At 44.7% G+C, this 72,089-nt stretch overlaps 1 protein-coding gene across 1 annotated transcript; it reads left to right on the top strand.

Moving 5' to 3' along the window:
• The first annotated feature begins 21,926 nt into the window (after positions 1-21,926).
• Positions 21,927-39,531, top strand: Tnfsf15 (TNF superfamily member 15). The gene is made up of 4 exons (XM_027949391.2): positions 21,927-22,154; positions 33,371-33,413; positions 34,551-34,598; positions 39,077-39,531. Exons 1-4 carry the CDS (start codon positions 21,927-21,929, stop codon positions 39,529-39,531), a joined length of 774 nt encoding a protein of 257 aa, XP_027805192.1.
• The last annotated feature ends 32,558 nt before the right edge of the window (positions 39,532-72,089 follow it).

Raw genomic sequence — 72,089 nt, 5'->3', positions numbered from 1 at the left:
CGCCCATTCTCACCACTCATTCAACGTGGTATGGAAATCTTAGGGAAATTGGGCAAGAGAAAGAAAGAAGACCTAAAAATAGAAAGGGAGGAAGTGAAATTATCCCTATTTGCAAATGATGATTCTATACATAGAAAAACCTAAAGGCTCCACCAGAAGACTGTTAGAGCCGATGAATGAATTTAGTAAAGTGAGGGTACAAGATCAAAATACAAAAATCAATAGCAGGGAGGAAAGGGAAGTGTTAGGGAGTGGTATGGGCTAAATTCTATTATTATATGGGGTGCATGTATGAATCTGTCACAACAGATCCCACCACTATGTACAACGCTAACGCATCAATAAAAATGTGGAAACAGAAAAAAAAATCAGTAGCATTTTTATACTCCCATAACAAGATTATTGGAAAGGAAACCACCTCCTTTGTTATTCTTTCCAAGTGGATTCAACCCCCTGTCCCTTTTGTGTTCCCACAGAATCTTGTCCATTTTTTCCTTACTCTTGTGGCATCTTTGGCCTGTCAGCTTTTCCCAGAGCTGTGAGGACAGACCCTGACTCATACCCATTTCTATCCCCTGGAGGGCCTGACCCAGGGCCTGGTTCTTATAGAAATGACTTCTCCAAGGCTTGCAACTATAATAGGTCCAGACAGCACTATCTCCTCATAAATTCATTTTTAAAGTTGCTTTCTCACAAACCCTCAGCCCCAGTGTGTTCTACCTTTCCTTGTTTTCCTTTCCATCCTTCTGTGAACACAAATCTAGCTTAAGCAGTCCTATCTTTTAACTTCTTTTTGATATGCTCATCCAAAGCCACACAACTGCCCGCTGTGGCCCTGCCTTAGCCTCTCCATCCACCATGATGGTGTCTGGACCCTGCTCACAGTGTTGTCAACCAGGGAGGCGGACGTCACTACCCTCAGTGCAAACTTCTGGAAGCACCTTATACACATCTGATCAGTCATAAGCCAACTAGCAATGTCAGAATTTTCCCTAATGTGATGTTATGTCCACTCTTATCCAAAAACCAACATCTTCGTGGATTTTCCCACAGAGAAATTTCAAAGAAAAAATGATGAAAGCATTTTTTTCAACTTACTTTCAGATCCCATTTTTATCTTCAATCCTCTTTGCAGTCATTTATCCCACCCACTTCATTTTACCAGTGAGCCATCATCCAAAGAGGATAAGGCACTTGCCCACGGCTGCACAGTTGATAATTACCAAGACCTCAAAAGCTTCAGGCTCTCTCTCAGCACCAGTTCTGAAGGTGCTTTTCCATTGTCTATGAAGGATGGGTTCATTAATGCATTCACTGAACTCCTACCCCCCCCCCCCCCCCACACACACACACACACACGGAGCACTGTTCTAGGTCCCCAGGAAACAGCGGCAACAAAACAAAGCCTCTGTCCTCCCCACACTTACATTCTAGTTCCTTGCTGTGCTTTTCATGGGCCCATCTGAACCACAGGAAATGTTTATTTTTTCAAAGCAGCCATGAACCCAAGGAAACACAGTGAGCTTAAGATAGGAGACCAGAAGAGAAGCTGACTCCAGCTATTCTTTTAGACCACATAAGATACCTGAATGCTTTCAAAGTTTCTCAATAGGAATGCATCCAAGGAAGACACAATTAGTAGATTTAGCACAACTTTGGGAAAAGGTGGGTATTGGAGCAGAGAATCTGGCTGTAGAACTCCAGTCAAGGCATACCATGCAAAAACATCCAAGGCTCTTCTTCCTCCCAAACAACACAGCTTGACTTAGGAATGCTTGAATCTCAGCCCAGACAGAAGCCCAACACAAACGGATTACTATAAAGACTCATATTCCCCTTGAACACTTTCGCCTCTCTCCTTCTCAGATTGGCTCAGCCCCTGCCAGTCACTGCAGAGCAAGAGAACTGGACTCAGCCTTTGTCAACCAAGCAGTATGATGATTCCAGGCTATGGATACTTTTTAAAATTTTTTTAATTTAATTTTTATTTAATTTTTGTTCTTTTTAGTGGTACACGGCAGTAGTGTGTAATCTGACTTATTGATGCAAACATGGAGTACCTCTTATTCTAATTAAGATCCATTCTTGTGGTTGTACAAAATGATAACATCCACTGTAGTATATTCATGTAGGTACACTAGAAAGTTATGCCAGAATCACTCCACTGTCTTTCCTATACCTGTCCCCACTCCCTTCCCTTCATTCCCCTTTGTCTAATCTACTGAACTTCTATTCTTCCAACCAACTCCCTGCTTGTTGTATGTTAGTATTCACATATCAGAGAAAACATTCAACCTTTGGTTTTGGGGGATTGACTTACTTTGCTTAGCATAATAGTCTCCAGATCCATCCATTTTCTGGTAAATGTCATTAAAAAAGTCATTATTTTTTATGGCTGAGTATTATATATATACACACACACACATACATATATACATATACATATACACACACATATATATTCCATTATATGTATATAATTATATGTATATAATGGAATATATATAATAATGGAATATATATACATATAATGTATATATATATATATATATATATATATACATATAATGTATATATATATACATATAATGTATGTATATATACATATAATGTGTATATATATATATATATATAATATATATATATATATACATATTATATATATATATATAATGGAATATATATACAAAATATATAATAATAATCACATTTTCTCTATCCAATCATCTGTTGAAGGGCACCTAGGTTGATTCCATAGCTTAGCTATTGTGAATTGAGCTGCTATAAACATTGATGTGGCTGCATTACTGGAGTATGCTGATTTTAAGTCCTTTGGGTATATACCAAGGAGTGGGATAACTGGGTCAAGTGGTGGTCTCATTTATGGATACTCGTAAATACTAAATAACCTGAAGTACATACTGCTGGATCCCTGTGTGGAACTAGGGTCCTTCCTCTTCCCCAGCCTCCGTTTCTTCTTCTGAGATTAGATGGGGATTATCCAATTAAATCTATGTACTCTGATAGGCTAGATTTTCCTGGAGCCCCTATTCATTTACCCAGTAGGTATTGTTGAACACTGACTATCTCCTGTCACTGAGCCAAATGCTGCGGACACAGCCATCTGGAGACAAGCTCTCTCTCTACTTTCACAACCTGAGTCCCTGCACCTCTCACTAGAGCAAAGGAAGCCTCCTTCTCCCAGAGGCTCTTCATTCTGCCCACCCATGCGACAACGCTTTATCAACTGTTTCCCTACAAGATGTTCTGAGAATTCAAAATTGAGTCTGTTAGGAAGCTTCTCTTCCAGGAGCTCAAATAACAGAAGAACATATGCAGGCACCCAAGTAATCACAGCCAAGGTCAAATGTTAAGTGGCTTGAAAGGACACAGCAAAGTTGCCTGAGAGATCAGACAGAGGGGAGCAGCTTAGCTGAGCTAAGTGGCTTTATAGAGAGGACGTCCTCCGATCTTCACAACCATATTGCCATCCCCAGTTTACCCAAAGGGAAACTGAGGCTAAGAGAGGTTTAATATAATTTGCCCAAGACCAGAGAGCTAATAAATGCCTGGTCTGTCTACCTCCGTAGCGCCAGCTTTTATGCCACAGGAAGTTTCCTGGATTTTTATCAGGCAAATAGGCCCTCCTTCCGTTTGGGGCACCTGTTGTGCTCTTATAAAAACAAAGAGAAAAAAATGGTTTTCAGTCTCATAACTTTTGATCTGATAAGTGCAACTCTGACCCCACCATTTTCCACACATGCACATGTGGCTTTGAATCGTTTGAAGAAATGTTTGAATCAGATGAAGATAGGGCTGGAACAAATTTGGAACTGTTGATCAGAGGAGCAGGCGCCGACTGGTCAGAGGGCTCAGAGAGCCCAGGAGCAGAGTCACAGGGGCTCCAGGGGGAGAGAATGTGTGGAAATGAGGCTGGCTAGATGCTTTCGGATAGACCATGAGGAGCTTTAATTGGATCTGACTCCAATTCAGGTGCAGGTTAGTCTAAGGCCATTCTGGGAAGGATGGAAGAGGGATGGGCATGAATCTACATTAGAAATCCAGCACGGATCAATAAGAATTGACAATCTACTCTGCCTTAATAGAACACAGGATGGTCCTCCAGGAGCCAGCCTTCTAATTACGATGAAAATCTGTTTTATTTTCATTTGTAAAGGTGCAAAAAAAGTACATGGGGAATAACTGGGGACATCAGAGAATTTCCAAAGCTCCTTAGGGCTTTGAGTAGTGAGAGAATTGAGCACAGCCTGGGGGAAGAGGACCACTTTGGAGTCCGCAGGCATGACCTCAGATCCTCGCCCTGCCGTGTTCTTGGCATTTGACCTTGAACTCTTTCCTTACTTTCTCTGCATCTCAGAGAAAGTCAATTATTGAAGACAATAATACCGACCTCACTTAGGTTTTGTGAAATTACATGTGTACACTGTTGAAGGGCACCTAGGTTGATTCCATAGCTTAGCTATTGTGAATTGAGCTGCTATAAACATTGATGTAGGCAGTGTGCCTACACCAAGTTAACACTCATTAAATCACAAGTGATATTAAGTTAAAATAACTCGTGCTGAAGAGAGGAAAGCCAAGCATCTACCAGACACTCAATGGGTGCCGGGTCCTTTATAGGCATTATTTTCTTTAATCCTCACAGTGGTTCTCCTAAGGAAATATTAGCATCCCAGTTTAGCAGATAAAGAAACAAGTCCAGGGAAGTTACTTTATACCTAACCATTTAAAAAAAAAAAAAAGATTCACTTTAGTCATTTCTATTTTGAGCCAGGTTACCTTGGGTTGGGCTCCTGGATCTGCTACTTCTAACTTTATTACTTGATGGAATTTCGTGTCCCAAACTCTCTGCAATTCAATTTTTTATCTTCAAACTGTAAACCCTTCTTGCCACAATTGGAAGAACTCCTACGATGAACCATGTGATCAGCCCACAGTAACCATGCAAAAATGGCATTATCTTTATGGTAAATACACACAGTCATGAAGTGGTAGAGCTGGAATCTGAACCTAAGCCCAAAACCCAGTTTCTTTCCTCTAAATCACATGATGGGAAACAACCCCCACGTGCAACTCCTATGTGATGGTGGCCTCGATGCCTCCAGAGATGGGGAATTTCCCAAAAGATCTAGCTGCTCCAAAAGTCTTTCTAAACCCAGATCACTCCCTCAAATTCCTACCATTAGTTTCATTTTATTGGGTTCCAATTGGGAGGTTATGTGGCACCAGCTACCTGTCACCAAGCAGAAGGCAGGAGGCAGGAAGTAAAAAGCCAAAGATGTTTGAATAAAATTTAAAATATATGTATTAGCAGAAGTCTCCAGGAAAAAGGTTGACTAAGGGCTCAGCTGACCTGGGCATGGGCTCTCAGAGCAGGAGAAAGAGTACTAGACTTCAAGTCAGGAAACCTGGGTTGGTAAGGGTCTTAGGCCAAATCCCTGTGTGACCTCTGTCAAATCTCTTCTCTTTCCCTGCTAAAAGAAAGGCTCGGGACATGTGTCTAAGCACTCTCTGGGTTTGATGGTCTGTGCTACTGGGTAAGGAGGGTGGCTAAGAAGTGACTGAATGAGACAGAGACCTCCCTGGGACATCTTGAAAGCTCAAGGGACAGCAGCATCGACCTGCAGAGATAGCCACCCTGAGCAAGTGGGGGCCTGAATTTCATGGCTCAGCTGTGGTTTCCAGGCCACTGACACCCATCCCAGGGTCTGAGGGTGCCCATCCTCCAGGTCACTTCCATGAACAAAACTGAATTTTTCTGAATGTGAGTCGTTAACATCAGATAGGAAGGCTACAGTCTAAGGGGGGCAAGCCAGTTGCCCAAAGGCAAATTCAAACAGAACTCACGAGAACCATCTTCACTAAATGAAAAATCCGTCAGGAACTTCAAACCCAGCTCTCCCAGGTGCTCCTGGGGCTCCATCAGACTGGCCCACTTCTAATGCCACAAGGACCATGGTTCTCATTCAGGGCCAAGCCAACAATGTCAGGAGCTATCTTTGGTTGTCACAATTGGATGAAGGAGGGTACTGCTGTGGTATCTAGTGGATAGAAAGAAGCTACCATGCGCAAAACAGTTCCCCACCGACGAGAGTCATCTGATCCAAAATCTCAGTGCTGCCAAGATTGGGAAACCTTGGCACACACTCATCTAGTTTTTCAAATTGCCTCATCAGAGAGACTTCACCTCTCTAATGAGGGGTGACTCATAGGTCAGATGGCTCCGGGTCCTTTGGCCCTCCCCATCTGACATTTTGGTCATAAGAAAGGAACCCTACCTCCTTGTCAGGTATAGAGTGGGCTTCTTATCTATCTTAATATCAGAGATAAAAATTCTCTGAGTCACATTTCTGTGGAAAGGGATCATCTCCTCGTTGAGCTGCTGGAGATTTCAAGGTGGGAAGAGGAGACCCGGGGCCAGCTGCAGGACTGATCATTCGTCCTTCCTTTGTCAGCCTCTAGCTCACCGCCTTGGCTTCCCTCCCACTCCTTGCAGCTGTCCTTTAAATCACGCAGACGCCAGCTGCCACTCACCCATGCTCCAAGCATCGATCACAACAGTGCCTAGGTACTTGGCCTAGGTTTAGGGATCAGAGGTTTCCCAGGGGAGACTTAAGAAGGCTTGGAGGCCACAGGCAGAGTGGCAGAGAAGTGTTCTGGAACAACAGCATATTCAGATGACTAAGGGGAATTGGGAGGACCATGCCTCCGAGACACTGTGAGCTGTCCTGGGTGTTTAAAACTGCGAGAAAGGAGAGGGGCCAAAGGCGAGGCTAGGTACAGAACAGAGTCAGAACGAGAACTTTGTGCAGAGGATCAAGAAACTAGGCTTGAGAACAGGCGGTGGAGACCCAGTCAGATGCGCAGCAAGAAGGATTATTCTGGATGGAGGGGTGGGGCAGGCAGGGGTGAAGGCAGGGAGACTGGATAGGAAGCACTGTCAACACCCCATGTGAGAGGCCTGGTGTCCTGGCCCAGAGAAAAGGCAGCCATGGGAAAAGTTACCCCAATCGCAGGAAACTGGGCAAGTACAGGGCCTGGTTACTGCTTGGCCATGGGAAATGAGGAGCTGGGAGAAGTCAGGGACGGCCCAGGGAGTACTCTGGAGATGTCAGGGAAAGGAGACCCAAGAGGACTTGCAGACTGGGGCCAGGAGGACTATAAGGTTTTCCAGCAGAGCGCTGCCCGCGCGGGTCTGGAGCTCAGAAGAAAGGCCTAGACACCAAGGGCAGGGTGCCAGGGCTGAGGTGATGCACCATGGTATGAGGCTGTCATCTGCCCCAGGAGCTCTGGCACAACACCCGGGACCCAGAGGAAGGAATGATCCCAATGTTCATGGTGTGCAGGTGGCTCTCTGCCTCGCCAACCCTCCCTCAGCCTAGTATTGTCCCCATTCAACAAGGGCACGGACAGGGCTCTCCTGGAGACAGTGGAAAGCTCACCGGCCTGGAGCCGAGATTCCAAATCAGGTCTGCCTGGCCCAGAAGACCTGCATCACCTCGCTCTCCAAAACATACGTTCAGCCCTATGAGCAGCCCACTGCCCTGGGGTGAGAGCAGGGGATAATGATGTCCCACTTCCCAAGGACATCAGGAAGACGAAGGCACCAAAATCTGGCAGCCCAGTGGCTGGCATAAAGAAGTTAAATTGGTGTGTTTGTTGTGTTTTGTTTGTTATGACACAATTTTTTTTCCTTGTTTGTGTTTTTTGCTGGAGCATCATAGTTAGACATACTAATTGGGTTCATTTGGACAAAATCACACATGCATGGAATGTGATTTACTCCATTTCAATACCGTCTCCCCTGATTTCCTCCCTATGCTCCTTCCTCGGCTCCATGGACCTTCCTCTCACTCATTTATTTATTTTTGGTTGGTGCTTTCTACACAGACATAAAGGCAGAACTCTCTGTGGTATATGTATATATGCACTTAGCTTCAAGATGTTAAATTAATTCATTCCACGTTCCCTCCCCTTTCCTGTCCCTTCTCCGGCCCTGTCTCCTTCTCTCACTCCGCTGATCTTCCCTATATCTTTATGATAGCTAACCTCCCCATATCCACTTTATTTTGCTGTAGCTTCCACATATGAGAGAGAGCATTCAACATTCAACCTTTAATTTTCTGTGCGTGGAAATGGAGAACCATGCTACGTGACGTTATGTTTAAGTACTTTTAAATTATGTTTCTCAACCAAAGCAGTTTTGCTCCCTGGGGGACATCTGGCCATAAAGGTGGGCACTTTTGTTTGTCTCCACTTGGGGAAGGGGTGCTACTTGGGGAAGAGTCCAAGGATGCTGCTGAACATTCTAGAGTATACAGGATGACCAAGAATGATCTGGTCTAAAACGTCAACAAGACCGAGGCTGAGAAATCCGGCTTTAACTGAATACAAAATATCTAACCTGGAATGTGGTGGAAATCAGTTACATCAGAGATGATCTAATCTAACTTACTCATCTCACAGAAGAGAAAATGGAAACCAGAAAGAGAAAGGGGCTCGGGTCTCAGGAGGGACTGGATGGAGGGAAAGGGCCCTGCAGCTTGTGAGCTGGCTGTCTGGAAGCTGAACTCAAGGAAGTCTCTGTACCCTTCTTGCCATGCCATTTTGGGAAAGTGGAGCAGCAATTATTTTCTGACCTCATACAAAAAGAAACAGGACTAGCTTCAACCCCACCGGTTTGCCACACCAGAATTCAGCCAAGTCTAACCCAGTGAAGGATGGTAATGAGGACTATGGATTGCACCAAGCATGCGGCACTGTATGGGCATTGTCACCCGGTCTTCATGGTGCATGGTTTTATCCTTGGCATCTTGTCCTGGCCAATGAGGACATGGAGCCCTAAGGAACCTACGTGGTTTGCCCACAGTTATATAACCAAGGGAAGTGTGGAAGCCAGCAGAGGGACTTCAGGACTTGTCCTTTGACCTACCTCTCAACGCTGTCACCTGCAAGACCCCAGCCTGAGCCTCCAAACCATCATTTCCTCCACCCTTATAGGAAACTGAGCCAATCTCTTTTAACCATAGGATTTGGATGTCACTAAAACCCCACATAAGCCTAGATCATCAGAAAACACATCTCACTGGCATAGCCCACTCCCCAGGGTATACACCTGAGAACCATGGATCCAGGTGGGTTTTCAGCTAATTTTTTTTATCTGGAGACCAGAGAGAGGGTATAAACAGCCTGAAGTCACACAGCAAGTTTGTGACTTGGTCTCCTGACCCCTCGTCTATTTTATATTTGGAAACAGAAAATCAAAAGTGAAAACACCCACTGTGAATGTGCCTTCTCAGGAATGAGCAGGGGGCTGACCTCAGGCAGTTTCCTTCTGAGACTAAGATATTTGCATGAAGTGATTCCCCAAAAGACCTTGGAGAAAATGCGTTTTTATCTCCTTCCTCTCCCCGATAAAGTAAATGAGACTCCCGATTGTTAAAATAGCAACTTAAAAGGGGTCACTAAAATACAAGATGAAAAAAGAAAAAGGAAGAGTGATCTGAAGACTCCGAACAGTTTCAATTCTGTAAATCTTCAAGCCGAGACCCAAGGCCCCACTTTCCTTTTTTGAAAGAAGGGCCATTGGTGGGCTCCCTGGTTTCTTCATCACGGCAGCCGTCTGTGAAAAAGAAAGCTTTTGATTCATTTGGTTTATAGTCATCTCACCCCAAAGGTATCAAGGCAACAAGTAGAAGTGTAGACAACACAGATGATGGAGGAGAGAACCGGAGTAACAGGGGGTGCACCAGGGGATGTCAGGAAAGGTGTGAACAGTTTTTTAATAAGCTGCCTGGCAGCCAAGTCAATGAGGAAAACAATCTATGACCAGTCCCCAGTGTCCATAAGGAAAAAAATATATCTCTTGATGAGGGAAGAAAAACCCCTGTGTTTCCAAACATGATGTGAAAGCTCAGCCTTGATTGTTGAAGACACTGAAACTTTGGCAGGGGCCTATGGCAGGAAATAGCAGTAATTACCCTGACAAATCCCCACCCTCCACCTCCTAGCAACCTCTTGAAGATGCTCATGTCGGCTGAATGAAGGAATGAGCTCCATGCCGGGCGCTCTGATTTCCAGGTGCTGTCCCATAATCTGTCTAATCATTCAGCATGTTGGGCCCTGTGTTCCCTAGACCAGATTCTCAGCTTTGGTAATGTGGGCATTTTAAGCTGGATAATCCTCCGTTGGAGGGGCTCTCCTGTAGGATGCTCCATAGTATCCCCTGACCCCTGCTAGGTACCAACAGCATCACCACCTCCAGTTGTGACAACTAAAAATGTCCCCAGCTATTGCCAAATGTCCACAAGGCCAAAGTGGTTCCCTGTTGAGAATTATCGCCCTAGACCTGCGATCTATAAGTTTATATTATATACCCTTTTCTTCCAATCACCCCTACACACCCCCACCACATACTCCATACATCCAAGATACAGGGGTGGGACAGGGACAGGGACAGGAAGGTCATAATAAATCCACCTGCTGGGAAGCCTGGGGCCCACACACAGGAGTCACAGACCCAGAGGGTTCTGGGACCCAGCAGGGCTGACCTGTCCTAAAGTCTCCTGCTCTGGGCGAGGAGCTCTAACCTGTCTCAGGGAGTTTGTCCTGCCCTTGGTCTTTCTGACCCTGAGGACCACCCTTTGGGAGAGAGAAGCTTGTGAGTGTCAACTTCCTTGAGCATGTGAGTGAGAATTAGGGGCCCTGCCTTCCTTGGAGTGAGCACAGTTTTCTTAATTCATTGCTGTCATGGAACATCTATGTCCCAGGTGGTCTTAAATTCTCAAGATTGTGCAGCGCAGGCTTGACGTTTCTTTGACATCTCATTTCACTCGGTAAGTTCACAGGACAGTGGCTTATGCACCTGTGACCGCAGGTGAAAAAGACAGCGCTCTCAAGTGTGCCTTCTCCCTTGCTCTTCTACCCACGGGCGCTCTCTCAACCTAATGGCAGCTACTTGACACTTTATGGAAAAATCAATGAGAAGGCCACATTTTTCATTTGATCTGTGCCCGGAGTCATTTTTCCATATAGGAGATTCTACCTCTAAATCCTTTTAAATCCTGTCTCATTGTGTGGTGCTCAGGAGTGGTTGTGGGGTCCAGCTCTAGGGTCCCACATCTCTGCACTCTGTGTTCCTCTTAATTCCCTCTTACAACTCATCTAATTTGTGAGCACCTGTCAATACAGCCTGGCTACCAACCCCCTCTTTTTCTAGCTCTGCTCCTGCGGTGACAAGTTCAAATAGCACAGAATCTGCCTTGCAAGTCATCACAGGTGACAGCTTTACGAATGTCTTGCCCCTGCATGACCTGACCACCTACTTCCCACTTTCCAACACAGTGTCCCATCACCTGTCATTTGGCCATCAAACTGACAGGTATTTTATATCTTTGTGATGAAGCATCACTATGGGCACCAATTTTTCACCGAACAAATTGGCACCAGCCACTCAAATAGGCAAATCCTGAGAGTTCCAATGGATCCACGTAATTCAAACTCACAATTTTCACTCAAAGTCCAATGATAGTAGGCAGGATTTTTTCCATCCTGGAGTTACAGAAAAGCCAATTACTTCTGGATGCTAAGCAATAAAAGATGAGATTGTTCAAAAGGCTTTAAGGGATAAAGATGCAGTAAAATGGAAGTAGAGAGATCCAATTAAAGATGGGCTTCTTCTCTTTCCATATCCTCAGCAAGTTCAGTTGGAACAGTCTGCTTGGCATATCTCTAATGTGGAGGAGGAACATTCGCAGAAATGATACCCAGTTACCCATGAACATCAGGTCCCTGTGAGTGTCTTGGCCGGTTCTGGTCCCAAGCCTCAATAGGAACATCAGTAAACTTGAGAGCCTTCATGGATCAGGGAATAGCTTCAGCAGAGAGCTGCGAACTGCAGTTGGGAGGGGCCAGTTGTAATAGATAGTATTATTAATCACAATATTCACTGCTTCCTCCGTGAACGATTTCCTTCCCTACCTCATAGGCAAAGGTTCTAACCAATGTAAGATGGGTGAAGGTTATTATATCATTTATGGTAGAAACATTCAAAGCCAAGTTCATGTATGAAGACTCATGTTCTCTTTTTCTTCAGTCAGCATCTTTAGATGGAGACTACTTGCCCAGCCTGGATCCTGGAGTGGACGTGAATTGGAGCAGAGTTTTTTCAGCTTGCAATGAATATATAGTGTGAGCAAAATAAATAAATAAACAAATAAACCTTTGTTCTCTGATTGGGATATTCTGTTATTACAGCATAAACTAGCCTGTCCTGACTGATAAAACCAGTGAAGGAACTGCAGAAGATGATCCTGGGGAAGAGAGAACACGGTGGGGACAGGATTATCATCAAGAGCAAAGAGGAAAAGCAACGCCAGATTTGCTCATGGGTTGCTCCAAACTTACAGAAGTCATGAGAAGGTAGCTTAGGTTAAGGAAGAACATTCTGAATGAGAGCAGTGATCAGTCCCTGGAGGTCATGTGGAGGTGCAAACAGAGATCTCTTCAGCCTCCTCCAGTGCTGAGAGGCTGTGACCACATGGGAAGTCTCCTTCAGAGTAGTGACCTTCAGAGGCTTCCATACGTCAGTGAGAGCTACAGTCTGAAGGATCATGGTAACTAATATGCTGAGAGATCAACCCCAATGTAACAAGACTAAGAGGTGGGCCTTTAGGGGTAATTAGGTTACCCAACCTCTGCTCTGTGAAAGGGATTAGTGGACTCAGAGGGAGCTGACTTGTCCCTTCTACCAGTGGGGATACAGCAACAGGGCTCCCTCTTGGGCCCAAAAAGTGGGTCCTCACCAGACACTAAATCTGCTAGTGCCTGGATCTTGAACTTTCCAGTTCCAGAACAATGAGCAATAAATTCTGCTCATTGTTTATGAATTAAAGTACAAGGAGTTTTGCTCTCGCAGCCTGAATGGAGAGATGTAGAACTATTCTCTACCTCAGCTGAGCCAAGGAGCACATCCTGCCAAGAGCCCCGGAGGTCCCAGATGCTGTCCCTCAGTAAATTCATGTGCTTTCTCCATTAAACATGGCCACATTAGATGGTCACGTCACTGTCCCCCTTACCCTCTTTCTCTCTGTCCCTGTCTTTCTGGTTCTGTCACGGACCCTGGACTTCTGGCTGATCACCTCTGTCTCTGTGACACCATGTGTGCCCTTCTTCAGTCTTTGGGTCTGTCTGCCTGGACCTCAGTCTGTCCCTCTGACTCAGGGCATCTTCTCTCCTCTGACCTCTCCTGTACCTCGACCTCACACACCTCACCCCATCCACAGACCATCGTGCAGACGGTTTGGGGTGACAACTGTCACCATAGCCGTGTGGAGCACATTCACTTGTTCGACCACATCTTCGGTTTCTGATTTTTTTTGTCTTTCCCTTTTTTTAATCGCTTCCTGCCCGCCTGACAGCGGAGCTCCTCCCTAACCACACATTACTCATCCCAGAGGCTGAAGCCTGTGCGCAGCCTCTCCCCTCTCGGTTAGGGTAGCACTTTTCCTTCTGTGGAGCCTGAGCTCTGTGTCCAGTTCCAGAAGCATTCCCTGGAAAGGCCATGACAAGGGTGTGGACATGCAAACTTCTTAAGGCACATGCAAACTTTACAGGCCCCGGGTAGAACCTTCCAGAACACAGATACCCTAACAAAGCACTTATCTGCCCAGGCCCTAAGGAGCAGCCACCCCCGGCTAGTCCCCAACTTCTCTCCACATACCTGATGGCTTCCACCTCCCATCTTGGCCCTCAGCCTGAACCTCACTAGCCACACCCTCCAGAGGAACCCAGCATAGGCCCAGGGTTCAGCTCTGCTGCTCAGTTTGGGGGGAATTCTGAGCAAGTGACATCACTTTTCTAGGTGTTTACTATTCTTCAAATTTGGAGTCAGAGCGCTGACCTGCCAAAGCCGTGTGAGAACCAAGAAAGATCCGGATGTAGAACTGGAATTCAGGCAGTGGTGCAGAAACGTTCCCTTCTGTTCTACCCCTGCCCCACCCCAACCTCAGGCCCCTGCTCATTTCTGGGCTCACCTGCAGCTGACGGTCACAGGAGTGGCGATACCGATGGGATCACAGGCTGCTCGATGGGTCAGCAGGCCTGCAGTTTCATTGCTACTTACTTTGAAAAGCTCCACGTCACTGCCATCCATACCTGTCACCTCCACCCCCAGGCTCCCCCATCTCCATCCATTAACTCTACTTCTGAGCCCAAGCCAAACCACCCCCTCCTCGCTGAACTCCCCCAGTTTCTCCCAACCAGTGATAACTCGTCCCCACTTCAAGGTGCCACTCACCGGGCCCTGACCACAAGGTGTAATGCATGGGATTCCTCAAACATTTCTCTGGCATTTACACTGTATCCTGAATGTGGAGACTCGACCGTGAGAAAGACCTGTCCTCTTCCTTGCTCACAGGCTAGTGGGCCGGAGGGCTTTCCAAATAAACATGATGGTGCTATGTGACGAGACTGCTGTCACTGAAGGGGGCTGGGCCCTCTCAGAGTGGGAGCTCTACCTTCGCCTGAGGGGATCACTGTCATTGAAATCTATGGCTTAGCCATCTGCTCAGTAGCAAGATGCCCTCGATTCCATGTGGCCCGAGAACCGGGACTGTCCAGCTAAGAAATAAGGCCACACTCACAGACAGAAAATTAGCAATCTCCAGCCTCAGATCTGGGTTGTCTCATCTCCAGTTTCTGGTAGAGACTGAGCGGTTGAGTCTGGAATGAGAAAATGTCCACACCCACGGACGGGGGTGAGAGAAGGAGCAGGGGGCCAGTGAAACCGGTGGCTTGGCCAAGCACCTCCGGCTGCACCTTGTTGTTCACAGCTGCAGGCCCTGTCACCGCCTGGCACGGCTCTCCAGCTCTCCGCTGCTCATTCTTCCCTTCTGGGTCTACGCCCATCCCTCCACACCTGGCACACTTCTCCCAGCCAGAGCTCGTCACCCATCTAGGGACAGAGTTCCTCCTCTGGTCTGACGGGAAACACAGTCAACACACTCAGAATCCTAACTCCAGGCCCTTTTCCAGGCTGCTTACGAGCTTTGACCGTGTGGCCAAGTTCGGCAGGACCTCACGTACCTGGCAACGTCGTCTGCCTGGACCAGAGTCAAGAATTGAGAAGAAAAGCTAACAACATCTCCCTGAAGCCCCAGTAGACCTCCCCTCCTCCTGCAAAATCCACAGAGTTCATCAGAAAGTGTATTAGGACCCCACTTAGCCACCACTGGCTCGTTTGTATTTTGAGGTCTCAGATGGGGATGGTAACCATCCTGGAATCATATCACACCTTCGTTAAGGGCCCTCCCTGCTTGAATGGCTTTTTGTTGAGTCCATTTAGTTAATTGGTTATAATTGGTACCTAATAACCCGTGACATCAAATGAAGGCCACGGGAATCGTCTGGCACCCTAGGAGAGACTTACTCGTTCGCTCTAATTCCATCCTGAGTCCTGAGTTCCTCCTTGCTCTGCTCTCCTTTTTAACTGGTTGTAGCTATAGATGCATTTGTGTGTGAGTGTGTGTTCATCGTAATTTGATGTGAGCTCTGCCCTGACGAATCTTTGGAAACTCCCTCCCCTATATCATCACGTTGGACTCCCCTGTCTGGAGGTGCGCAGATGGTGATCCTTCACCTGGACCTCTGCACTCTGCCCCACTGTGTGGCTCTTCACTGCCTCTCCTGGTGACAGGCGCTGGTGTGCATCCAGGTTTCTGCTACTGGGATGCTACAGTGAGGATCCTCGTCCTCGTAGGACTCCCCTGGTGAACGTGAGCAAGGGTTCTGCTATGCCTAGGGGAGGAGTGGTTGGCTTTCACCACCTGAAAGCACTATCCATGGAAAGGACAGCTGGAGATGTATGCAAACAACAAAGGAGAGGGCTTAGGAGAACAAGAGGAGAAGGAATTCTAAAAGCCTGGTGTCTAGGGCTCATTCTGTGCAGGAACAACATTGCTTGGTAGGGTTTAATGGTTTCAGAGGACCTGGTGGTCTATGGTTCCCTTTGAGTGTATGTGTCTGTGTGTACTTGCATTTTTTGTTTTCCAAAGTTAAAATATGTTAATTTTACAACTTCCTCCCCCACACACACACTGCTGGGGATGGAATCCAGGGCCTCTCACAGGGTAGGCAAGTGCCCCCACTCCACTGAGCTGCATTCCCAGCCTCTGCAGACATTACTTTAAATTGTTGGGAACTCAAACTATCTTTTAGAAAGGTTTTCCTTCAGACTGACTGCATTCGATTCTGCTGTCATTTAAAGGCTGAGTCAACCCCTGGAAATTTCTGTTTTATCATGTAGCTCAGTTTCCAGAAGAACCCAAGGGAGAGGGCCCTGCAGCCATCATTGCCATTCCAGGAAAGTGGAGCTGTGCCCTAGATTAGCACTTTGCTGAAAGGCTGCGAGTGTTGCACAAGTCCAAACATGCTTGGATATGAAGAAGAAATTTCTGGAAAATGATCTTTCTTCCCAATTCAGGAAGAAACAGGGAAAAGATCTGGTGACTTCTCCCAGCTGCCCAGGTTAATCCCACGTTGTACATCCTAGGGAACTTGCCATGATAGTGTTTGGGAAAAGAGTTACTCTGCAAATAGGGAGGTAAGTGAGGTTATGCAGAGATGCATGAGGGGAACAACCCGAGGGGAAAGAGAAGGCACAGACACCCGAAAACATACTGCAGACGCACCCTCAGAAATCGCAAAGTTCAATTCCCTGGTCCCGTTTCACAGATGGAGTGAACAAGTCATGAAATGGAAGGACGATTTAGTCATCCTGTCTCGGTGAAATCAAGAGCTGTAAGAGGTCAACTCCAATCACCTCTCCAATCAGTAAGTGTTGTTGCCCTTGAACCAGAGAGCTCCCACCTTGGGAGTAGCATGACTTAATCTCCGAGTAACACTGAATTGCTCTTACCTTAAAATTAAGCTGAAATGCACCTCTCAGGAACTTCCACTTGTTGGCCTAGTTCAACACCCCCGTGCCACACAGGTAATAACATCAGCAGTGATTACAATAACGAGAATAATAATACAAGTCCATAATCTAAAACCCACAAAGCTCTGAAAACTGAAAGCTTTTATAACTCTTTTGGCAGCAAAAGCTGACCCGAAAAGACTTGTGTTGTTTGCAGTTCCCATCTGTCACCTTGGCATGAAGACCTTGAGCTGCAGAACAGTTGTTGTGCTTGGTGGTGGGTGCTACTTCAGACCCCACCAAGAGTGTCACATAACATACGATCCAGACACCCCACAGGAAAGTGCTACTATTGTAGGTCCAAAGTGGTCAGCTATTGGTCGTCTCTTGTGGCTCAACTGCATGGATTTCTCAAAGCAGCCCCAAGGACTTTAGACATAGGACTTGAAGACCGGTAACCATGTTGAGCACTAACTATGTGACAGGCGCGGCACCAGGCCTGACTCTTAGATTGATATTTTCACCCAAGCCTCCTCAAGGCACCAGATTCCTGGTCTGCCCACATAGGGGTCATCTTCATGGGCTTATCTGAAAGTCCACTTTTCACCATTTGAGCACCTCAGCTTCCTCCCAGTCATCCCCAATGGCACCAAAGGCGTCCCTCTCCTTCCAGCGTTCAAACCAAGATCACTGGCCTCAGGATTTTTTCTTTCTCACTCACCCCAATTCCTGCTCAATAAGAATCATACCTGTTGAACTTCAAAATGTATCCTGTGTCCACTGTTTCTTGTGGCCCTCACTACCACCACCTCATGAAAGCCACTGTCAAGCCTCTCAGAGGCCACTGCAGTGGTCTCCAAGCCGGTCTCCCTTGTCCCTACTGCCTTCAGGATGCTCTCCATACAGCACCCAGGGTGATCTTTCTAATGAGAAATCCAAACCCGCCATCCCTCTGCCCTGCACTTCCCAGAGATTCCCCGCCCCAGCTCACTGAGGAAGAAACCAAATCCTCCCCAGGCCCAGGAGGCCTCTGTTACCACTCTGGCCTCATGTGGAGAGCAGGCTGTGCCCTGCTCTGAGTTACCCCTTGAGGTCTAGAACAGCAGTTTTCAGGCTGTACCTGAACTAGAGTTACTCCATGTGTAAAGCAGGAGTTTGTCATCAGCTACTTCTCTTTTACTTTAGTGCTGAGGCGGAATGATTCTATAGCTTCTTTGTACAAATAGACAACTGCTAACTGCCTAGCAAAACCATAAGGCACAAACTGATAAATAAATCAATCACACTGGTAAAAAATGATCACCTATAAACTTATTGAATGAATCAGAAGCACAAGGGTGTGTGGTTGTACCAAACTCCTATGGGAAAAACCAGGCCCATGAGTTTATTGAGCACACCACACCACTGAAAGAGGTGACCCCCTCACTAGAGGGCCATGAAAGGAGGAGAAGCTCAAGGCTGGACACCGAAAAGGCTTGTGTTGTTTGCAGTTCTCATCTGTCACCATATTTCTAATGTCAATGTATCCATGATGTATGTGCTACCCACCTGTTAGACACTTAGTTGGTTATCAGATAAATTGTCATGGCATCACAGTATTTACATTCAAGTACCTGTTATTTTACTTAATAATGTCCTTAAAGCACAAGAATAGTGATGCTGGCAATGTCATTACAAAATATTATTATAATTGTTTTATTTTGTTATTGTTAATCTCTTACAGTGCCAAATTTATAAGTTCAATTTTGTCATAGGTGCATATGAATAGGAAAAACAAAGTATTTACAGATGAATCCTAATTTACGATGGCTTGACTTACAATTTTTTGATGATGGTGTAAAACCAATACACATTCTGTAAAAATTGTACTTTGAATTGTAGCCTTTTCCTGGGCACAAAGGTAATGCGATACTCCCTAAAGATTCTAGGCAGCAGCAGTGAGCCACGGTGCCACTCAGCCACTCGCTCATGGGGTGAGCAACAGACACCGTGCAGGGTATGGTGTTGCTAAGTTGTGATGTTGGCAAGTCATTAAGCTTAGGGAGGTTTCAACTTTCATCAGGATGTCACCCCATCACAAGCCTCTTCATAAGTCGAGGAGTATCTTCATAGGGTTCAGCATCATCTGTGGATTCAGTTACTCATGGGATATCTTCCAACATATTCCCTGTGGGCCAAAGGGGGACCACTGTGTGAGCTTTATGGACATGGGGAATTTTGTCGATTCTTTCCATTGCTTTATCCCCACTACTTGGAACACTGTCTTGTACCTAGCAGGCGCACAAGTGCACTGCCTCATCATTCAGCTGTAAGCTGTTCACCTTTTGCCTTTGAATCTACTGAGAATCAAGAATGAAAGAAGAAGTACTTGTGGCAACCAAAATAGGTGTGTCTCTCTCACTGAAGGATACACAGATGGAAAGTAGCACGTGAAGAGATACTCAAGGTTATTAGCTATCAGAGAAATGTGAATTGAAACCACAGTGAGATATTAGTACACACAAGCAGAATGGCTGAAACAGAGACTAATGATTACACCCAGTGTCAGAGAAGGGATGTTAGCTCTTTCACGTGTTGCTGGTGAGAATAAAATGGTACAACCCTCTGGAACAGAGTGTGGCACCTGCCTGCACACTTAAACATGTGGTTACCACATGAATCAGCAATGTCCTTCTTGGGCATTTATACCAGGGAAATGGAAACAAATTTGCACAAAAAGCTATTCATGAATATTCATAACAGCTTTATTCATAATGACCCAAAGCTAAAAGTATCCCACATGTCCTTCAGTGCACAAAGGGTTAACCAAACTGTGGTACATCTAGGCCACAGAATGGAACTCAAGTCATCAAGAGGAATGTCAAGACTGTGGATGTGGTAGAGTACTTGCCTGGCTGGTATGAGGACCTGGGAGTAATCCTCAGCATGAAGAAAGAAAGAAGGAAAGAAAAAAAGAAAGGAAGGAAAGGGGGGAGGGAGGGAGGAAGAAAGAGAGAGAGAAAGGGAGAAAGGGAGAGAGAGAGAAAGAAAAAAAGAAAGAAAGGGAGGGAGGGAAGGAGGAAAAGAAAGGAAGGAAGGAAGGAAGGAGGGAGGGAAGGAGGGAAGAAGAGAAAGAGAGAGAGAGAAACAAAGAAGAAAGAGAAGAAGGAGGAGGAGGAGAGAAGGAGAAGCAGAAGGAGAAATGTTACATTACAATAGCAAAGATGTAGGGAGCTGCAAAGCCCTGTTTCTTAATGCATTTGTTGGACCAAGCGTGGGTAAACAAGAAACATGAAAGGCACCCTTTGCCTGAATTCTTTGAAAATATGTTGGAGGCTTATTTCAATTAACATAGTTATGAGTCTATCGTGTGACATTTACCATGTCAGGAGCAACAGCCATGGGGAAGGAATGTGACCTATCCTTCCATATCTGATAGTCTAATGGGGGTGACATTAAAATAGTCACACCCAGGCCAGTCAGAAGAGTTCAAAGACAGGGGAAGAAAGTGAAGCCGCAGAGGATAAGCATCTCACTCCACTGAAGGAAGGGGACATAGGATGGTTTTCCACACAGTAAAGGAAAGGGCAGCTCAGAGATGTGAAGAGAGAGACTGGAAGCTTCCACAACAGAAGGAACACCATGTGCAAAGTCCAGCTGGTCCCTATGGATCTGAGGACTGCGTCTTGGAAAAGTAGGAAGAGACAGGCTGGACCTGGAGAGGGCCGGGGGTGAGCAGGGCCAGGCCTATAAAGGGCCTTTCCAGGGGACCTGGAGGCTTTGGCTGTGATATGATCAGCAGCTGAGTGGAGGGTGTCGTCAAACTGTCCTCTGCCACATGCCCCTGGCCATTCCTCAAGCCTTCTGGTTTCTTCAACCCACCTCTTTGCAAGGTCCACTTCGCTCCTCTCCTATGGCCCTTGGAGCTCCAAGGCCCAGTTCCAGCACCACTCCTTTGTCCCGGAAGCCTGCCACACTCCTGCTGGAGTGGGCGCACCAGGCAGGAGCATGTGCAGAGCAGTGACCGTCAGAGCCCAGCCCTGGCTCCAGCTTCAAAGAGGGAATACTCCTACCTCAAATGGCCTTCTCAGGATTGAAGAACCTCACTGATACCTTAACTCAGAGCAGCCACTTAATCAGAGTACCCACTTAATCAATGTTATTCTTTACTACGCTGCAGCCCCGGATACGGCCAGCATGGGCCAGGCGTGTCTCTGGTGGCCCATCAGCCTTGGATGAATCAGGGTGCAGGAGTCAGTGACTTCCCCCACCAACAGCCACCTCTAACTCTGACCTTACACTCTCAGCTTAAATTGAGGGCAACACAGGCTAGAAAAATCCTTTGCTTTCATGGACTCTTGAGTGGTAGGAGCCAGAACCCCAAACCATGACCCTAAGGACTAGGTCATCTTTATCCCAGGAAGGCCCTCGCCGCCCTTCAGAGCCTCAGCATTCCCATCTGTTCCATGGGAGTGACAGCTACCAGGCTCACAGGGACAGAGGGCTTGGCCACCCTTGCCAAGGGAAGGCCCAGGCAAATGGGATCCCCATTCCCCGCCTGCAGGCCACTCACCTCCCCTTCCCTCACTTTCACTTCCAGAAGCCACACACTCCCCAGGCCAGCAGGCTGGCAGGCCTCCAGCCAGGGAGCAGGTATATGTTAATTAGCCACACCCACGGACTTGAATTGTTTTTCTCCCCCTCCAGGGACTTTCCTAACTTCCTCTGTAAACTAAGGAAGGAGCACATGAGCATTCTGCATATAAATATACTTGGGAAAGATTTCTTCTTCTTCTTCTTCTTCTTTTTTTTTTTTCTTAAACTGAACTTGGTTTCTGGTGTGGGCGGTGCATTCCCTAGCAGGGCAGGGCGGGCGGACTGCTATTCAGGGGGAGGGGGAGAGGAAAGGGGAGGAGAAGGCCGTGATTAATTCGGCCTCGGTGAGAGCTGCTCTATTTAATGGGGGGTTCGGGCCCAGGAGGAGTTAGAGACGCCTCCAGGACAGAGAAGCATGGCAGAAGATCTGGAACTGGGCTTCGGGGAAACAGCCAGCGTGGAAATGCTCCCCCAGGACGGCAGCGGCGGGCCCAAGGCCAGAGCCAGGCTGGTAGCCAGGAGGGATGGCGCGTGCTGTGCCTTTACCGGCTGCCTGCTCGCCTTCCCCATCCTAGCAGGACTTACCGCCTACCTGCTGGTCAGCCAGCTCCAAACCCCAGGAGAAGACTGCACACCTGTCCAGGTAAGAAGCCCCACTCTGGCCTGGGAGTCAGGGGACCCTCTGCCAGCAGCAGCCCAGTTGCACCCAGAGCTCCTGAGTGCATCGCATTTTTTTTTTTTTTTTTGCTTCCATATGCAAAGGAAATACAGAACTGCAGGGAGGAAAGTTCATCCTGGTTTCTCTCCTCGCTATTTCCAGGGATCAAATGGACACTTCTTATATTTATATGGGAATAACTTCAAGCTCCGTGTGTTTAGGTGACAATAATTATAGCAGACTTATATCTTGAAAGCATTCCTCTGCTTTACAAAAAAAAAAAAAAAAAAGGCACAGTGACACATGCCTGCAATCCTAGTGGCTCCTGAGGCTGAGGCAGGAGGAGGGCGAGTTCAAAGCCAGACTCAGCAACTCAGTGAGACCTGTTCTCTAAATAAAATACATTAAAGGGCTGGGGATGTGGGTCAGTGGTTAAGCACCCCTGGGTTCAATCCTGGGTGCCAAAAAATAATAATAATAATTAAATTTTAAAAAAAACTCTTAAATACAGTCCTTGCAAAAAAAAAATTTAGAAATCACAGATAAGGAAATAAGGAAAATGATCGTTGTGCATAAACTCTTAGAGATGACAACTGTTAATAGTTTGAGCAATATAATTCATATTATTTTTGAATAGAATAGGATTATTCTGAGTTTTCTAGTATATCATGATTTTATTTATATGATGATAAGTTCACAGCTGCCTGATAATGTGGATGACCGTATTATCTTTAGATATGTGTGTGCTATAATTTATTTAACCAACTCCCTTTCTTGAGTTTAGAAAGATTGATTTTTTTAATGGTCAGCAAAAAACAAACAAACAAACAAAAAAAAAAAAAAAAAAACACTCCTGCTTGATCTTCTCCCTGTAAGATCTTGTTGAGGGCTTTAGAGAAACTTAGTAAAAATGAACATAGACTCTAGGGCTTTCCGGTGATGGGGCGGGGGTACAGGTGTCTAGGAGAACATGAGCAATCTGGACTAGAAACATCAGAAAACTACCTGAAAGCCTAAGGAATGTTATCAAAGAAATATCAATTTTAAAATAAGCACCTGCACAATCCATGATAGCTGATTTAACTACAGTCCAAAGTATTAAATTCTCAAGGAGAAAATAATTGGTTTAAACGGCAACCTGGTCTCTCAGCAATCCCGGCCAGCTGCCAAGCAGAGGGCAAGCTGTGGCTAATGTGTAACGCTCGCTGCTCCATCAGGGTCAACAAATAGGCTGTGATTCAGACAGCAGCATTCTTGGCCACCTGCCATTGCTTGTAAAATGTGGAAGCATGCAGACAAGCCGGAAATGCTTCTGAGATTGGAGAGCAGCAGGGCACAGGCAGTCAGGCGGTGACCCCTGGACCACCAGGCTGGTCCCTACGAGAAGCCAAACCACAGCACCCATTGTGTGCACCAGGGCTCTCTCCAGCCAGCAGGTTTTCTAGGAGGAGACACCCAGTGACCTCCGGCCACCTGCACGCTCCTTGATTCCAAAGCGAACCTCACAGCACGGTGGCATCCCACCCCTACCCTCCATGCCCATGTCTGTGATCCCCCACCAGCAAAAACTAGAGGGCTTTGTCCATCTAGAAGACCACAAAGTGGATGCCACTGTCTAGGGAAGTGAGCTGGGGACAGGAACTCTCACTAGATAGGAAGCCCCTTTAAGGAAGGTGCCAAGCCCCGGGGTTTGTTCCACACTTGCCCTACCCAGGGCTGGAGAAATGAACCAGGCTGAGACTGTCCCCTTTGTTATAGGGAAACCAGCCTTTCTGGAGAATGAACACGTGGGGATGTTTGGGGCTGTCACTTGGCCAGGCTTTGGAATTTAGTGCGTCAGAGGAAAGAGAGAGGGAAATAGGGGTGAGGCTGGGGCACATGTAGCAATCAGGATCCTGAAAAGCCACAGCTGGTCACTCGGAGAAGAGCATTTAAAGGAGAGTTTGGAGGGGGTTAAAGAAGAGCCTGTTTGCTGGGGAGGCACAGACTGAAGGAAACCAAAACAGAGGAGGGGTTGGCGGCAGCAGGAAGCCACCAACCTACCACCCCTTACCATGGGGATCTGTGCGGTTTTAGAGGAACCCGGGGAGAAGTAAAGCCAGGAGAGGGTCTTTCTGGGGGCCTGCAGAATAGGGAGACCCCAGTCAAAGCAGCACAGAGGGGATGGACGGAGTAGGGAACGCTGGCAGCTCTCCTCTCCAAGCCTCTGATCCCACTGACCAGACTCAACTGGAAGCCAGAGCTCCAAGAAGCCAGGGAGCAGCCATGCCCAGAGGCCAGCCTCAGCATGCACAGAGCAAGAACAAGAAGGGCAGAGGGCAGGTGTGCAGGGACAGCCAAGCGGGAGGTGGATGAAGATGGGAATGAAGACAGGAAAACCCGCTCAAAAGATGACTGTTAGATACCTGGACTTGAAACCCAACCCCCCTGCTTCTAGCCATGTGAAAACAGCCACGTGGCTTCATTTCTTTAAGCCTGTTTCCTTTATTTCCAAAAAGGGGTGTTACTGTCAACACCCTGACAGTTTCAATGAGGCAGGCGAAGAGCATCTCCCGTTGGAATGGGGCAGAGCTGCGTGCACACGGCTATTGTGATGGGATCATTGCTCTGTGTCAGACACTGGACAGTCACCAGAAAATGATCTGGGGCCTCAGGAGCTTCAAGTCTAGTGCACAAACAAGGAAAGGGGCTATTTCAGAGCAGAGATCCCGTGGGTTCCAGATACCCTCCCAGCCCAGCCACAGACGTACAGTGGGGCAGGGAAGGCTTCCTGGAGAAAGGAAGAGGGTCACCTGCAGCTAGGAGACTGTGCCTGAGGTCCAGTCCAGGACCCCATTGCACATAGAGCCAGTCAGACAATCACAGGCCACTGGGAGTAGGCCTTTGAAGGTCATCCAGCCCAAAGCCTTTTGTTTTGCAGATAGGGAAACCCGAGACCCAGAGAGATGAAGGGATTTGCCAGAGGCCTCTGCCTCTAGTCAGTGGCAGAACCAAGATTTAAAACCAGCCCATCTGCCCCTACTGTTCTTTGCATCGGGCAGCAGAGTTCATGCTGGACCAGAGGCAGACTGCCAGCCACAGGGAGGATGACATCAGCAACTCCAGGGAGAAAGGAAAGCAGCCACAACTTCTCTCAAAACCCACTGCCAGCCCCCAGCACAGGCTGCACATACCAAATCCAAGGCACCCCCAGAATCACCCACCCAGCACTCCTGGCCCAGGAGCAGGATCAGAAGGGTAGCCTGGCATGCTCCTGGTGTGGAAACTGAATTAAAAGCAAAACCTCCCAACTTAGAAATCCCCTCTCCAAAGGCAGCCAAGAAAGAAGATGCCTGTATTATTGAATAAGCATCAAACTAGGATGTGATGCACACCACGGGCAATCTGCTAAGGATCTGCAAAGCCAAGAAGAAATCACCCTCTATGTAAATAGACAGGCAGCTGAGCCATCCCCTGCAAGTGAAGAGTGGAGTGCATCACAGCATCACAGCATCTCAGCACGCATAGCAGGGGATACTTCCTTTTGATGAAAGAATTCACACATGCAAATGTGTTCACAAAGGCATAAAAAATTTTACGAAGAGCTCAGAGATCAGTACCTGTTAGCATGTGGGGAACTGGGTGTCTGGGCCACAGCAGGAGAGGGACATGGATAAACCGATATTGCTTTGTAGTAATTGTATGTGTTGCCTACACAAAGAAAGATTGGGGTGGTAAAAATGTTTTAGGATCTTTAAGCTTCTGGAACATTCTAGGCAAATTTGCATCTTGGGAAGATTGTCAATCAAAAGTTAAAACCCAGTCTGAATTCTGGTCTAGTTCTTAATGTTTCCTAACCTCCCTGGGCTGCTTCTTTATGTATAAAATAGAAACATGTGTAAAATAGACAATTAGAAATAAAGCACTGATGGTGTCCTGGATTAGTAGGATTGACCTTTATGACTGGGGAACTTCCCCAGTTGAATGATGACATCATTGACTTCCCCACCCGCCTTGGAATTTGACCTCACAAGCTGGAGAGCAGGTTTGGATGCTGTAAGGCTTTTTTCTTGGTCTCTGATATTCATGAGCTGTCTTCATACCTCCCGCCCCAGCCCAGTCTTGGCCCAGTACCACATGAGCCCGCTGTACTTCAACCTTAGTCCAGGGATTCTTTAAGGCTTTTGTTAGCTTCCACCGCCCTGAGGATGTGTCCACAGGCCCCACTCTGACCGACAGGTGCCCTAAGGCCAGGCCTCCCTCTTTCCTGGGCACACAGTCTATACTCCAAGAAAACCTGACCACATCAAGGCTGCTTAGCCCCAAGCTCCAGCAAAGAATGGGCAGTCAGTCCTGTGCAGTGAGTCCTCAGAGATGCTGCAGGAAGCCTGCCTGCCCAGGGCTGCGCCCCTGCCCATCCCTTCCTGGAAATCCTACTAGGGTCCGTATACCCCTTCCCCTTGCCATCCTCTTGAGACCCTCTGATCTCCACTCAGACCAACAAGGCTCCATTGTGATGCCAGCTCAGGCTTCAGAGTCACACCAACTGGGGAAGCTGGGAAAGCCGTGGCTCACCACACCATAGCTGTGACCTCTGAGTATTTCCTATGCACCAGACACCATGCTCAATTTTTTCATATTTAGGATTTTAAGAAGAGTAAATAAGATCATGCCTATAAAGTGCTTGGTGTGTTACCTGGCATATAAACACACCAACATATGTTATTATTACTACACCCATCATCTCAGTAATCTTTGATATCACACAATAAGTGCTACTGTTATCCCCATTTCAGATATGATGAAACTGAGGCTTAGAGAAGTTAAGCAATGTGACCAAAGTCTTAAAGAATGGGACACTGGAATTTAAATCCACTGTATATTTTCCTCCTGAACACTATGCTCACAGGGTGCTCACCTCCTGAGGTGACCAGATTTAATCCTGAGAAATCTGGCACATAGTAAGTGCTCAATAAATGCTAGTTCCCTTTCCTTCCCTAAGAGTACCTAGGATATCTGGCATGCAGACTGCACTTATTATGTGATTTCTGAATGGAGACAAGAATGAGGGAGATGAGCAAGGTATCAGACCTCTGTGAGCCTCAGACTCACTGCCCATGACATGAAAAAGATAATGCACACTCTTCACAGTAAGAATTCGACAAGACGTCCAGAAAGCTGTTAAAAGGGTAAATGCTCAACAGATGCTATTTCCCTACTGAATCCTCCTTGGCTGAGCCCTTTGGTCTTATGTTCCCCTTTGGGAAGGAAGACCATAATGATAATCCTTCTCATGTTGTCTAGAGGAAGCAAAGGGGTCATTAAGATGAAAGTTCTCTATAATTGCAAACTATTGATCCCTCTGCGGAGCTGCTCCTGCTGTCCCCTCAGGAAGCCTCAGCACACCTGGAAGAGAAGTCCCTCTGCAAGGGTCAGGCTGTGGACAGAGGGCAGGCAGAGCAGAGGTAGCACAGGTGCACTGCGGCCATGCATGGGGAGAAGGGTAAGCGAGTTGTGGGTGGGAGTCCCCAGAGTCCATGGCAGCTTGTAGCTGGTCATTTCAGGACCCACTGTTTACCCCATTAAGTGGACTCACACGTGACCGGGTGCCCAGCCAGCTCAGCACACCTGGAAAGGCACACACTCACCTGCCGGCCACAGCAGCAAGAGGTCACCTCCCAGCCTGACCTCCTTAAGGAGGCCCAGCCACGGACAGCGACACACACAAGACTCAAAATGAATGGGTGTAAATTCTGTCCCCCCAACACCTTTCCATTCTGAAAGGGCAGAAATCCAGCAGCAAACTATGGACAGAGGAATCCTATTGAATGTCTACCCATAGGGAAAGAGGGAGCCCTCGAGTGCCTACAGGATCCTAAAATCTGCTGTTTGTCATAAAAGGACATCACAAGGGCTTCTGGTTACAACTCATAGAACCAACAATACATATCACAAGCACCTCCTGAGCCCAAGGAGGGATGAAAGTGAATGGGATACCCCACTCTATGTGAGTGGTCTTCTGAGAATTACAGTGGTCCCAAGAGAAAAAGAATCATTGTCATTTTTATTGTGAGGAAACTAGGGTTCACTGAGATTAGCTGACATGTCAAAATCAGGGTATCACGAAATACCAGAGTTGGGATTTCCAGATTTGCTTAGCTACAAATCTTTGCTCTGTGCTGTGCTAATAGAGTATGCAAAGCGGGTCCAGGGCCCCTCGGAGGAGGATGAAATGAATGACCTCAGACTACAACATTTCCAGGTGGAATTCATCCTTGTGAAAGTACATATGGGGAAAAGGCGAATGTCTGTGTGTTTCTCCTGGACATGCCAGAGGATGGTGTGGGTCATAAAACATTTATGCCTTTGCAATCGCAGCATCCAGACAGCGAGAAATCAATCTCTCTTCCTGTTTATGAATAGATGCAGGGAATGACTACAGAATATGGGAGGAAAGGCTAAGTGGGTCGTTAGTTAAAATACACTCCAGGGAGCTTCCTGGGGAAGTGCCAGAAAATCTCAAAGGCCATTTCATTTCAGGCTCCTCCATCTCTTGTCCTCAGTTAAAGTTTATGGAGCTCCCGATACGTGCCAGGGTTTGCACGTGCTCAGATCCCAGGCTCTCTGTTCGTCTTTGACCTTGAACAGTTGCTTATCCTCCGTAAGCCCCCATTATAAGTCTTGCATAGATTCATAAAATGATAATGCCAACTGCTTCTTTGAAATAGAATCTTAGATGAGGATAACACATGAGTGCCCAGTGCAGGACCTGCCACCCAGGGGGACACTCAGCTAAATAAGTCTCCCCTTTCTTGCCACCCTTGCTTATGCCCCCTTTGAAGAATTAAAGTAATTCTAGAAATGCCTGTAGCAATAGGTTGTGGTTAGTTTGCGACAGGGATGACCAACCAATATACAAAAAGAAAGAAAATTAAGTGAGAGTGAAAGTTTCCTATAGGTCAGGAAAGTGGGGTGGGGTACAGGAGTCACCAGCGTTTTTCCAGGGATAACGTACACTGGTGGTCACAGGCATGCCCCTCTCCCACGAGGGCGTACGCCCACAGGTGTACACATTTGCCTTTGCTGACTCTGGCTCCTGGCCAAGCCTTGCAACCCTCAGTAGAGATTTATAAAGCCTCAACAGTGCTCCACACAGACCTGTTGACTATTTTCTGGTTGTTTTTATTTTTATTTTCTAGTTGTAGTTAGACAATACCCTTGGTTTTATTTATTTTTATGTGGTGCTGAGGATCGAACCCAGTGCCTTGCACGTGTTAGGTGAGCATTCTACCGATGAGCCACAACCCCAGCCACAAGCCTGCAGACTTTTAAAGACCCCAGCACTGAGATAATAGCTAACCACTCTTATGCAACTGAAGTTTTCTTTTTTTTTTTTTTTTAGAGAGAACTTTTTTTAATATTTATTTTTTAGTTTTCGGCGGACACAACATCTTTGTATGTGGTGCTGAGGATCGAACCCGGGCCGCACGCATGCCAGGCGAGCGCGCTACCGCTTGAGCCACATCCCCAGCCCCAACTGAAGTTTTCTAATCATAAACAAATCTCTCTTCTAGATTTCTGGATTGCAAAATCTGACTGCAGTCATTAAATCTGAACTTTACTCCCTCTCCTGCTCTCTTCTCTGCCTCTCTCTTCCTGATGCCTGAGAACTGTGCATTTTGCCAGTTGTATGATCCCATGGGGGATGCTGGTTACTGGGAACACAGTAGTGAGATGAGCAGGCAGATTGGATCCCTCCTTAAATCCCACTAGAGAAAGAAAAGTGATAAGCACACAAATAAAGAATAAAATTGGGCCAAGCACGGTGGCTCACGCCTGGAATCCCAGCAGCTCAGGAGGCTGAGGCAGGAGGATCACGAATTCAAAGCCAACCTCAGCAATGGTGAGGCGCTAAGCAACTCAGTGAGACCCTGTCTCTAAATAAAATACAAAATAGTGCTGGGGATGTGGCTCAGTGGTCGAGTGCCCCTGAGTTCAATCCCCAATACCAAAAAAAGAATAAAATTGGACCCTGGCTCTCAGCAAGCTGCTTGAGCAGACATGTATAGGGGAGTAAATCCTATTCTTCAGCATGGGCCTCATGCCTCTTCTAATTTGGAGGCCAATGCTGCAGTGAACAGTTCTCCTCAGGAGCCACTGTCTTCTTGGTGCCCCAGAGTGACCCAGAAGCGATGGAGATGGGCCAGGGTTGGAAAACAGCAATACATTTTATTGCCCTGATTTTGCCAACAACCATGTCAAGAGCAAGCACTGGGACAGCCCAAGTGCCCAAACCTTCCCTCACATATGCTACTGTTCCATCCTCTCCAGTCTCTTCCTCGTTCGTTACTTTTTCCTATCATAGTAATCTTCCTCTGGTGCTAGACAGAGTCACTGTTAAGAGAAGCAGCAATGGAAACCTGGAGTCTGTTCCTGAGGAGAGTCCGAACCGATGTTCTTCTTGGGGACTGTCAGAATGTCGTGGCCTGTGACATCTGCCAACAGGCACTGGCACAGCCTCCAGCTGTTTGGCATCATAATAGGCCTCTAAAATTTCACCCATCCTTCCATATATGGAAGTAAAACTCATGTCGAAAGAGTAGAAATCCAACAGAGCAATTGGGAAATCGTGTTTGTGTCCCAGGTAAAATGCTGATAATAGTGGGATTCCCAGGCAAAAAAGAAAAGGCTCCAAACTTAACTGAGTGTCTATTCAGCCAAACCTAAACAGGATATTTAAGAAGATTTCTCAGCGGGAAATTAAATGAAGCAAAACGAAGGCCAACCAAGGCAGATACCCCTCCTTACACAGGGTGTGCAATCAAGAGCTCCCTAGTTGGGACCCCACCTGCAGCTCTCTGCCCTGCAAAGAGAATAATTCCTTTATCAGCTCTGTCCATAGCAAGTCAGAGAACAGCTCACTCCTGGGCTGCTTCTCAAGCCCAGCAAAGTTGCTGATGTTGGACGGGTGCTCACAGCACTTGGGTCTAGGTTTTTTGAAGATCTCTGTCCTCGTGACCCCACACAAACTGCACACCTGTAGAAGAAAGGCCCGGTTTTCCAGTTTCCCCGTTTTCTACCAGGCCTCCTTGCTCCTGCACAAGCTGTTACGAGGTCTAGAATGGCCACAGCCTCTTTGCTCACCTGGCTGAAGTCTGCAGGACCTATAAGATCCACTTCAGGGTGATTTCCCCTGATTTCCTCACCTTTGGGTCAGATCTGTTTCCTGAACTTTGGGCTTGTCCTGCTGTCACCTCTCATGGAACTGCTGAAACTTATCTCCCACCTCAGCTGATGAGGAGCTGGCCCAGCAGCTGCAGGGTGCAGTGGCTTAGGGCTTGGGATTCTGCAGTCACATGACCTGAGTTAAATCCTACTCTTCCACTTTCCAGATGTAGGAAACTAGGTGAGTTATTTCCCCTTCATGAGCCCCACTGTCAATACGGGAATGTGAACGCGTCCACCTTAGAGTGTCCTTGTGAAACTGAAGACGACTCCTGTGAGGGGCTTAGCGTAGCACCGCGTCACCACTCCCTCCATAATGCAGCTGCACTTACGGCACTTTTAAATCCTTTGAGTCAGGTGCTGCGGCTGCCTCTTAGAGCTGGGGTGCCGAGGGCTTGGGGAGGAGGAAATAGCCAGTGGCCAAGGCTGAGCTGGTAAATGGGAACCTCACTGTCAGGACAAGATGGGACACTTCTGGAAGCCAGGGGTAGCACTGAAGATTCTACGAGCAGTTATGTGTTGACACAGCGAAGCTTTAGAAGGCAGGCCAGGGAACGGATCTGAGAAAGGGAGAGACTGGAGGCTGAAGACCAGCCGGGAGGCTGCTGGAAGATTCCAGAAGAGCAGCATGGCAAGGCCTGGGGTGGAGTATGAATGCGAGAGCCACGAAACAGAAATGGCACATCTTGTGTTTATGGAAGAAGACAGGAGCGAATTTCAGACCTGGGAACCCAGGGGAGCAGTCATGGTACCATCAACAGAACGGGGACACAGATGAAAAGGGGACAGAGGGACAATGAAGTGAGCTCATCAGTCAAAGACCAGCCTTTGCCCTTGAGAGGGCCTCCAGTGGAGGTGAGGTAGGGCAGCTTGAGGGAAAAGGGAGCCTGGAGGTGCCAGCTCTACAGAGTCACTGCTGTGACAGAATTGCTCCCAGACCTCACCTCCATGTGACACTGCTGCAGCCACACGACCATGCAGAGACAGCCACACACTCACCACCACACACACAGGCGATTCCCCATTCCCTAGTGCACTCACAACACACACGTGTGCACACACGGACTTATAAGTCATAAAACAGATCAAGTATTCACGGTGCCAGGAGGAGCAGCCATTAGTGGGGACTGTGTAGTTACAAGAACCAAGTCAGAGAGCTGGGCTGAGTCAAACTCATATCAGAGCATTTTTTAAAACATTGCAAAATGTGAGACAGGGACATGACCCCTAGCTAAGAGCGTGCATTTGCTCCTGAGCTTTAAGTCTAGACTTGTGACCTGTGGCTCGCTCTTTTCCCATGTGTCCTTTGCACTCACTGACTCTTGCATTTTCTGATTTTACCTCCCCTTCACCCTGCAAGTCACTTAGGGTCAGGAATGTTGTTATCCCCACTTCACGAATGAGGACACACAAGCTCAGAGAGGAAAGTCTTTCTCAAAATCGTATTGTTAATAAATGATGGAACCATGATTCAAATTCAGCCAGTCTGCCCCCCGGGAGGTTACATTTCCCCTGCCACGTGAAATGACTCACAGACCAGGACTGCGATGATGATACACATTTTGTATTGTAAGCCAACAAGGAAGAAGGGGTAGGATGATGTAGAGGGGATCATGTCCATTATTTCTTTTGCTGTATCCTTCTTTTAAGAAAAGTTCCCATTTTTAAGTTGTGATGGGGGGGATAAAGTAAATACCATTATTTATTCAAATAATAGGAGCAATGGTAAGTTTCTGAGATCCCTTGGAATCCAATAAGAAAAGCTCTTCGGAAAGAACTTTTGAAGCTGAGTTTCAAGGGCAAGCAGAAGAGAGAAAGGCCACTAGGGGTGGCCCAAGAGGAAAGTGGAGCGCTAAGGTGCAAGATTCTCACCAACCAAAATAGTCTCCCACCATGTCCCTCGTCACAGAGGACCCAGCAGCAGCATCCTGATCATACCATGCCCTGGGGTCACAAGGACCACAGGGAGTCTAAACCATATCCTTCTTTCTCAACAGATTCCAAAAGAACAGGAGTTTGGAACCTCACATCAGCCATTTTGTAAGTATGTTCATCTTTGAGGGCCTTTCTTGGGGGAGCAAGAACATTTCTAATAGTGATAGATTGGCCTTTGGGAGATGGATCTTGAATCATCCAGTTGCTAAGCTGATGGTGCAGACCTAGAGGAACAGGGAGGCTTCCCCTCATTACTAAGAGGGCGCAACAGCACTATGGCCAAGTGCAGGGCCTACAGAGCTGGTGGCCCGAAAGCAAACCATAGTCCTGGAATGTACTAGCATATGACCCCTGATCAAACAATTCCACCTGTCTCTGTCACCATTTATTCACCTCTAAACCTGGTTTTGTAGCTCCTCAACAGAGTTAGAGTAAATTCAATTAGTTCATTCCTATAAAGGGATGAGGACAATACCCGGCACATCAGAAGTACAGGGTGGCCTTTTGCTTTTTATCATTATCAACACCATCAGCTTTATCCCTGCAGTTAGAATACCCTTTATTCAATATCATCATCTCTGAGAGTCAAAGGGAAATTCTAAGGTTTTCTGAAGAACTAATGGGGAAATGAAGGCCCAGAGAGGGAAAAGGACCTCCCAAGTTCAGAGAGCTACAGAGTAGATTCCACCTGTCCTCTGAAACTCCAGAGGACAGAGAGAGAGAATGCAGAAGTGTGTGTGTTAAAAACCCACTGAGAAACGAGAAAGTTAGAAAGCAAGTGTCCTCTCCTGACCCATGTTTGTTGGGCCATTGAGATACCTCATGGGTAGAATGAGAGGAACCATGGAGAGAGCAAAAGGCCAGTTAGCTCTCATGAAAGCAGCATGGGGAGAAGGAGCAGCACGTTCTACTTTACCGAGCAAGGACCATGTGCCAAGAATCATGATAAAAACTCTCCATCCATGAAAGAGATCACAGGGCCCATCTTAGAGATGAGAAAAATGAGTTTCAGCTCAGACAACTTCCCAAATCATGGGGCCAAGATCCATTTGCACTCAAGACTCTCCTAAATCTCCCCTGTCCCCAGAAGTGCTTACGGCAGGTTCCACATACCAATCCCAAGTCCACAGGAGTGAAACTGGACCAGGCTGGCCGAGACCAATGTTCTCTCCCAAACTCCCAAAGTGCAGTCCTCACCCCCGTCACCTCTGACTTATGCAAGCATCTCTCCTTTTGTTACAGACGCACCTCTCCAAGCTGATAGAGAGAAGCCCAGGGCACACCTGACAGGTAAGAGTCCTGGGTTAAGTTGTAATGGGGAAAAGGAAATAAAACAAGTACCATTATTTGTTCAAATAACATAAGCAATGTAAGTTGCTGTGACCCCCTGGAGTAGAATAAGAAAAGATTTCAGGAAACAACCTTGAAGCTGAGATTCAGACAAGAGAGAAAGGCCACTGGGAGTGTCCATAGTCCCAAGATTTCTTTCAGTATATTTACTCAAACTCATTCTGGTAGCTTTAAATTGGAAACCACAGACCCTGGTAACAGATTTCTCTCAATCAAAGGTTTCCAGATGTCTCCCTCCCTATGAAGGATCCAAAGGCCTATGTCTCTTGCATACTTTCTGATTCTATCATCCTTCCCTTCCCCTTCCCCTCCCCTCCCCTCCCCTCCCCTCCTTTCCTCTCCTCTCCATATCTCTCTCTCTCTCTCTCTCTCTCTCTCTCTCTCTCTCTCTCTCTCTCTCTCTCTCTCTTGATTCACATAGTCAGTCATTTAGAAATGGACTTCCTTAGACTGGAACTTCAAGTAGTTCTGGATCTGGTCACAGATGAAAGGGCCCCAAACTTAGCAATCTATCCATTTCACCTATACCCCCTTCAAGATGTTGTCATTAGACATTTGCATTCAAGAAGTTATTTCCAAAGAATTTCCTGTAATGTGAACCTGTTCAGAGGAATCTCATCATTTCAGCAGATGGCCAGTTTTCTAAGTCTAATGTGGAAATTCCAGGTCCCACATACCTGAAGTTCATAGACCTCTGAAACTCCAGAGGACAGAGAGAGAGAGAGAGAGAGAGAGAGAATGCAGAAGTGTGTGTGTTAAAAAACCCACTGAGAAACAAGAAAGTTAAAAAGCAAGTGTCCTCTCTTAACCAGTGAACATTTGCAACAGTCAAGGGAATATCCTTGCAGCCCAAGATTTTTGTGTTACTATTTGACTAAGAGGGGATTGTTGGTGGCAAGTCCTGAGTAAGGATTAGTACCAGGGAGATGCCAAGTTGCCGTCATTTTCCCCTTTTGTGTAAGAACGGGAGGGAGACTGGGTATGCATATGGAGATGCCATCCCTCTTTTTATGAATAAAGAGACATAGAAACTGGGGAAGAGGCCATCTCTCACTGGGCTCCCAATATGTGCCAGACTGCAACAGGCATTTGACCTCCATTATCTCATTTAATCTACATATTAGTCCTATAACCAGGCATTAGATGGCCCCATTCACAGATGGAAAACTATGGCTTAGGCAACTAAAGTCACATGTTCCTAGCCAGTTGTCCAGGAAATGGAAGTATTCCGACTTCAGCTTGCCTTTCAAAACTGCACTTTCCATGACAACACACTTCCTCTCACAACTCCTACCTTTTGATGTCGACATAGCCAATTGCAAGCCAATCCAATAGAACTTGCCTTAACTGGAGGCTTCACGGATTTTGCTTTTGCATCATCTAAGAAGAATTCTTTTAAAAAATTAGCCTGTCATCTTGAAAGCAGGAACAGAGGCTTCCTTTATGTGGAGTTCACAAAGGCCATCTAGTGGGGGGACAAGAGAAGTCCGTACCACTGCTACATCGATGTTCATAGCAGCACAATTCACAATAGCAAGACTGTGGAACCAACCTAGATGCCCTTCAATAGATGAATGGATAAAAAAAAATGTGGCATTTATACACAATGGAGTATTACTCTGCATTAAAAAATGACAAAATCATAGAATTTACAGGGAAATGGATGGCATTAGAGCAGATTATGCTAAGTGAAGCTAGCCAATCCCTAAAAAACAAATGCCAAATGTCTTCTTTGATATAAGGAGAGTAACTAAGAACAGAGTAGGGTCGAAGAGCATGAGAAGAAGATTAACATTAAACAGGGATGAGAGGTGGGAGGGAAAGGGAGAGAGAAGGGAAATTGCATGGAAATGGAAGGAGACCCTCAGAGTTATACAAAAGTACATACAAGAGGAAGTGAGGGGAAAGGGGAAAATAATACAAGGGGGAGAAATGAATGACAGTAGAGGGGGTAGAGAGAGAAGAGGGGAGGGGAGGGGAGGGGAGGGGAGCGGGGATAGTAGAGGATAGGAAAAGCAGCAGAACACAACAGACACTAGTATGGCAATATGTAAATCAATGGACGTGTAACTGATGTGATTCTGCAATCTGTATATGGGGTAAAAATGGGAGCTCATAACCCACTTGAATCAAAGTGTGAAATATGATATATCAAGAACTATGTAATGTTTTGAACAACCAACAATAAAAAATTAAAAAAAAAAAAAGAGAAGTCCGTACACATTTGGAATGTGTCATAGTTGCAAAGGAGACCCTAGTTCATTCAACAATGGGGAAGACACTATACAAAACCAGAAACTAGATCTCTGGATGCCCAGTGGGTGTGCCGGTTGCTAAATGGTTCCTTTAAACACAACCTATCCCAAAACTGTAGATTGGGTACATAATGGCAATTGCTATGGGTTTCAAAAAAGCAGTTATAGGAAATAAAAATGGTTTTATTTCTCCCCATAAGAATTAGTTTTACTGCAGAATATCTTATTTGAAATCAGTGGTTTCAATCAAGTTTGATTCTACTCCTTGCCTTCTGCTATTAACATTTTCATAAAAGCATTCACTAGTATGTTTTATATAATGTCTACGTATGACTAATGCAGACATAAGAACATATATAAACAGATCTCAAAGAAAATAGAGTGGTTTTTGGTTTTTTTGTCTGTCAAAATGAAAGTTAGATTTATTTGAGGGAAGAAAAATTGAGTGCAACTTTATCCAGCCAATTGTGATTAAAAAAAAAATAATCACGTCCGCTATGTACACTTAATCTTCAGAATGACACTCTTGAAAAGCTTTATCCCCAGTTCACAGACAGGAGACTGAGGCTCAGAGAAGAGAGTGAACCTGCAGAGTTGATTAATGAGCCAGTGTATTGCAGAATCACAGTTGGTACTGGGCCCAATGGCCCCAAGCCCAGGTCCCTTCCACTCCACAAGTCAATTACATTGACTTATATTTTGGCTCTGTCAATGTGGAAAAAGAATTTCCAAAATGTTCTAAGTCTCTGCTTCCAACATGTACTGCAAGGTAATTCTTTATTAATTACGGCCTGTGATTCCTCTTGACTTTGGATGAGAATTGGAATGCAGAGATGTGAACCTCTCTCTCTCTCGCTCTCTCCTGATAAAAGTGAATAAACTTTAGAGAATATCCCAATAGCTGGGGGTTTTACACATATCACTTCTTTTAATCCTTTCCACAGTATTATCTCTATTTTTTTAAAGATCTGTCTATTAAAAACCAAGACAGATTCCATAAGGAGACTCATTATACAAAAAGAATTATTACTAGAGGTGGGAGGGAAGGGAAAGAAGAAACTATAGTCCTGGGCTCAGTATTCCTGTGGAATTGATTCCAGGGCTCCTGCAAATACCCAAAGCCTCAGATGGAAGTCCCTTATGTAAGATGCTATAGTATTTACACATAACTCATGTAAGTCCTACCTTGTCTTTAAATCACTCTAGACGATTTATAATAGCTAATACAATGTGAATGCTCTGTAAAGAGTTTTCTACTGTATTGATTAGGGAATCATGAAAAGAAGAAGTCTGTATACGTTCAGTACAGACACAGGTTTGTTCTGTTTTGTTTGCAGTATTTTCCATCTTCATCCTCAGTTGGTTGAATCTGTGGATGCGGAACTGAAGATAGGTAGGGCTGTCTATACTGGGCCTGGGAGGGGACTAAGGCTCTAGGAAGAATCTGTGACAGTGAGATATGCTGTTTCTCCAGAGTGAAGCTAAAAAATGTCTGTGTTTGATCTCTATAAGCAAAGTGAACAAAACTAGAAAGAAGCAGGTACAGGGAAGTGGGGTGAAAGGGGGGCACGATTGGATCAGAGAATGTTCTACCCCAAGGCTAGCCTAGTCTCAGGAGGGCTATCTGCTGCTCAGGCTGAGGCTGGGCCAAAGCCCAGGTCCTGGGAGAAGGAAAGAAGCTTAACCAGTTTGGTCAATAAGCATTTTATTCCAGTTGGTCCATGAGGATAAAACAGTTGTGCTCATCATTCCTGTGGTATCTGGCCTGGTCGTGGGTAGACAAGGGTGGCATCCATAAGCTGGGCTAAGTTGTTTGGGGAAGACAGCCCTTTGCTGTAAGCCATTTTCTGGAACACAGAGGAGTGAGGGGATTTCTTAACCTTCACTGTTTTTCAGGATTACAGGCCTCTGGTAAAATTCCAAAATTGTTCAATCAGAAAGCTCAACCTGAGTAAAGCAAAGTCATTTTCCCCAGGTCCCCCATCCCAGATGCCACACCCTGAACAAGCATCCACCTCTACTCACATACCCTTCCTCCCCAGGGCCATTGGTAGTCCTTGGTTTATCTTAGTCCTTGTGCTCTTTGAAAAATGACAGAAGACTTTTTAGCAAAGTCCACGGGTTCCACCTTGAATCATTCAAACCTCTTTCTTATCTTTGCAGTTGTGAGACAGACTCCCTCACCACACCTGAAAAACCAGTTCCCAGCTCTGCACTGGGAACATGAACTGGGCTTGGCCTTCACCAAGAACAAGATGAAGTACACCAACAAATTCCTGGTGATCCCAGAGTCGGGAGACTACTTTGTTTACTCCCAGATCACGTTCCGTGGGACCAAGTCTGAGTGTGGCAGCATCAGCCAGGGGAGACAACAGATCAAGCCGGACTCCATCATCGTGGTCATCACCAAGGTAACGGACAGCTACCCGGAGCCCGCCCAGCTCCTAACAGGGACCAAGTCTGTGTGTGAAATTAGCAACAACTGGTTCCAGCCCCTCTACCTCGGGGCCATGTTCTCCTTGAGAGAAGGGGACAAGCTGATGGTGAATGTCAGTGACATCTCCTTGGTGGATTACACAAAAGAAGATAAGACCTTCTTTGGGGCCTTCTTGCTATAGGGGTAAAGCAGGTGTCCCTGCCTCCTACCTCCCAATTTGGTCCATTCAGATGTAATTATAGCCAGGGGTTTTCTTGGGGTCAGAGGTAGGGGGCATTCCACAGGGACAGTGGTTTAGCTATGAAATGTAGGGCCCCAGAGTTCACACTGATGAGAATACTAATTGGGGGGGAGGGGGAAGCAGAATAGAGCAGACAAGTCCTCACGGTGGCTTGAAGGAGCATCGAGTTTCTGGAACACTGATCAGCAAGCGAACGAACTGTCTGCTCAGATCAGGATTTAAAGGACATTTCCACACCTCTCTGCTAGGTGATTGTCACCTGTACTCCGTTTATGGTTCAGTTTGATCAGAGTTTTGCCTTAGTTCAGGAGCTTTTGACAAAACCCAAAGAAAGTCCAAGAAAACTGTATACCCTGAGGAGGAAAAATCCTTTATGGTGTTTCACATACCTTCATGCCTATTCTGAAGAAGAAAGAGAGAGAGAGATGGTATTTTACATGAATTTTGTTCAAAAAGGAATTGGTCTTCATGCCATGTCTGGTCTATGACAAAAGCTACCATTCTCTTGATTGTGTACACAACTACCAAAATAAGCAAGTGTGAGTTCCACCTGCATATCATAAACCTCAGCAAGTGCATGGTTCAGAGCAGTATTCTTGTGTACCTATCGTGTTCTGGGCACTGTGAAGAACAAGACACATTCTACTCAAAACTTACATAATTACCACTAAATGTTTCCTGGTCAAATATCAATTGAGATACTCCAAAGAAGAACTTCAAACCCCCCCAAATTACATATGTCATCTGAAAATGTTATTTCTAGAACTGTCTTGTGAAGATAAGCCGTTGATCAAATCACTCAAGAAACATGAAGATCATTCAAGTGAACTAGACATACACAAAACTTGATTGATGCCAGGAGACAACAGAATTTGTTCTCTGGGAAGGAAAAAAATGTCAGCCATCAAATCTGGATGGGTTAACCTGGGTCCACTTTGAAGTTTATTTTGCAACTTTATGTACAGAGACTTAACTGGGTGTTATTCCCTTAAAATATAAGGGACTTAAATATAGGGTTAATTAATCAGCCCAGTCTAGAGGACATTGAGAATGTCCCTTCTATGCTTCAGTGATACATATGCCCTCGTTGGTGTGATTCTCGTGCCCTGCTACATCAAAGGTCGGATGGCAGTTCTGCTCACTTAGCCTCTGTTGACTGGAACCCACCAATTTGTTTCCCAGGATCCTCTGAGCTCCTTGGAATGCAAAGGGTTAACTTTCTGCAGGCTGTGTAATCTGAGAGCATCTCAGGGTGACACAGCTGGGAACCTCCTGCACCACAGCCTCTACTAGACATGCTCCTGATCATGGAAGACCTCATAGATAGGTCTCAGCAGAACTTGATCCTGGACTCACTCTTACACTGGTTGCCAGGCAACTCTAGAGGCAAAGAGACATTAGACGTGGGTCCTGAACACAGTGACGGGTTGAGTCGTGGTACTGGATCAACATCAGTTGAGTAATAATTAAATATAAACCAATGTCCAGTTTCTCCGTTGAGAGATGACAACTCCCCACGAATCTTCTGACCTCTGCTAGGGTAACTTCTCCGGGCTTCTTTCTTACCTTCAGCTTCTTCAGTCAGCTCAAGACTCAGGGACACTGGGGGCAGGGAAGGCTGTGGCCTCCACCTGGTTCAGAGTCTTCTTAGAGGAAGTAAGATCTGAAAGAAGGTGGGCAGCCCCCAGTGACCACAAGGAAAGGGCAACTCCAAAGTAGGAATCATCCCCTGCTTCAAGCAGAAAGGAAAGGTTTCTCATTAACTCTAAAATTAGTGTGACCAAGAATGTTCCCCCAACCAGCCCCTAGAACCATATTTATTGTATATCAAGAATGCCTCACCAATGGCCTAGCATAGCTCCAGGATCAGAACTAGCATCCCATTCTGAATTAGAAGTCAGAATGCTGTGTCTACCCAGTGCAGAAGAGCTTCCAGCAACCAGGGCTGCCAGAAAAGGATTTGCACCAAAGAGGCCCCAGGGAACCACTCACCTGCTCCACTAATAGGCTTTGTGTCGAGGACCTTCAAATTTGCTCAAGGGTGATCTAGTGGATTTAGAAGTTTATCCAGGACAGAAATTTCCTAATATCTTAAGACACTTGAATCTTTGGCAAAATCTCTGCCAAGTATTTATTTTGTGCCTGTCGTCAGCTCGTTTATTGAATTATGTGGCTGTTGGTGTGTGAAATTCTTAACTATCTTGTAGTGTTCAGCCACACATTCCTAATAACGCTCAAGTCAGAACTTCTGTTTCCAAGGCATTATCTTGATAGCAGACGTGATTGTTGCTATTTTTAAAAGCAAGGTGGAAAAATGCTTCCTAAGAACTTGTGATAGTCCCCAGAGGGGGCTAATGGCATGCATTCAGAGCTTGGGAGAGAAGGGGATGCTTTATAAAACAGATAATTTAGGGAGAAAGTTCTGTACAGGTTAAATGGCTCTTAAAAACCCGAACTCTAATCAATTCCACAAACATTTACTGAGTACCTACTTACCCTGAGGATACAGAAATAAATTATTTTTAGTCTCAGACATGCAGATTCTAACTGCTCTGTAACTCCACTTTCTGCATATCTCTTAATTTAGTTTGGTTGTAAATTAGCTTATTAATTAGCTAACTTTGGGCGCATGGATGCTTTCTTATTACAAAAAAAAAGGGTACCATTCGATGCAGTCTGAGCATTAACAAAGTGATTTGTATTTATTCTGTTTTTTTAATAGCTACTCAAAGAGCAGTTTTTTTATAAATAAATATAGGAAAAAACAAAGATACCATTTTTCTAAGGTTGGATGCACTATTTAATAAGCTACATGTAGAGAAAGATCATCATTTACTGGTCTCATGTTTGGTCACCAACACCCTTGAAAATATTCTAATTCTAAAGATGACCCCGAGATGATTTGAAAAGACTGTGTTTCTCAACAAATTCATGGGTCACTAGCATTTTGACCTTAGCATGGTTTAGATCTATTTGGCAGAATTGTTGGGCTACTAAAATTTCTACTTTTTTAAAATTTTTTTTGGATTAAGATACAATAGGAAAAGTGAAAATCGTATTTTTTTCATATCCTAAAATGTGTCAGTTGGGTTCAGTGACAAGGCATGTCAGAGTCCTTGGCTCCATTTCAGTCCAAGCTCTATCACTCCCTGGATTATAAAAGGTCAATTAGCTCACCATACATAAGGCATGGCCATTGCCAATGTTCTCTTGCAAGGTTTTTTCTCAAGTCCTTGCTCAGCCCTGTTCCCATGATTGTGACATAGGATGTAGGACAGGTCTATTTCTATTCTGTAACTTGCAAAACACATGCCGATCTCTCCCGCCTCAAATTTTTTTCTGTTCTTTCATGGCCCAGAGTCCTGGAAACTTTTGTCATTTTTAGCAGAATTTTCTTTCAGTGTACATCATTATTCTTGGTGTTAATATTATTGCATCTTATTGGCAGCTAGGCCTTTGGAGAATTCAGTGAACTATTAACCCCCAAATCCTTTTGCACCAGTGGTGAATGGTTAGGTCAGAGAAGCCATATTCATGCCTCGCCCCACTCTAACAACCATATCTACAATCTCCCAAGCTCTGAGACACATTTGTCCCCGCCTCTTCCATCACTCCTTTTTAAGAAACTATTGTACCAGCCTGAATAGAAGTTACTCATACAGGATGACACGAGTTAACAGCAGATCTAGAGCCAGGTTCTGTCTTCCTGAGTCGTAATTCTGGGATCATCCAATTATGCTCTACTCTTGGCTAATAGTGAGCAATTTATGACCAGAGAAGAACAAAAAAAGTATCTTCAAATACCAAGGGGGCAATGTAGAAAGGGGAGGAGAATTCTTCCATATATCCCTGGAGAAAAGGGTTGGAGCTGAAAGTTAGGGTTCCGGGTCACCATCTCTGGACTTCACAACCAAGTGAACTTTGTGCCCCCAAATAGAATTGCTCCAGGTAATGATTCCTCATTTCCCGAAGATATTCAAGCAAAAGACTCATCACAAGAATTTTGTGGAAGCCACTTCTTCCTTGAGACTGGGGAAGGGACTGAGCCAAAGGATTTTCGAAGCCTTTTCCAAATCCATGACTCTGTGGCCTTGCCAAGAGTCCAGTGGCTCAGCCTAGACGACGCAGTCATGTCCCACTTGTCTAGAAAACATCCAACACAACGTGACTCTGAGATCTTGGACAGCAGAGAAATGTCATGGCTGACATGATCTGCAGAAGGTTACATCATTTCAAGGATGAAGAAACTCAGGCTCAGAGAGGTGACATAAGTGACCCAGTGCTAGTCAGCAGGTAGTCAGAACATTGAGAGTCCAATTCCTATCTCCTGATGCCAGAGCCCAAAGGTTTTTCAGTTTCACCCATGAGTCAATTATTTTTGAGCCTCTGTCATATGCCACACTTACCTAGATCTGGAGAGCGGAGCGGGAAGGTGACAGGCAAGTCCTCGCCTCGTGGTGTAATGCAGGAGGGAGGAAGCACACAAGATGCTGAGCAAATAAAGCAGCTGCACTTAAATGATTTTATTGTTAAAGTCATTAAAATATGTAACTTCCCCCTCTTTTGTTTTGGGGGTGTGTAGATTGAACAAATGTAGGTATTTATGTGATTCTAGTAATAAGCCCCACGTGCTTTCATTGATTTTATGTTTTATGTTAAAACGTCACAACCGCAACGTAAAATGCATATTGTATGTTGTTGGATATGTACTTAAATGGTATGCATCCCGTGTCTTTAGGCACTATACTGTACAAATTCTAATTCCTGTAAATGAAAGGTTGCATATGTTTATGTATTTAATAGATGTAATTTAATAAACTGGCATTGAAGGCTGCAGAATTGTAACAATTTGGTCAGTTCTTTTGTTGGCCTGTTCATTTGTGTTTCCTTTTGTATTAGGGTCACCTCTTGAGATTTTTTAAATGCATCCAGTTCTGTATTACCTGAATGCAACTGATCTTCCCAGGTGGTCTTATATATAACAAATTAATTGTGAAATATTACAGATTGTGCCCCTCTGATCAAATGAGAAAAAGAAACAAGGTTTTTTCTCAAGTCCTTACTCAGCCCTGTTCTCATGATTGTGACATAGGGGATTAACTTTTAGGACAGGTCTATTTCTATTCTGTAACTTGCAAAATACATGCCAATCTCTCCTGCCTGGGTTCCTTTGATGAATTAGGAGACTCTTGTTAAATGGCTTGGTTTCACAATAAATGACCCTGAATAAAGATAAAGAGAAGCTGGGCAGATGCGTGGGAGCACTTGATGCAACCAAAATATGGATCCATGTCTGTCCCTACCATTAGAACTGCCACCTCTCCTCAAAATAGCAATCAGGGCTGGGCAGGGTGGAGCATGTCCTTAATCCTTACTACAGGGGAGGCAGAGGCAGGAGGATCTCAAGTTCAAAGACAGTATCAGCAACTTAGGGAGGCCCTAAGCAACTTAGTGACACCCTGTCTCATAATAAAAAAAAATAAAAAGAGGTAGGGAATGTGGCTCTGTGGTTAAGCATCCCTGCGTTTAATTGCTGGTACAAAAAAAAAAAAAAAAAAGATTCAACAGAGCCGTTTCTTCCCACTCTCCAGAGTGGTACCTGAGGTCATTGTTGGGTTCTGTCAATATTAGCTTGAACCATATCAAACTGCCGTATCTGAGGGTGAAAATGATCACATGTGAGGAATTCCACTTGTTTCCACCGATAGCTAAGGCAGAGTCCAACATTAAGGGAAAGAGCATCGGGCTCGCCTCCAAAACACCATCCTGAAAAACTCCCTTCCCGTGGGGATCGTGGCAGGCACCAATGTCCTTCTGAAGTTCAGTTCTCACGTTAGTCCATACCCACCCCAGGAATAATAAGAACAAAAAGTTCTTTATGCTTATACCAGGAAATGAATCGTTTGCCCTAAATTCATTTAGCCCTAAATACCTGGGAACGTCCTTATGTCAATTGTCCAGATGGAAATGTTGATAGAAGCCTACCTAGGTCACCCCAAACAAGGTTTTCAATCAGTTCTCAAAAGGAGTCTCCATCTCCAGGAATTTTGAAGCAAAGAGACGAAAGTATTCCACTGTCTTTCCTGATGTTGGTCCATTTGTGCACAGGGGACATCCCATGTCCAAGCAGAGTCCAGCTCACTTCCAGTCAAGATGCACAGATGTGGTGTCTGTTGTGATTTGTGATGTCTGCACCACAGGGGCTGGAGATATTTTAACCGCTATCTCTGTTTATATTGCTTCTACCCACCGAACCCCACATGTGATTATCATCAATAATACTAATAATGTCTCAGGATGGAATCGTAGAAGATGCAGTGGGTCAGGAGTAAGAAGACCTGTGTTCTGGGACCACGGTGGCCCAACTTGCAAAGTGTGAGAACTGGGTCCACATTCTATGGGTTTTAGTTTCCTCCTCTAATTCCAAGCAGGTTATCTTAATAATTCTATGCTTTTAATATTTGAGTTTCAAATAAGCTTCCCTTTTTCAGGTGAGTGGAGGGAGACAAGAGGGTTTCTCCAAGAGAAAAAAAAATTCCCCAGAGTACCTAATGCTGCAAAGTTCTCCTGCTGTCTTATGGGGACTTATTACCTCTTCAGCATAGGAAATAGAAAGGTAACTGGAATTGAGATGTGAATTCCAGGGTCCTCTGGGGCTGGTCCTTGTTGACAGCACCCTTTATTCCCCCCTGCTCACCTGCCCCTCCATGTTGCTCAAAGCTACATAGCCCGAGTGATTGACATGGATTTGGACCCATGACTCAGTGTGACTTTAGCCTTTTATCAACTCTCCTTTCTGCTTCTCAGTCTTACCCACGGCTCCGCATCTTATTTCCTAGTCTTAGGCAAGTCATCCAACTTCTTTCGACCTTAGTGAGGATCTCTTAAATTGACTTCCGGCCCTAAAATACTAGGATTCCAGGTAAGCCGTGCCAAAATTGTCACCATTCCCACACCACAGATGAATAAGTCAGGGCTTACTTTTTTTAAGAGGACATCTTACCCAGGGCCTCTCTCTCCAGGCCACACATTCACCTCAGTATGCGATCATCAGGTCTTTTCCAGCAAACTCTGCCCGAGGCTGTGCCTCAGGAAAGGTGCTTGAATAGCCCCAGGTCTACCTCACTGCCTTTCGTAGCCACAGTTCCCAATTGGAGCTGCACATTGGTGAAAGCAGGGGTAGGGAGAGAATGAAAAGTCCAATGCCAAGGCCACACCCCACAGTAATTGAATCAGAATCTCCAATGGTGTGACATAGGCATTTGGGAGCAGGGGAGTAAACCAGGCACTGAACCCAGGGGTGCTTAACCACTGAGCCACAACCCCAGCCCTTTTTGGTTTTATTTTTTATTTTGAGACAGGGTCTCACCAAGTTGCTGAGGGTCTTGCTAATTTGCTGAGGCTAGCCTTAAACTTGAAATCCTTCTGCCTCAGCCTCCCTAGTCGCTGTGATTACAGGCATGTGCCACCATGCCCAGCTTTTTGGGTTTTTGTGGTATAATTCCCAGGTAATTCCAATGTGCAGTCAGACTTGAGAGCCACAGTTTTCAAAATGCTACCGGCTGAGGGAAAGAGCAGGGACCTGAAGCTGGACCTGCCTTACGTTCTGAGCTCTGCCACATTCCATCTATGAGAACTCAACAGATGAATTCGTCTATCTGAGCTCACTTTCCTCATCTGCAAAATGGGAATATTCAAGTGCCCATCTCCTGGTGCCCTTGACAGGGTAAAATAAAATGATGCCCCTGAAGGTTCCTGATAATGGTCCTGGCAAGGTCCCCGTCCCTGCTCAATAAGCAGCAGGGATCTCTCAGTCAGCAAATGCCCTGGGAATTCTGTTCTCTATTCTTCTTTTCGTCTACATTTAAGGAAGCAACACCACATGTGGAAATTACAAAATCATAATGAAATGGTAAAAGATGGTTTGGGGGCTTGGTTTTTCTTGCATATTTATGTCAGACATTGCTGGGAACTGAAGGTAAAATAGACAGGGGTATTGGGCTCACCAAAGTTGTGCACTGTTAGGTAGAGATGGGGTGGGAGGTTTCAATAAAGGAATTATCAAGTAATAACCCATTGTGATCAAGGATCTAAAGGAAACAAACAGGACACAAAGACAGAAAGCAAGGGGGACCTACGTTCTGCACCAGTGACTCAGGGAAAGCCCTCCAAGGCCATGTGCTCGGTGTGTTTTGTTTAGTTAACATTTGGACTTGGAACTCTGCAACACAACCACTGGCCAATGGCGAGCATGACTCACCTATGGGTACTGCTGATTACTAGGACCTCCGGGGGGCAAAGACCAAGGTAGCTGAGCCCTGGCCAGCTGCCAGCTGTCCCTGGGCCAAACAGACAAGTCACACCCTGGATTCCGCTGGCAGCAACCACTTCAGCCATCCCAAGAGCACCACTTCATGCCCTCAGATGGGAAGTGTTTCTCTTGCAGATGCAACAGGGTGGCCAACTCCCCCCTGGGCACTCCCTGCTGTTTTTCAAGAATGACACTCTCTAGAGTTTACTTTCCTGTGTGCCAGGGAGCGCTCTTCCTGTGTGACCTTTCACTGGCATGATGATCTGAAATCATAAGTAAAATTACCAGGACGTGTCCCTTCTCCCAAGACCCCATGCAGGAGGAGAATAGGGACTGGGTGACAACGCCCCATTTTACAGACAAGTTCACTGGGGCTTGGAGAAGAACCTGAAGGATTCAGAGGTACACAGGTTGACCAACAACAATACTGGTTTCCCAGACCTCCTTAAGGGATAGAGCCCATGGACAAAAGGGTCAGAGAGACCCCACTATGGGGTCTACACAGCAAAAATAAATCCCTGGAAGGGTTTTATTACAGATTTGAGCCAGGCAGGAGAAAAGGAGTAAGGTCCTAGGGCTGTGGGACCTGCTCTTCTCTCCAGAATTTTCTCAACCCTGACCATCTGTTCTTGGGCACTTGTGCTTGAGAGGCATCTCCATTTTCCACCCTGAGTCCCAAGACAGACCTGGGTTCAACTGGGACTTGGTCACTACCCCTCAGCCACCATCTACTCACTCGAAAGGGCCACCTTCTGAGTCTTACGTCAGATTTCTTCTTTACTGCAACAGCCTCCTGAAGTGAGGCCCACCCCGTCCCTCCACCACACAGCAGCCAAAGGGGACAGATAAGATGGTCCTTCTATTTTGAAATGCTGTAGAAGCTTCCTCTCACCTTTAGAGGGAAATGCAAACTCCTGAACTCGGCATCCAAAGCTCTTCCTGATTCAGTCCCTCCCAACCTCTCAGCTTCACCCCTAGGCCCACCACCCCACATTAGAGGTAGTGGTGTGCTGATGAAGGCTGACAACCGGCTCTCCACGTTGAGGCCCACATGTGTGCTGTTTGCCAATATCTGTGGTGTAAATATTTCCACTGTGACGAGTTTCGAGCCACCACGTGCTGTCACTGAATGGAGAGTTGGGAGGAGAGGCAGAGTCACACACCTGCTGAGTAAAACTTCCACCCACGGGCACAGTAGGGAACAGTAGAATGGACACCCTCAAGAGGCTGGATGACAGAATAAGGTAGTGATGACTAGGAAGAGGCAATGTGCAGTACTTCTGATTCTTGTTTCAATATTCTTTATTTCTAGGTAAGTTTATCTCACTTCATTTTTAACCATGGCTGTATTTAGTGACCAGCTCATGAAATTCCTGAAAACTTAACACTCAGGTCTTGTGAGCGGGTGCACACTAAGCTTCTGCATGCTTTTTACCAGCTCTTAGGTCACTTTTCACTCCAGAAACATTGTCACCCCATCCCCGCGGTGAACTCCTATTCATGTTTCAACACTCAGCTCAGATGTCACCTGGCCTGGGGAAGCTTCCCTGAATGACCCATCAGGGCTCCCAGACACCCCTCCCCATCACAGGTTCACTGTCTGCTTGTCTGTCTTTCCCCCATGAAATGGCATCTTATTCACTCTTGGGCACTAGCATAAAATGTATCCTAATAAAGTCTAAGGGACAGACTATTGGCCACAGTTTTCTAGTGTGAATTCCCGCCCCCCACAAGCATTTGTCTGCCAGTTTCCTAATCCTACCTTTCAGAGGGTCTCACCCAGAACAAAAGAGTCTGGAAGCAGGTTGTGGGAAATCCAAATTACATTTTAATCATTTATGTTTTGCAGAAATATAAATTCAGATACCACTCACCCAACACCACTCACACTCTCACCAAGGCCCCACACTCCCTCACAAGAAGAGAGAAGAGGAGCTCAGAATGGGAGAAACCCAGACCACCCAGCCACTGACCCTAGAGCATGTTCTGGGGTTGATCCAGAGCTAACTGGATGTGAGGACCTCTGAGCACCTGCCATCATACAAACAGAGGTGGCCATTTCCAATGTACTCAATCTTTATTCAATCTCACAATAATCTTATCAATCAAGAATTGTGACCTCCGTATTATAGCTGAGTAAATTGAGGTTTGCTGTGACTCTTCCGCAGACCCAAAGTAATGAGGTGAGTAGCCAAGACTTGAACAGGGTTCTGGCCGACTGCAAAACCATGTTCTTAATCACTGTCATTTACTACCCTGTTCCTCTCTCCCCCATCCTCTTCTTAACAGAGTCCAAGGGAAGCCAGGCATGGTGAGAGTCCAAGGGAAGCCAGGCATGGTGGCACACATCTGATCCCAGCAGCTCGGTAGGCCGAGGCAGCAGGATCATAAGTTTGAGGTCGGCTTCATCAACTTAGCGAGGCCCTCAAAATAAAAATAAAATAAAATAAAGGGCTGGGGATGTGGCTCAGTGGCTAAGTGCCCTAGGTTCAATCAACAACAACAACAAAAAGATAAAGAAAAAAGTCCAAGGAAAAGGAAAGGAACATTCACCATTACAGAGAACCTCCCCTACAGCAGGTACAATGTAGGTGCTTCACCCTTGTGAACTCATGGCACCTCATCTGGGAGATGGGCATTATTATTCCTATTTTACACACAAAGAAACTAGAGCTCAGGGAGCTACAGAAAACTGACCAGTGACGCTCATCTCATAAGCAATAGAACTTCAAGGCTTTCTGTTTACATCTCTGACCTTGACACAATCTCCTAACCCATTGCTCCTTCAACCACTCCCAGAAAATGGCTTAAATAGAAATCAATATTTCAGCATCAACTAGAAAGAACGAATACCAGTAAATATTTGCTCCAGGAGGATCAAGCTAATCATTAGGAGAAAGAAACCAGGTAAATAACTCCTGATCTCATCAACAGATGCTCGAAGCAGTGTTTCTGTGGCTTTCTTAAATAAAGAAGAAAACTAAGAAGACAGTTCTGAAAACTCCTGGACATTTCCCCGTGCTTCCCCCACAGTCCCTCAAAGCACATCCCAAAAGGTTAAATGTGGTTTCATCACAAGTGTGGGTGTCAATTTCACAAAGGAGGGAAGAAAAAGTTCATGGGGAACTTAAGGCTTCTTTCCAGAGGGTGTGTGGTGCGAACTTTGATCCCCCCTTCAGAACCATAAGAGAAGAAAATGAAGCCCCCGGAAGACAGCCTAGAATAGCCCAGACCACGCCACCCAGGACCTATGTGGTACTCTGCCATGTTCCCTTGACCAGGTTATATACAAAATGGTAACTAACTTCAAGCACCTAGTTCTAGACACAGCTCTAAATTTGGAGAAGACAAAAATTAAAGACAAAATTAGGACTTCTAGTTCTTGCCATGATGGCTAATGGCTAATGGCCTTTGCCTTCCTATTATAGCAGTTGTAAAACTGGACAACATAGATGAGGCAACTTTTTTTGTCATTGGACAACAAACATAGGATGGTGATCTTTGACAGAAGGAAAATATAAGTGATGTACTCCACATAGACTTCAGTTTTCTGCCTATGCAATTGCCAAAAAGTGATGGGTGAAAGTGGAACCCAAAGAGAGAGCAAAAGTTTTGTTGGGTGAAGAAAACGTGTGTTAGGTTTGGGGTTCTTAAGAAGCTAGAATTTGTGGTAAAATATACAGGAAAGAAGGGCACTATTCAGAGAAGCTGCAGAGATCTGCATGCAAGTCTGAATATTAAGCTATACACGTATGGTAGCCCACAACCAAATAGCTACAGGAAGCCTAAGAACTAAACACATGATGGTAGCCACATAGAACTGAGATAAAATGGAACTATGAGCCAGAGTACAGCCAATCACTGTATCTTAGGCATTGAGTTGGAACTCCAGAGAGGCCATATTTAAAAGTAGGCTATACTATACTATATTAGTCCTATCCCAATAAGCCCTATAAGTAGTCTTGACAGGATCAAGCCTGCCGGAAAAAAAAGAAAAATCTTCAACATTTTAAAAGAAGACAGCAAAATGCAGTCTGTCCAAATCATAGCTTCCATAATATCCAGCACATAGTGGAAAATCACTAGACTAAACAGAAAAAAAAAAAAACAGGAAAAATATGACACTTAACCAGAAAAAAAAAATCAACAGAAACATGTTCAACGATGGTATAGCTATTGGAGTTAGAAGACAAAGATGTTTAAATAGCTATTCCATGTTCACAGTTTAAAATGAAAATATAGACAGAAGTAACATCTGAGGACTCTCAGCAAAAAAATGTAGACTGTAAGAACAATCAAAATTAAATTCTAGGAATGAAAAGCAAGAAAACCAAAAAAAAAAAAAATGATATTTAAATGAATAAAGAAAAGTAAAATGTTAAGAGTGGCCAAAGAAAAAAGAGACACTACTTTCAAGAAAATAATTAGAGGAATCATTTTCAACATCTCAAGATAAATATACCAGAATAACATGTTTACACTGCTGAAGGAAAAGGTAAATCAACAGAGAATTTTATCCTGAGTAAAAACATCCTTCAAAAATGAAGGTCAAATAGAGATTAGCTTGCAGGATGGGATACAGGGAGGAATTTCAGAAGTCTAGGTTCATCTACAGATGAATGCATTGTGACTTTTAAAGTTTCACATTAAAATCTCAAGAGAATGAGAGAGATCATGACGACTTTACTGACCCACCATTAAAAGGGAAACCATCTCTAGTCGTTCATCCAGAAACACCTTTTTGCCTACCAAAAAGTTTTGGAAACTTTCTTGGGGGAAAATTTTTCTTTGGGAGTTTTAACAAAATATAGACAGAAAGACATATTTGGGGGAATGATGAATGGAGAGAGACTGCATGGAGAACTTCTCATCGTTACAGAACTTCTCATCGAAATATTCTCATCATTCCATGCCCCAACTTATTATGATACAGAGGAAATCTCTACAGGGTTTTCCCAGGAACTGTGAACCAAATGCCATCCTGTCCCCTTGATCAGAAGGTGGAGGTCCTGATGTGAGGACATGTGTGATGTAGCTTCTTTCCTCCTGATACTTTGGATTCTCAATCTAGAAAGAACCTTTGACACTAAAGGTGCTGAAACCAACAGACCTCAGGAAAGAAATAAAAAGAGGCAAAATTCCTCTATTTGGGAAAGCAAAAAAATCTATTACAGGGAGATGTTGATAATTTTAAAATAAATGCAAAAAGTGTCAAAAGGAATAGATGTTAATTTAATTTTACTCCTAGAAGTTGTGGTGTCTCTCTCTAACTAAATGAGTTGAGCTCCAAGGGCCCAGTCCTAATCCCTAATACCACATAAGGACTGGGACCTCTTCCCACTTCCCAGTTATTGAAGAATGTTCAAATCCTGAAATTCAGAATCCAGAAGCCATGGAACAAAGGAGTCTGGATTTCTTACAGTTTGACTATCTTGATAAGCAGGTACCAGTAGCCTCTTCAGAAGCTACAGCAGGCCCTTTGGACCACAATTCATGGCCACCTTTTTTAAGGAACTGACACACTAACAACCCAACAGTTGCAGCTCCATGGCCACAATGTGCGTTAGTGCAGCTCCTTAGCCACAGAAAGAAACTCCTCCCAGACACAAGTAAGGGAAGCCAGGTGTCATTATTGCCACAAGCGACCTGGCATGAGCCTGCTGCTGCCCCAGATGGCATGGGGAGACCATCCTCCCAGTCCGAGTTATTCAAAGTGGCCAACGTATAAGTGGCCTCCGTGTGCCTTCCCCTGGTCCCTCTAATGGATTCCTGCATGGTACCTTGCATCACTCGGGGGTTTTGAATGTGTTTATGAGGCAGGAACCACTTTTTACTGTTGAATCCCAGCATGAAGCGCAGTGCCTTGCACATAGTAGGCACATAATGAAAATGTGCTGGATAGAGAGAGGTGCCATTGGAAAGCAGGTTACTAAAAGAAGGAAATTTTTAACTGTTGGCATTGAATCACTTTACAGTTTTTAATTATAGCAAGCGTAAGACCAAATTTTAAGTTAAAAATTGAAGGTTATAAATAAAAACGTTCTATAAAAGATGTTCATTCTGTTCCTGAGATATAATAAACTATGAAATAGCTAAAAAATGCTACAACTTAAACCCCATTACAAAAATGTCTTTAAAGCCAGAATATATCTACAGTTTTTCCTCCTTAACTTCCCCTTGTGCTAAATTTTGAATACAAATGAATTTTTCATTTTGGCAGCCTTAACGATTTTAATTTTCCTCTAACTCAATAATTTCTGTGGAGTGATAGTTATAAAAAGAGTTAAAGTAAGAGCTGGGCTGGGGGAGGGGAGAATGTCTGGGAACGACTGTAAATTTTAACCTTGGTGAAGCTTTGGCAGAGAGAATAACCCTCAAAAAACATACTCAATATTTTGAATTTTGCCAGTATAAAAATTGTAGAAACTTGTTTCTCTCTTAATACCTGAGAATATAACTAATATCTTTGAATTTGCTTCGTGGCCACAAAGCCTAAAATATTTACTGTCTAGCTGTTAACAAACAATGATTTGCTAATTCCTGTTCCACATTGAAAACTACCAAACAATGTTTAGAGAACTTAAAGACCTAAGAGTAGAGGAGTCTGCCTCTTCTCAGATTGGAAAATTAATATTGTTAGGATGTCCTGTCTTCCTGTTATTGATGGATAAATCCAGTGCCATCTAGATCAAAATTCCAGTTTAATTAAATTAAAATCAATAGGTTGACTCTAAACTGCTTAAGGAATCATGAAGGACTTAGAATACCCCCCAGAACAGCAGGTGGATTTACTCTACCAGATTTCAAGGCTTAGGGTAAAGCAATGGTAACCAAGACAACACGTTATTGACACAAAGCTAGACAGATCAGTGGAACAGAGTCCAAAAATATTCCCATCTTTATACCTTCAATTTATTTTTTAAAGGGCCAAATAATTCAAAAGAGGAAAGGAAAGTCTTTTCTACAAACAGGGCAGCAACAACTAGATATGTGTATGAAAAAATAATAATTCATAATTATGAATCCCATCATAAGCCTAAATAGAAAACCTAAACCCAGAGGATCATGTCTTCCCCAATCTTGGGGTGAGCAAGGAGCTTTTAGACAGGACACAGAAAATGCTAAGAACAAAAAATAAGTAATAAGTTCAATTTCAGAATATATCAAGAACTCCTAAAACTTCATTTTCAAAAATCAGTTAACCCAATACAAAAAATAGGCAAAAACATACATTATCACCAACAATGATACATAAAGTACCACTATGCACAGGAAAAAGTGTTTAAGAACATTAGTCATTAGGATAATACAAATGAACCACATGGGAAGCCACAGTACCCCCACTAGAACAGCCAATATCAAAAACACTGACATTGCCAGAGGTTTCGTAAGATATAGAGCAAGTGGAACTCTCTCACCCTTCTGGAGGGAATGTGAAACAGGAGACTGTCGGCAGCTTCCTGTACAGCTAACTTATATGTCCACCTATGAGCCGGAATGCCTACTCCTAGGGAATCATTTATTCAATAAAAATTTTAAAATATATTCCCAAAAAGAAAGAGAAGACCTATTTACAATAGCCAAAAATTGAATGTGTTTATGAGGCAGTACAACCCAAGTATCCAGACTTCAGTATGTTTGGAGGTAGGACAATGCTCAGCCTGCAACCACAAGTACGACTCTCTAAAACTTTCTGCTGGGTGAGAGAGCAGGATGCCTAGGAGTGCACACTGTGTGACTCTATTCATGACGTGTACACAAACGAATCTGAGTGACAGATCAGAGCAAGGGTCTCCTCTGGGAAGGGGAGCGCCTCATGCTGTACATTTAAGGTCTGTGCATTTCACTATATTAATTACAGTTCAATGTTATTGGTTTTTTATTATTATGTTTTTGGTATCAGGGATTGAACCCAAGGGTGCTTAACCCCTGAGCCACATCCCCAGACCTTTTCATTTTTTATTTTGAGACAGGGTCTTCCCTAGATGGCTGAAGCTGGCTTTGAACTTGCAATCTTCCTGTCTCAGTCTCCCAGCTGGGATTACAGGTGTGAGCTACCACATCCTGCACTTACAGTTCAATTTTATTTTTTCATTTTTGGTACCAAGGATTGAACCCAGGCGTGCTAAACCACTGAGCCACATCCCCAGCCTATCTATTTATTTATTTATTTATTTATTTATTTATTTTACTTTTAAGACAGGGTCTTGCCAAGTTTCTTAGGGCCTCACTAAGTTGCTGAGGCTGGCTTTGAACTTGTGAGCCTCTTGCCTCCGCCTCCTGAGCCGCTGGAAATACATGTGTGTGCCTGGAAGTTCAATTTGAAAAAAGAAATAGAGCTTGACATTCCATCACAAGGCTCACACCACACCTGCAAATTTTTTCAGGACATGTCAGAATCCTCTCTTATTGTGGCCCCATTTCAGCTGCGACTTCACTTCCTCCACACGGGATGAACTTCTACCTCTGCAGTGGCCCCTAACCAGACTCCCAGCCTACTGGCCCTCTCCAGTGACCCCTTCACACTACAGGCACTGACTGACCTGAAATGAAAATAGTCCAGCGTTGCTCTTCACTGCCCTTAGGATAAAGGGCACCTCCTGCAGCCAAGGCCCTTTGTGATCTAGTCACCTCCCCCACCACCTGCCTGCCCATTGCTAACTGTCTCGCAGGCCACTTGGGTTAACTTAGCTCTGATTTTACACATTGCTCCCTCTGCTTTCAATGTTCGAACACACACACACACACACACACACCTCTTCACCTAGCCAACTCCCCTTAGTTCAGGTCTCGAATGCGACATCATTTTAGCGGTTCACACCCTCCTTTCCTCTGGTTAGAGAACTACCCTATGCTTTTGTTACGTCCCTCCCTGAATTAGCCCATTTTCCATCACGGTGACAAAGTCCCTGAAACAATCAACTTACAAGGAGGAAAGATCTATTCTGGCTCACAGACTCGGAAGTTTCAGCCCATGGTCACTTGGCCCAGGGACTTTGGCTTGTGGTGGCTCAGCACAGCTGGAACACACAGCCGAGGAAGACTGTCCACCTCATGGCAGCCCAAAGCAGAGAGAGAAGAAGCCAGGGTCCCAATATCCCCATCAAGACACAACCCAGGGACCTGGCTCCTTCCCACTGGGCCCCACCTCCTCAAAGTTCCACCCCCTGCCAAGAGCACCATGACTGGACACCAAACCTGAACACCTATCCTTTGGGAACACTTAAGATCCCCCTCAGCCTTCCAATGAGACCCAACAAGCTGCCCCTCCTCCCCCTCCTCCTCATCATCATTATAACTGGGAGTTGGACGGGTAGAGTGACCTCTTGAAGCGGCAGCTGGAACCTATGTATTTTAGATTTCCTGAGAATGCCAAAATCTTTCAGTTTACACAGAGGAAAAAATGTACCTCTCTAAACCTGGTTTTAAGAAAAAGACTTCTCCTGTGTCCAGAGTCACTATGCCAAAGCCTTCCACCATGTGATCTTTGGACAACTGGCCAACATATGAGCCAGAGGTATCTCCAAAGGTGGCTGGTACTGACCCCAGCCTGTCCATGGACTCGGCTAGCAGATTTCAGAACCTTCCAAGTTCTTGGTTCTCAGACCTCTCCAAAACCAGGTCCTTTGGGATCTTTGTCTAAAGAAAAAAATTCACTCTTGTCAATTAGCAAAGCAATAGCATCTCTCAGGAAGCCCACTGTGATTATAAACCTTAGAAAATGTTCAACAATGGATTCATCTTGGGAATTCAAGAACTGGAGGCAAACAAGTAGGCTTTGCCCTCCCCTTCTCCCCCTGCCAGGCCCAGCACCTCTGGGTCACCACTCAAGACCTCTAAGTTCCACCAGGCATGACCGTGAGCAGCTGCTCAGACCTCAGCCTCTTCATTGGTAAAATGAAGATGAGGGTAATTATGCTCCTCATTCAATTACTGTGGGTATTAAACTCACAAGAAACCACATGCAAACTATTTAGCACACTCTAAGCTCTGCATGAATGTCATCCATTACTGCCCTTATCTCAGAATTCTGTTTCCATGGGCCAAACACTAATGTTTTCATGCCCTTCTTCCCATCTGTGCAAAATATTCGAGAAGGAAAGTTAAAGTTCTCTTAGGAAGTATCAGGTCACATAGGATTTGAGTTGGCTTTTTTTATTTCTTTTCTGCTAATGTGAGCAATTTCTATCTCATGTAGCCTCTCGTGTGGACTCAAGACCATCAAAGCAAGTTAATTTAAATTTTACTGCAAGGGAGAAACAAGAATCCTGAAGAGAGTAAGATAAGCTGCCAGGTGCTTCTCCAGCGAAGGATACTGTTTTTATGAAATCAGTATTAACTCCCCGTCTCCTGGAACAAAGTAGAACCTCAGGAAAGGTCTTCCTTATCATTTCACCATGTTGGCTCCAAGCCATGCCCATCCTGTTCCAACTGCAGATGCACAAAACATGCAGACACAGGCACACACACCTGATCCCTGATCGCTCACACACTCACCCTCCTAGACACACGGGCATATTCTCACATACACATCCTCTCTGCCCTGGTCCATTTGCGCAGCTATTTTACAGACGAAAACCCACAGCTCAGGAAGTGAAATGACCTGTTCAAATGCACTCAGAGAGGAAGCAGCAGGGCAGGCCTGAGCAGTTTCAAGTCAGTGCTCTTTCTGAAACGCTGGTGGAAAGAAGTCAGGGGAACTCTCAGGACTACCCTGTGCATCTGTCCTCATCTCCAGGAGCCCGTCCTCATCCTGGGCCAGGATTGCTTAAGTCCTTGTTCCAGAGAACAGAAAATTAATTAAGAAGCAATCAAAATAATTTTAGGCAATGATACTTCCGTGAAAATTCCTTGAATGAAGGGAAGCAGCCAGCCATGTAGAGATCAGGGAGGAGAGCATTCCAAGCAGAGGGATAGATGCCCCAAGTGGGGAAGAAACTCATGTTCCGGGAGCATCCAAGTGGTGTCTCTCTCCACTCCCACTCCACTTGAATATAAGCCCCTCGTGTGGGGACATCCTGCCTGCCCTATGAATGGTGTGGCATGACATGCCTACAGAACCCCGCTGGGCACAAAACAGCTTTCAATAAATATTGACTGAATGAATGAATTGACCTAAATAACATCAAGCCCTTAGGACCTTTCTGTAGATCACATGAAAATCTTCCTCCTGAAATTCACTAGAATATTTTAACAAGGGATTCGAAATCCTAATGACTCTGTTCACACGTGCTTAATGAAGCTGCTTTTGGTTTCCTCAATTAAGAACCTTTTCCTTTCGACCTTGCTGATTTAATAGGCTTAAACTCTGAGAAGTTAGTTTTTCTTTTTTTTTTTTAAGCAACTTTATAGCATTTTTTTTTTTTTTAGCCAAAGCAGCTTGATTTAATTCTATAGGTCCATATTTCTCATGGAATGGTGTGCCGCCAAGGTTAGTATTCATGATGCAAAGCAATGAATTCCCTACTCCTGGAACTTTAAAGCAATAATTACCCTGCAGGCCTCAGCCTGTCTCCAAGACATATTGCATATGCACGTTACATAATGCAAATTCAGCAATTTGCAGAAGTATAGAAGACAATGAGGTGTAGAGCTATGGTTTCAGTATTTTAATAGCAGAGTCCTTTATATAAATGAAATGTGAGAAGTTTTAAAAATGTAGTAGCCTGTGGGCAAGATCCCAAGCTGACATGGTTCTGTCTGAGAACACAAGACCAACAAATTAGGGATCCCGGGGATTCTGCCAGCATTCCACCAGGTGAACAGGTGTGACCCATGAAGGGTCACAACCCATGTTTCCCTTAAGAATGTGACTCAAGATGAGATGAGGTCAGAGGGGAATCACAGGAGCCAGATCATGTAAGATTCCATAGAGGGAGAAAGGGTTGAGTCTCGGTCTTCAGGCAATAAGAATTCACTATAAATAAGCAAGGTAGAGATTGAATGTGAGTTATGTTTTCAAAGATCCATCTACCCAGAAGTTAGAGAACCGATTATAAAGAGGCAGGAATGGAAGGAAAGTCACCAGTTGGGAGACTGTTTAGATGATCCAAGGAAAGAATACATGAGACTGTGATCTATATGTGTAAAAAAAGGAAGAACATGTTTTAAAAAATAATGATACTGGGAGGTGACACAAAATAAGACTCAGAAGTGTCTGATGGATTGGCAACATGAAGTCATTAGCATACTTTACAAGCAATGTTTCAATGTGGTGGTCATTAAATAATACGCCAAGTACCTGATGCTTTAAAATAACAATTTAGTATTTCTCATGATTCTGTGCGTTGACCAAGTAGTTCCTCTGTCCCATGCAGTGTCCAGGGGTGAGCAGGATGGTTACATGGAATGGATCAAGCTGAAGCATCCAACACGGCTTGCTCAGGGTCTAGAATGCTGGCTGTTTGCTGTTTGATGCTCAACTTCAGCTGTGGACTAAATTGTTAACATACGTGCTCTCCATGTGGCATGAGAGGCCCTTGGCACCTCAGTTCTTAAGAGTGTCCCAAGAAGAACCATTTCATGACATCTAGGCAGAAAGTGCAGGGATTCATACGAGATAGTCTCAGAAGTCATGGAGCACTGTTTCTTCTGTGCCCTATTGATCAGAAAAAGCCCAGAACCAAGGAAAGAGAAAATAGACTTCACCTTTCAATAGGAGATTAGCAAAAAAAATGTGTGACCATCTTTAATCTCTCACAGCACTGCAGTCTGGTGGAAGTGGGTTGAGACGCCTCAGCAACGCAACTGCATGTATCAAGCTCATGAACATGGCTCAAGAAATAAACAAATAAGAAGCAAGACCCTTGTTTTATTAACTCCCAATTTACAAACCCAAACTAAATGAAAAAATATGAAATAATTAAGTGGTCACACAAAAAATAAAACAGTAAAAGTACTAGAAGAAAACATGCATAAAATAGTTGTACATATAAAGGTGGAGATCTTCCTGACCACTCCAGAAAGCCAAAAGTGAAAGACATTATGATCAGATGAATATTTTGAATTTTTACAAATCAAAAATGAAGATTGAAAAAAAATAAAAACTAAGAAAATTGTTAATAAAATTGCCATTAAAGAATTCCTACAAATCAAGAATAAATATAAACATCCCAATGGAAAATGGGCAAAGGATAGACAGACAAAAGTGGAAAACAAAATAGTCAATAAACAGACAGTAAAACATTTAAACATCACCAGCAATCAAAAAATGCAATTAAAATGCTGAGAAGGCATTTTCAAAAATATAATAGACAAAGTTCTTCAGTGAACATCCAAGGGAGGTAGGGCTTAGGAGAAATGGCCATGTACTACCAAAGGATGTCTGAGTTGAAATTGGCCTGTCAGAAGGAGAATTCAGCAATAGTGATAAAGAATTCCCATTGCACAAGGTGTACTGCTGTTCTGGAAACACAGCTTGTTCTTCCTCATCGTCATGCCTGGGCATGTCCCCTTTGCTCTTCTTGGTGGAAAATTTCAATTTGCCATTCAAAACCCAGTTCAGGTGTCAATTCCTCCAGGAGACCATCCTTAAACTCACTGTCCCCAAGATATTTCTGTGCTTTTTCACACTGTGTCTATATTGCTGTCACATTGTAATATAATTATCCTTTTTAGCTGGGAAATCGTTAGCAAATCATTGTAGATGGCTTTCAATTTCTTCACCTGGAAGTGAAGATAGTAATACCTATTCTTCAGGGATGTTAGAAGGATTAAGGAACTCCAGATTTGGTATATAGACAACAAGTGCCATTTTTATGCTCAGTCCAGCCTTTCCTGGTTTTGCAGGGTAATGGGCTCCCTTCAATATGTCTAGGACCAATTCTACTCCTCAAACAAGATAAAAGAGTCTCGTATCTATTTTTGGCACTCGTCCATTTTTAATTCCCATCTTGTGAAATTTCTCCTCTCCCCTTGGCCTCAGTCCAGGTTGTACCTGTGGTTTTAGCAGCTGGGGGTAGGGAGTTGGATTAATGTACTTGAAGACCAATGTCTCCCTGGACATCTTCCTCTAGTGCTGGGGTAGGAAGGAAGGTTCTGGAAACCAGTACTTGTCCTAGCCTTCCTATTGTTAGGGAATGTGGCTGTTGTCTTTGCTGCTCACAATTCCTGCTCTCTTATGTGAGCAAACCCACTGGGGTCTGTTTGTTGGGATAGAGCTGAGTCCTCTTCTCTATCAGGTATCGCTGCTTCTCATTCCACCTCTAAAAGAACTCCCTGTTTCCCCCAGAGTCAGTGTTCCAATCCAGGCTCTCCATCAAGGTGCACTGTGATTCTTTGGCATGACCCTGGTCGCTCCCAGTTCCCTGGTGAGGTAAATCTAACCAAGGCTTGACTTCCTTCTCTTCTCTCCATCCTTGCATCTCTGGGTGCTCCATCTTAGAGCTTCTGTCTGCAAAAGCCCATTCCCTGGTCAATGGTCCACTTAGAGAAGTCAGCAACCCAGGCACCTTCCGAGGCCCACTCCACCCAATGGAGACTCCCCAAACATTTCACTGGGAACCCAGCTAACCCACACTTCCACTCTCAGTTCTGCTGGCTTTCCCTTCCCCTTCCCCACAACCAGCAGCATCAGCCTCAGAGTATCTGATGCTGCAGAGGTCCAGGTATTCTAAAGATGTTAAGAAGTGAGATGACTGACCTTTCCTCGACATTTTGGAGAGAGTAGGAGAAGAGGGGTTGTGCTTTCCCAATTCTTTAAGAAGAAGAACAAGTGTCCCTTCCTGAGGAGGGGAAGAGGAAGGAGAGTTGACAGTCCATATAAGTCTTTCTCTCCTAAGCATTCTCCTTGTGATTCTTGTGCCCCTGTTAATGCCATCACACTTGTGCAGTCTCTGGAAGTCTGTCACCTAGAATTAGATTTCCTGTAGTGTAGGTTTGGAGGAATTTAATAACTCAACAGGTGCTATCTCTGCTACAACCCCTGTGCTACCTATAGATTCCAGTGACATGAAAAGATTCTGTTTTGGACAACTCTGTCTCATTCAGACAGAGAGAACAAGTGCCTGGCATAGTGTGAGTGTTCTGTGGTTAACAGCAATAGCACCAACATAAACAAAAACAGAAAGTGGCTCTCCAAAACAAAGACTTCACTCAGAAGTAGCAGGGCCCTGCAGCATACCTGATGCATGCCAGAGTGAACCCTGGGAGTATTCAGGAAGCCATGGACGGTAAGGATTTCTAAGGAAAAAGGAGAAGAGTTACATAAGTTGCTTTGAAACAACTATTTTTTTGACTATCAGGATCAATAACAAGAGTCACATGAGTCCAAAGTTGTACAGGAAGTTCCTGAGCAGGTGTCCTCACAGTATTATTTTTGTGCAAGATTGTGGTTTTGGCAGTCTTTTGTGACAGTTTTTGCTATCAGATAATCATGCACAAGGACTGTCCCCTTCAAGGTCACTTGGCTTCAGTTTGTCAAGGTGTGACACCTTTGACTCCATTTGCCTTCTGACAACTTTTGCAGTAGTTATGATCCTTTTCTTGACTGGGAAACGTTCAGAAAAGGGAGTATATTTTGTTCAATTCACTTCAACCTGTTCTACTGATTGCCATTTAAAGACCCTATGGGCCCCAGATACATGGCGGTTCTCATCTAAGGAGCTTGTGCCTGATGAGAGATGCACAAGAAATGGATGATGACAAGGAAGGAAAGGAGCGAAGGGCCCCTGTTTCCCTGCAGAAAGGTGAACGGAGCCACTCCCACAAGGCGAAAGAAAAGTTAGCCCAGGGAAAGATCCGGAGGCTGGAGACAGGGTGGCGTGTTGAGAAGCTGGAGGGGATTCAGCACAACTGAGAGAAGAGTACTGGGTGAGAGGAGGTGCCAAGGGGCTGAAGGAGAGAGGAGGCTGAAGAGGTTGACACACCACGAACAGGATGTACGTTGGCCACATTGGCCTTCTCTAGAGGGTCCTGGGGAGGCATGAAAGTGCTCAAAATAGGGGAAGAACTTGTTATGATTTACAGTTTGGAAAGATTATTCTGGTTTCGCTCAGGAGAAGGAATTGGTAGAGAGCAAGGTTGGAGTCAGCAGGACCTGCTGGAGGCTGTTGCTGTCATCCGTGGAAAAGGTAGCAGTGGCCTGGACTCAAATATTGGCAGAAAGATGGAGAGGGGAATGAGGACCAGAAATACTTGAAAGGCTCATTCAGCAGCCCTTAGCCATTGACAGCATATAGAGGGTAGAAGAGAAGAAAGTACAAGCAAGATGGCCTGGGTCCTGGCTCGACCAACTGAGTGTGGTGCCACCCTAGAGGGAAAGCTAATTTGGTTCAGGAATTGGGAAATGGGTGCATTTAATGTCCTATATTATTTATGTGCCATTTGCATCAATACCGTATGATAACATTCGTCGCTTCCCATGAACACAGACCACAGTCAAGAAGGAGTTCAGAGAGAACCTCTCTTGAAAACAGAGTCCCACAGGAACCAGGCAACTCCAAGAGGTCAAACTCCCAAGACCAACATGATACTGACCATTGTTAACACCACCCTAGAGGCTCCCACTTTCTGTTTAGGAGAACAAGGGAAGAAAATCCAAGAGATATTACCCATAGTCATTTCTGTTCATCTCAAATTCCCCACCAGCCACAGTTGGGCCCTGGACTTCCTTTATCTCCACTGAACAAATTGCCAGCCCTTCCCTCGTGGTTAAAATTGTTCCTGTGTGTAGAGAGGCAACATCAGGCAAAGAGTAGCGTTTCCTCTTGTGGGGAACTGTCCCCACCCACTCCCCTGCCTCGCCTCGCAGAGTGCCTTGGGAGCTGTGGTCCTGCTATCAGAGATGTCCACTGCTCTTGCTTCTGCAGGCAACCATGCAAACAGGAAGTAATGTGTCACCACAATGATTCCACTAGAATAAATCACCTCTCTGCTCAAAGCTGTGCCTGGTTCAACCCAGGCTTTCTGACGTCGGTCACTTCTGGACTTTTGAAACCTGCACCCCTCAACCTTCTTCTCCTCTCAGTAAATGCAATCAACCTTCAGATCAAACACCTACTACAGGTCCACCATGACACCCTGCCAGTGGGAAGCCCTGTGACAAACACGTCACATTATAAACAAAGGCATTTTTGCACATGACACCCAATTAGGACACAGATTCAAGTGATGAGGAAAATGCCAAATATGACTATCTACCTGGTCCCATTTGAGCACTTTCCATATGATGCCCCATTCAATCCTCATGACAACCGATGAGGTGGGAATTATTCTCCACATTTTGTATATGGTGGGAGAAGAATCCCAAAGTAACAGATGGGCAAGCATCAAACAAACTCGGGTTCTCTTCTTCCTCTTCATACATGTAGACTACACTTCCCAAACTGCCTTGCGGCTAGTCGGCTATGGGGATGAGCCCTGCCCTATGGAAGATCTATCCCCAGCCCTTTTTATTTTATTTTGATTCCTGGCCCCTCCACATCCTATGTGATACATCACTGCCCCTCTTCTCCGTCATACCAGGAGAACCTGGGAGCAGCACGTTGCAGAGGGTTCCTGACTCCCTGAATCACTACATGGAGCAGAGCACTAAGTCCCCACTGGATTTAGGTGATTGGAAAATAAAACTCTATTGTGATAAGCCACCCAAATTCAGGGGTTTATCCATCACTGTAGAGAACAATCTTTAACAAACACAACATGCTTCAAAAACATCAAATTGCCTGCACCAAGTCAAATAATTAATATCAGAGAACAGATTTAAACTTAAGACTTTTTCAAGTCACTCTGTCCATACCCTTTGTTGGTCTGGAGGAGGTATTGTTGCGAGTTGCCCCGGCTCCAAAGATTAATTTCCCCATCCCCCAAGAAGAGCCGTCCAATGGTGAGCCCTGCTGGCTCACATGATCCTTACCCACCAATCAGACTAGCCCTGCTGGTTCACATGATACTTACCCACCAATCAGAAAGCACCCCAGCCAACTGTCAAACCTTCAACCATTAAACTGTCATAACTGTCAAACACCGCGTCCCCCCCCCCACCTCCCCCCTATAAATATGCAGAGCTGTTCCTCAATAAATGGGCATTTTCTCCAGCAAGCCTTGATTGTTCTTTCAGGTATCACTTTATAGAAAGGGGAGGTACAAAATAATTTTAAGGAATCTAATGAGTAAAACTTCTGTGCTTGGGAATTACAGGAGAGCACATCGAAGAGGAATCTTGGGCTGCATCCATCAGGATAGGTTAGGTTAAGTCCCATTCACTAAGAAAAAAAGAAATCAAAATCCCAAAGACCTAACACAACCAGAGCTTATTCCTGGCTCAAGCTACATGTCCAGTGTGGATCCCCAGGAGCTTGACACACAACAATTCTATTCTTATTTCTTTGACCCAAGAAAGTAGTATCACCAGGCTGGGCACACCGGACATGTCTGTAACCCCAGGAACTTCAGAGGGTGAGACAGGAGGATCATCAGTTCCTCAGTGCTAGCAAGAGAGGAGAGGGGCGGGGAGGGGAGGGAAAGGGAAGGCAAATGAGAAGGAGAGAGGGCAAGAGGGTAGGGAAGGGAGGAATCACCACACTAAAAGTTGGAAGAAGTATAATTCCACCAGATGCCCAGAAAGCAAAGATCTCAAAACATTTAATGAACAGCACTTATGACTTAATTACTACTCTAGGATCCAAATGGGAGGGTCCTGGATGTCAAAGTAAAGAAATACATGTTCCTTTAGGAGAGTTTTCATTAAAGGATTAATCACTTAACTCTTATCTAAAATAGGAATTCTTATTTTATGTATGAACATAATTATAGGTTCAAAGACTATGTAGAGCTTTTGGAAAGACAAATATATTAGAGAAAAATAGATACATACATACATAGATAAGAAGGGGAGAGAGAAGAGAAATTTCAGGAATGTGCATACCTTTAGCTAGACACAGAGGTGCACCTGAAGTCCCAGCTACCCAGAAGGCTAAGGCAGGAGGACCATCTGAGCACAAGAATCTGCAGCCAACTGGACAACATAGTAAGACCCCCATCTCTTAAATAATGATAATCAATGCTTTTTAAAAAGAATGTATGTACCTCAAAGTCACGTCATGTACAGACATGCAGAGTATGTAAGCTCTATGACTCTAAAGTCAGCCATGACAAAACTCAAATCCAGACTCTGTCACCCACCAAGTGTGTGGTGTGAGTGAATTGTCTAGCTATCTCAGCTTGGTTTTTCTCATCTATAAAATGAGAGTGATAGTAGCAGCTACCTCCTAACATGTGTGGTGAGGGTTAAATGACTTAACATGTGTAAAAGAACTAAGTACAGTGACTGGCACTTAGTAAATTCTTTAAAAATATTAGCTGCTGCTAAACATTCAAGAATTCACAAAAGTATGTATAATCTTTGTAGTGTCACCTGTAATAGCGGAGAATGTGAAATTCTCTAATGCTCCATCTATGTAACAGCTATTATGTGTGTGGGCAGGAATAGAGGGAAAGAAGAGGAATCATAGTTACTTTGAAAAAATAAAATAGAATCACGGATATTCATAGAAACATCCATAATTGCTGTGAAGCTTAAAAAAACCAAGTTGCAGAATACAATGTACAATTTAATTTCAAGAATATGTATATTATGTATATATGTGTGTATATTAGAAATTTAAGAAGCTCTTACTGTGTCCAGAATTCCCAGGGAGAAACTTGCTATGTTCAGAGACAGTGCAGACACCTGGGAACAGTCCAGGGTTCCTAAGGGCAGCATGAAAGTTCCCTTAACATCATAGTGCCTCAAAGTCCCACCAGATGGAGGGACGCTGCCTCAGTCACCAAACACCAAGATAACAGTTTTTTTTTTTTAAGTTGTGGATAATGTAAGGCTAAAGAATAAAGCCCCAACCAACCAAGGAAATAACTGAAAGTCTAATAATTTTGCAGGCATGAGGAAGGGAAGATCGGGTAGGTTTTCAATCAAAACCCAAAAGAGGCCACAATTGAAAAACAAGAATAAGCCACAGGTTGACTGAGCCCTACTAAGCCAGTAACCCAGCTGGGTGAGGTGGCACATACCTGTAATCCCAGGGCCTTGGAAGGCCGAGGCAGAAGGATTGAGTGTTCAAAGCCAGCCTCAGCAATTTAGCGAGAGTCCTGCAAGGTCCTGAGCAACTTAGTGAGAGCCTGTCTCTAAATAAAAAATAAAAAGGGCTGGGGATGTGGCTCAGAGGTTAAGCACTCCTGTGTTCAATGTCTGGTACTTAAAAAATAAATAAAACTGCAACCCAGCTCAACACTATAATAAAGCTACAGTTACAGCCCTTCACCAAAGTATCTGACAGAGAAAAGGGCATCCTCACCTGGAGGAAGACACACCTGGAACCTTATGGTATGCCACTCTGGCACACAATGAAATGACAAGATTTTCAAAATGCAGAAAACTATGTTTGGTATGACAAAAAATGATAGAAGCAGATATTGTTGTTATCAAACAGGGACTTTAAAATGGCTACAAACGATCGTTTGAGAAAACAGAGGCAAACAAAGCAGTCGAAGAGATGGAGAATTCCATTTTTTATTATTTTTTTCTCCACATTTTTTGTTGGTGCATTACAATTGTACACAATGATGGGACCTGTTGTTCCAAATGTGTGCATGCACACAGTGTCACGATATGATTTGACCAACATCACCTCTCTCTCCCTCCCCACCTGCCCCCCACTGGTACTTTCCCCTACAGATCTTCCTTTGATTTTCATGAGACCTCACCCCCACCTTTCTTCTCCTTTTTCCTCTGTAGCTCCCACAGATGAGAGAAAACATAGGAACCTTGACCTTCTGAGTTTGACTTATTTAGTTTAACACAAGACCCTCTAGTTTCAGAAATGGAGAATTTCAACAGAGCATTGAATCTATAAAAGATTTAAATGGAGATTCCGTATCTAAGAAATTATCTGTAATTAAGACTATTCAATGAACTGAGAGCAGACTAGACACAGCAGAGACAGGAACAGCGAAACAAGAGACAAGTCAGAGAAGAAAAAGAAAAGCCTAAGATAACGACTTATGTTGGAGTTAGGCAACGTGTGTCAAATGATTGTAATCAGAGTCAGAGACAAAAAGGTATCGGTGATCTGATAGCTAAGAATTTTATAAAACTGGTGATGGTTACCAACCCAAAGAGTCAAGAAGCTCAGGTAATTTCAATAGGATAGATATGAAAAAAAATCTATCAGGATCCAAATCAAAATACTAAGGATCAAAACCAAAATATAAGTTGATTCCCAAGTATTTTATTTACAGAGATATTATAAATTGTGGAAAAAAGGTATATTAAGAATTGAATTGCAAAAAAAAAAATCAATAAGAGAGCTCATGTATAATGGCATAATTTGCCGTGAACATACTTTATATACAGAGTTATGAAAAATTGTGCTGTGAATGGATAATTATGAATGCAATGCATTCCACTATTTTCATGTATGTAAGAAATTTTTTAAAAAAAAGAAAGGAAAATAAAGTGGTGTTTATGACAAAAAAAACAACAAAATATATAGAGATAATAGAGTTGTGTTTTATTTGTTTTTTAGTTCTAGATGGACACAATGCCTTTATTTTATTTATTTTCTATTTTATTTTATTTTTTTATGTGGTGCTGAGGATGGAACCCAGTGCCTCAGGCATGTTAGGCAAGCGCTCTGGCCACTGAGCCACAACCTCAGCCCAACAGAGATCTTGCCCCAGTCATTTTGCAGGTGTTAGTCCACTATTTTCTACCTCCTGCAGATTCTGCTGACAAGTCAGTTGTCAGCCTTACTGTTGGTTCCATGTCTTTTTCCCATGATCAGCTTTTAAGATTTTCTTTCTTTATTTTGACCTTTAGCATTTGCCTTTAGTGGCAAATCAAACCTTACTGAGCACAAAAATATTCATATCGGAGAGGAACACTTTAATGTCATAAATGCAAAACAGCTTTTGGCCAGAAGACGTATCTCACGAAACCTCAAAACATTTGAACTGGAGGGAACCCCATAAATGTGATGAGTGTGGAACAGCCTTCTAAGGGGTTCACAGCCTTCTCACTGTGCATGAGAGGAGCCATACCGGGGAGAACCGGGTGGGAAAGCCGCCTCTCATCTTCAACCCCAGCTGTGCACTTGAGAACACGCACAGGCAAGAAGCCTGACCAAGACAGCAAATGTGGGGAAGTTTTCAGCTGGAAGTCACACCACAGTAGACACCAGGAAGTCCATACTGCTTAGAAACCCTATGCATGATACCTTCAGGGTGGGAAAGGACACATCAGAAATCTATGCCTCACAGCACATCCAAAACAGTCGTTCTGAAGCAAAGCACCATAAATGAGAATTTTTAAAAAATGCTTGAAAACTTGTAGAACATCAATAATGCCTTAGTGAAGGGGAAGATGTTCGTGTAGTAAAATGCATCTACCCTGCCAGGCGCGGTGGCACACTCTAATCCCAGCTACTCTGAAGGCTGAGGCAGGAGGTTTGCAAGTTCAAGGTCACCCTGGACAACTTAGTGAGACCCTGTCTCAAAATGTAAAAATAAGTAAAAAGGGCTGGGGATGTAGCTCAGTGGTAGAGAACCCCTGGGTTCAATGCTCAGTACCAGAAAGGACGGAAGAGAGGGAAGAAGGGGGGACTCTGCCCCCAAACAACAACAGAACCATGGAGTCAGGAATGGTAACACTGAAACTTTAGAAGCCCTTTGTTGCCCTCAGCATAGATCTGGAGGTCCTCACCAGTGCAAAAAAAAAAAAAAAAATAGCCATAAGTGTTCAAAAGGAAGAGACAAAACCAGATTATATGATTATCTATAAGCAATAAAAACTCCCATGGTGGGGGATAGTAGAGGATAGGAAAGGCAGCAGAATACAACAGACACTAGTATGACAATATGTAAATCAATGGATGTGTAACTGATGTGATTCTGCAATCTGTATATGGGGTAAAAATGGGAGCTCATAACCCACTTGAATCAAATTGTGAAATATGATATATCAAGAACTATGTAATGTTTTGAACAGCCAACAATAAAAAATTAAAAAAAAAAAAAAACTCCCATGGTGTTGATTCAGCAGAGCAGAAGAGAGTCCAGAAAGAGACCTAGGCATTTCTTAGAATCTGGAAGATGAAAGAGTCAGCATCAGACGAGGAAATAGTTGTACTATTTTAAAAATGATTTGGAGGAACTTTATTCTCTGAGGGGAAAGAAATAGACCATGAACTATAAGCAAAAGTAAAATCCACAGGAATTGAAGACAGTAATATGAAAAAGCTATAAAATGACTGTGGCCTTGGGGATTGGAAAACACTCCTTAGAACAAATTCAAAAATATTTATCAGTTCTAGTCATGAGCGTGTATGCCCAAGAAATATGAAACTTCCTGTGGGTTGATTTATAGTAGCAAAATATCGGAAACAACTTAAATGCCCCTCAGGAACAAAAATGAAAAATCCCTGTGAGGGGACACTCTACACGTATCTGTAAAATGCAACAAATGAAATCCACAGGTCATTAATGGAAAGATCTAAAAAGTCATGTTGCGGGGGGGGGGGGGGGGGGGAATCTAGCTGCAGAATGGATGCATATTGTATAATGACTTTTTATAAATTTGAATTAAAACTTCCTTCATGAAATTCAGAACATTATAGTGGAATGGATACCTATATGTATTTTGTTTTTGAAATGAATTGGAAAGGTACAAACCAAACTCTAGATAGTGGTGGCCACTAAAAGGTAGAGAAGGAGGAGAATGAGTGTAGAAGGTGAGGTGGTGTCATGATATTGAGTGTTCCCCAAAGCTCTTGTGTGAGATGATGCAAGAAAGTTTAGAGGTGAAATGATTGGCTTATGAGCCTTAACCTAACAGTGCATCAGTTCCCTGATAGGGATTAACTGAGTGATAACTGTAGGCAGCCATGGTGTGGCTGGAGGAGGTGGGCATGCCTTGGTGGTATGTACTTTGTCCCTAGTCTTCAGTCTCTCTCTCTCTCTCTCTCTCTCTCTCTCTCTCTCTCTCTCTCTCTCTCTCTCTCTCTCTTTCCCCCGCCTTCCTGGTACCATGCCCTGAGATGCTCTCCTCCACCACACCCTTCCACCAAAACAGGTGGGGAATGAGCTTCACATTTTTATATAAAAGTCCATTTCTCTTAAAGACTGCAAGTAAATATGTGAAGGTAATGTGTAATTCTGGACTGTGGCATGTGGATATCTTGTCTTTTTTTTTTTT

The sequence above is a fragment of the Marmota flaviventris genome, chromosome 13 (assembly GCF_047511675.1).
Source record: "Marmota flaviventris isolate mMarFla1 chromosome 13, mMarFla1.hap1, whole genome shotgun sequence".
NCBI classification, from domain to species: domain Eukaryota; kingdom Metazoa; phylum Chordata; class Mammalia; order Rodentia; family Sciuridae; genus Marmota; species Marmota flaviventris.
The sequence above is the reverse complement of the archived record's forward strand: the minus strand, read 5'-3'. Positions and strand labels throughout refer to the sequence as shown.

Coding starts and splice junctions, on each gene's coding strand:
- Tnfsf15 (XM_027949391.2), top strand. CDS start 21,927: ATGGCAGAAGATCTGGAACTGGGCTTCGGGGAAACAGCCAGCGTGGAA. Junction 22,155..33,370: donor AAGACTGCACACCTGTCCAG/GTAAGAAGCCCC, acceptor CTTTCTCAACAG/ATTCCAAAAGAACAGGAGTT. Junction 34,599..39,076: donor GCCCAGGGCACACCTGACAG/GTAAGAGTCCTG, acceptor TTATCTTTGCAG/TTGTGAGACAGACTCCCTCA.